This window comes from Physeter macrocephalus, chromosome 2 (genome assembly GCF_002837175.3).
Source record: "Physeter macrocephalus isolate SW-GA chromosome 2, ASM283717v5, whole genome shotgun sequence".
Taxonomy (NCBI): Eukaryota; Metazoa; Chordata; class Mammalia; order Artiodactyla; family Physeteridae; genus Physeter; species Physeter macrocephalus.
The window spans coordinates 7,286,584-7,356,084 of record NC_041215.1 but is presented as its reverse complement, the minus strand read 5'-3'; the positions used below and the strand labels follow the sequence as shown (position 1 = coordinate 7,356,084).

The 69,501-nt window shown below is 52.9% G+C and overlaps 4 protein-coding genes across 5 annotated transcripts in view; 2 read left to right on the top strand and 2 right to left on the bottom strand.

The window, feature by feature from the left end:
• The window catches only part of EIF4E1B (eukaryotic translation initiation factor 4E family member 1B), a 5,937-nt gene extending 5,287 nt beyond the window's left edge, over positions 1-650 (bottom strand). The window contains exon 1 of the mRNA XM_055091200.1: positions 633-650. Within this exon, the coding sequence (XP_054947175.1) occupies positions 633-650 (18 nt within the window). The remainder of the gene's footprint in view (positions 1-632) is intronic.
• An 8,197-nt stretch (positions 651-8,847) lies between these two features.
• On the top strand, positions 8,848-17,395 carry SNCB (synuclein beta). The gene is made up of 6 exons (XM_007103159.3): positions 8,848-9,102; positions 9,723-9,852; positions 12,707-12,748; positions 12,959-13,077; positions 16,954-17,043; positions 17,363-17,395. The coding sequence occupies exons 2-6, from the start codon at positions 9,732-9,734 to the stop codon at positions 17,393-17,395; spliced, it is 405 nt and encodes a 134-aa protein (XP_007103221.1). The 5' UTR covers positions 8,848-9,102; positions 9,723-9,731.
• Positions 17,396-34,676: 17,281 nt separating this feature from the next.
• On the top strand, positions 34,677-37,497 carry GPRIN1 (G protein regulated inducer of neurite outgrowth 1). The gene has a single exon (XM_024116255.3). The coding sequence runs from the start codon at positions 34,692-34,694 to the stop codon at positions 37,455-37,457; it is 2,766 nt and encodes a 921-aa protein (XP_023972023.2). The 5' UTR covers positions 34,677-34,691; the 3' UTR covers positions 37,458-37,497.
• Positions 37,498-38,574: 1,077 nt separating this feature from the next.
• On the bottom strand, positions 38,575-64,069 carry CDHR2 (cadherin related family member 2). 2 transcript variants are annotated; one of them, XM_007103161.2, is made up of 31 exons: positions 64,018-64,069; positions 63,668-63,739; positions 61,242-61,381; positions 61,077-61,130; positions 58,804-58,890; positions 56,879-56,968; positions 56,127-56,252; positions 55,904-56,050; positions 55,748-55,823; positions 55,533-55,648; positions 55,178-55,411; positions 54,092-54,247; positions 53,847-54,008; positions 53,498-53,559; positions 52,983-53,226; positions 50,343-50,582; positions 48,545-48,614; positions 47,808-48,413; positions 46,898-46,969; positions 46,422-46,471; positions 44,902-45,053; positions 44,646-44,754; positions 44,466-44,554; positions 43,775-43,843; positions 43,591-43,668; positions 43,436-43,496; positions 43,223-43,347; positions 42,573-42,686; positions 42,411-42,491; positions 41,592-41,649; positions 38,575-38,712 (listed from the first exon to the last, which is right to left on the bottom strand). In XM_007103161.2, exons 1-31 carry the CDS (start codon positions 64,067-64,069, stop codon positions 38,575-38,577), a joined length of 3,930 nt encoding a protein of 1,309 aa, XP_007103223.2. The 2 variants fall into 2 exon arrangements, with proteins under 2 accessions (XP_007103223.2, XP_007103222.2); XM_007103160.2 differs by lacking the exon at positions 38,575-38,712 and having other exon boundaries at positions 41,295-41,649; positions 58,804-58,893.
• Between the last annotated feature and the right edge of the window lie 5,432 nt (positions 64,070-69,501).

Sequence of the window (69,501 nt, the reverse complement as noted above, 5' to 3'; positions counted from 1 at the left end):
ATGTGACCACTTGGCTTCCTCACAGCATGGTGGCTGGGTTCTCATAACCAGTGTCCCAAGAGATGAGAGGCAGAAGCTGCCAGTTTCTTAAGGCCTCAGTCTGAAACCTGGCACAGGTTTATGTCTAGTATACTCTTTTTGAGTCCCAGGGCCCACATTCAACAACAGGGACATAATCTCACCTCTCACTGGGAGGAATGTTGAAGAATTTTGGACAGAAGAAGCACTGGAAGAGGGCCAGGCTTGGGGAGAGATCACGAATCCAGATTTGATGGAGAAAAAGGGAGAAAAGGACCCTCTCCAAGTGCCGGACACGGTTTTAGCTGCCTTAGAGTCCTGGCCCAGAGCCTGGCATGGGATGATCCTAGCAGCCACAGCACCCCTTCCCACCATCTTCCACGTCTTCCAGTGTGGGGCAGCCCCTGGAGTCTGGGGTTGGGTGACTATGAGGAGACCCCAGGAGGAAACCCCCCCAGCCCTATGGGGTTCTGGTCCCTACCCCAGGCCCTCCCAAGTCTGTCTGTGGAGGACATTTTCACAGTGGGGTTGAACAAGCAGGGGCTCTTGAATCCCAATCCTGCCATTCTGTTCCTAAAATACCTCGAATCTGCCCATTACTCTCCCTCCCTCACCTCAGCAAACATCGCCATCTCTGGCCTGGGCCACTGCCTTTTCTCTCCTAACACTCTCCTTGCTTCCACTCCTGCCTCCCTACAAAACATCCTCCACGTGGCTCAGAGGGATTATTTAAACAATCAGTCTGAGCACTTAACTCCTCTCTTTAAACCTCTCCAGGATACCCAGGATGTGATCCAAAGTCTAGGTTCTGGGACTGCAAGTTCCTGCATGATCCAGGCTTACAGTGCTGATCCTCCAAGAGGCCAGTCTCGTTCCTGCCTCAGGGACTTTGCACTTGACATTTCTCCCCAACTCTTTATATGACTGACTTCTCCCTGTCCTTCAGGGCTTGACTCATGCCACCTTCTCAAAGAGACCTTCCCTGACCACTCTATCTAAAGTAGACCACTCTCCCCCATGTACTTTTTTTTTTCTTTGGCTGCATTGAGTCTTCATTGCTGCGTGCAGGCATTCTCTAGTTGTGGCGAGTGGGGGCTACTCTTTGTTGTGGCGCACAGGCTTCTCATTGTGGTGGCTTCTCTTGTTGCGGAGCACGGGTTCTAGGTGCGCGAGCTTCAGTAGTTGTGGCACATGGGCTCAGTAGTCGCGCACGGGCTTTAGGGCACACGGGCTTCAGTAGTTGTGACTCGCGGGCTGTAGAGCGCAGGCTTAGTAGTTGTGGCGCATGGGCTTAGTTGCTCCATGGCATGTGGGATCTTCCCGGACCGGGGCACGAACCTGTGTCCCCTGCATCGGCAGGCGGACTCTCAACCACTGCGCCACCAGGGAAGCCCCCCCCATATACTCTTTAACTCAGCATCCATTTTATTTCCTTCTTAGCACTTAGCACCACTCATTCATTCATTCATTCATTCATTCAAAAAATACTGACCTAGCAGTTACTTTGTGCCAGGCACTGTTTTAGGCAATGGGGGGTAAAGATGTGAACAAAATTGATGGTTCCTCCTCTTTGCTTTGGAAGGCCCCAGGACTAAGTGTTGACAGAGTGTTGATCTGTCAACACTTGCTGTTTCACGGTCTCACCCAGTCTCGGGCATTGAATGCCACAAATACGGTACACCTGTGGCCCCAATCTGACATCCCAAAGAGCACATCCAGCTGCCTGCCCACAGCTCCCCCTGGGTATCTAATGTGCATCTGGCTCAGGCTTATTGCATCCAAAGCTGAATTCCTGACTTTCCCCTGTCCCCAGACCGGCTCCTCCCACAATCTTCTCCATCCTTCTACCTGCTCAGCCAAAAATTCTGGACTGGTCCTGACTCCTCTCTTGTAACCCATCTTCAGCTCTACCTTCAAAATATCCAGGATCCAGCCGCTTCTCTCCATCTCCATTGCCACCACCCTAGCCCAAGCGGACTGTCATCTTCCCTGTACTATGGTGATGGCATCCAAACCGGTCCCAGCTTCCACCCCGGCCCAAGAACAATCTACGCCCTACACAGCAATCTTTAAAAAGGAAAGTTAGATCACATCACTCCTGAGCTCACACTACAAGGGTCTGTAAGGTCCCACCTGCTCTCAGCCTTCCCTCCCCACTACTCTCCACCCCTCACTCACTCCACCACACTGGCCACCTTGCAGGTCTTCAAACGTGCCAGGCCCACGCCTGCCTGAGGACTTTACACTGGCCGCTCCCTCAGTTCCTACCTCAAGCCAGGCCTTCCCTGCCCACTGCATTTAACTGGTCAAGCCCTCAGCCTCACCCCAGCACCTCCATGCTCTTCCTGTTCTTCGCTTTCCCTCCAAGCACTTATCACCTCCTGACTCACCCTATATTTTACTTATTTATTTTACTCATCATCTGCTTTCTGGTACTAGAATATAAGGTCCCCAGGGCCTCTTTTACTCGCGACTCTGTCCTCCAGTTCCTGGAGCAGGGCCTGGCTCAGAGCAAGTACCCAGAAGTCAGAGTCACGAGGGAGAATTGACCACTAGATTTAGCGAGGTGAATGTCACTGATTTTGACAAAAGGGACACAATCTAAGGCATTTTATTTGGTCACTAGTTCATTTGTTAATTGTCTGCCGCCTCCTTCTAGAATAGTAAGTTCTAGAAGAGCAAGGACTTCATGCATCTTCTTTTCTGCTGAAAATCTCCAGTACGTAGAACAGTACCTGGAACACAGCAGGCACTCAGGAAAAACCGACTGAAAAGAATAGAGGCCAATGACCAGTTACATGACCTTCCCTCTCTGGGTGTCAGTTCTTTCATCAGTAAAGTGGGAATGAAAGTGCCTGCCTTAAGGGATTGATTTTAGGGCTTAATGATGTAGTGCCTGGCACACAGGTGTTCAGTCAATATCACCCATCCCCCCCCTCTGTTCTTAGCACCCCAATCCCGCCTGCCTGTCTTCCTCCCCATCCTGAGGCCCGGACAGCAGTAATGTTGGTAAATGTTCAATCACACTGTCAGACACCACACTCAGAGTTATAAAGACACTTCTGGATTTTTGCAGAACCCAGGCAAAGCTAGGATCCCTGGGATTCTCTTAAGAGAGCACCTGCTGCTCCAGCTGGGATTTTCTCCCAACCCCTTCTCCACACTCTTCCAGCCTTTCCTCTCCAGAAGCTTCAATAGCTGTGCTCCTTGGTACACTCTTAAGAAGAGAAGAGAAAAGAGAGGAGTGGAGCGGCCCATTTTCCAGTGGGGAGAGAGAACAGAAACGAAGAGAGGGCCCCGAGAACTCACAGGTTTAGGGTCTGGCCAGAAAGAGACCCAGGGGCCTGCGCTCTGCCATCCTATGACCTAAAGGGGGGCTGGCCATGTGACATGGGATAAAGAATCCCTTGTGCTAGAAAGTAGTGGCCCAGCAACCATGCCACCTTCTTCTGGAGACAGCACATATGCAGAGAGAGAAACAAAGATGTAGCAAATGTTAACAACTGGGGAATCTAGCTGAGGATATTTGGGTATTCATTGTGCTAATATTGCAACTTTTCTGAAGGTTTTGTTCATTGTATTATGTTTGCAACTTTTCTCTATGTTTGAAGTTTTTAAAAATAATAAGTTGGGGGCAAAACTTTGGGAGGGGGGACAGAGCTGCTAGTGGCTCACCAGTAACCATTCTCCCCTTCTCATATTTTGATTCTAGGAAGTCATAAGCCCAGCAAGATGACCAGAGTTTTCCAGCCTCCCTGCAGCTAGGTGTAACCAATGAGAAGTAGGCAGAAATTGTTGGCTTCTGGGAAAACTCCTTAAGAAAGAGACAGAAAACTGGCAGGTACTCTTTTTACCCTACTTCCCTTCCTCCTGCTTTCTACATAGACATGATGGCTGGAACTGCAGCAGCCATCTTGGGCGTTGAAGGGGCCTTGAAGGTGGAATCCAGGTACTAAGAATGGTAGAACAGGAAGGTAGGATTCTGGGTCCCTGATGACTGTGAAGTCATCACATCAACTATGGACTGCCTACTGCAGTAACATGACTTCTTTAAGTGAAAGAATAAATACCTGCTTTGCCTAAGCTTCTGATTAGCAGCCAAATGAACTTCCCACCTGATTCCGATTTCAACCTGTTTTCTGTTCCCTCTACACTCTGTACTTTTCCACCTGCTGGATCATCTGCTGGGAAAGCTCACCACCACTTGTAAGGTCTTTCTCATCTTTCAAAACCCAGCTTGAATGTCACTTTCTCCTGGAGGCTTTCCCTAGGTACCTCTTCCCTCGTGGACTCCCAGCACCTCCTATTGCTGCTGTTAAACTCCCCCACAGCCTGCTTGCTGACCATCCGAGGATTCTTTACTACTCATTGCTTTGGCTTCCCTGTAACATTTTGTCCTCTAATCCCTTGGTTTCCCTGTCACCGCTCTCTCCAGTTTCTCCTCCTCTCTGTGCTGCTCCTTCTTAGCCTTTCCCTGGGCTCCTCTGCCCCTGGCAACTCAGGAAGTTTGCAGTAAATCAGGATTCTGTTCTGGCCCCTCCATTCTTTTCACTCTCCCTGTTCCCCTGGGCAATTGCATCCTCCAGCCACCACCTTTATGCAAATGCCTACAAATCCAATGGTGTACTGGGCTGGCTTTGACCAGCTCCTGAGAACAAAGTTTCAGGAATTTTGTGAGCCAGGTGTTAAGGCCATTATTAAAAATTAAGTTATATAAATTTATGATTATATTAAAAATTAAGTTATATAAATTTATGATTATATAAATATGTTCAAAACAAAGATAATAAACACTCAAAACATAACTTCCTAGTTATTTTAGTATTATCTATGCTTTTAAGATTCTCACTGTTGTGGCCTCTCCCGTTGCGGAGCACAGGCTCCGGACGCGCAGGCTCAGCGGCCATGGCTCACGGGCCCAGCCGCTCCACGGCATGTGGGATCCTCCCGGATCGGGGCACGAACCCGCGTCCCCTGCATCGGCAGGAGGACTCTCAGCCACTGCGCCACCAGGGAAGCCCCTAAGATTATTTTTAATCTATTTTATCTGAATGGTGGAAATGCTCAGAGACATCACAGTGACAGCTCGAAATCAACCACAGCAGGAGAATTTACACCACGGGTATGGGCAAACTCTACAAATCAAGGTGCTTCCCTGCTTGGAAAGCCATGTATTAAAGATTTCCCACTATACCATGTCCCAAATCGATACCTGAAGCCAGCCTGGAGTGACTTCCTGAGCTCCGGGCTCAGCTATCCAACTCTCAGCTGGACTACTCGTCCAGCTAGTCTGTCAGGCACTGCATACTCAGTGTGCCCCAGACAAACTCACCATCACCCCCCAAAGCTGCCCTACCCCCTCAATGCCTATTTCATTTTGCAGCAGCATCACTCACCCCATTGTCCAAGCCAGAAACCTGGCAATCTTCCTGGACTCGTGTCTCTCCCTCTTCCCCAACATCTAATAAGTTATGTCCTCAGTGATGCTCAAGTCTCCCCTCCAGTCCTGTTCCAGCCTCACCGAGGCTCCCCTGGTTCAGGCTTCATCATTCCTCCAGTGGATTCTGCCCCAGCCTCCTCTGCTCTTGCTGATTCTAGCAGTGTCCCCCTCCAAACCACCTCCATTTGGGCCCCATAAAATGCAAGTCCCATTTAGGTCTCTCTTGTACTTAAAATCCTTCAGTGACTTCCATTTCCTAAAATAGGGAGTACAGACACCCTTCGTATGGTCTTCTTTCTCTCTTCCTCCCCTGTCCTCCCTACTGCTTGGTCCTTCCTCATCTGACATTCAGGGGATCTTAGTCAAGAGTCACAAACATCACTTCTGGCTTATTTAAACAGACAAGGAGTTTATTATCCAATAGTGGGCAGCTCAGAAACTCTCCTGGAAAGCCAGAGTCCCCTTGGAGACCATGCAGCCTGGAATGATGGCCAAATCACATTGTCAAGCAGTCCCAGGAAGACTCCCCAGATGCTACAGCTGAGTACAGACAGTACAGCTTGCCCTGTTGGTGCTTGATGCTCCCAGAAGCAGTGCTGCCCCTGGTCCCTGGCAGGAACTGCCACCACCGTCACCACCACCTGTCTTCACCAGAGCAGACTCTCTTCCTTCTCTGCTTCTTCCTGGCACTAGGTTCAGGTTCCAAGTCTGGGGCTGAGGTCACATGTCCTGGCATCAAGGAAAGCTGGGAAAGCATCGTCAGCTCCTGGAGTGGGGAGATGGGCTCTGCCTCATAAGGTGCGGGATCCCCCAGATATAGGAAGGAGGCAGTTTCAATGATGAGAGGCCATGTTGTCCCCCATGCTAGCTTTAGTAAAATACTATTCAAGGTAAAGTAATCAAACAGCACAAGAAGGAAGGTGATGAAATGTACAAGGTTCTCTCCCTTAGTTCTCTCAATCCCATTTGCCAGGGGCAACTACTGTTAACAGTGTTTTGGAAGTCCTTGCAGGTGTGTTCTTTGTATATCCAGATGTCTATATTTATATATAAGGCGTCTGTATATAACTGTGTGAGTGTATGTATTTTCCTTGTATCAAAATTGACTAGCTCCACAAGAAAAGGGAACTCTCCTACACTGTCAGTGGGAATGTAAATTGGTGCAGCCACTATGGAAAACAGTATGGAGGTTCCTCAAAAAACTAAAAATAGAGTTGCCATATCATCCTACAATCCCATTCCTAGGCATATAGTGGGAGAAAACTATAATTCGAAAAGATACATGCACCCCAATGTTCATAGCAGCACTATTTACAATAGCCAAGACATGGAAACAACCTAAATGTTCATTGACAGATGAATGGACAAAGAAGATGTAGTACATGTATACAGTGGAATATTACTCAGCCATAAAAAAGGAATGAAATAGTGCTGTTGCAGCAACATGGATGGACCAGGAGATTATCATACGAAGTAAAGTCAGAAAGAGAAAGACAAATACCATATGATATCACTTACGTGTGGAATCTAAAATATAACACAAATGAACTTATCTATGAAAAAGAAACAGACTCACAGACATAAAGAACAGACTTGTGGTTGCCAAGGGGGCAGGGGGTGAGGGAGGGATGGATTGGGAGTTTGGGATTAGCAGATGCAAACTATTATATATAGAATGGATAAACAACAAGATCCTACTGTATAGCACAGGGAACTATATTCAATATCCTGTGATAAACCATAATGAAAAAGAATATGAAGAAGAATGTGTATATATATATATATATGTATAACTGAATCACTTTGCTGTGCAATAGAAATTAACACATTGTAAATCAACTATACTTCAATAAAATAATTTTTAAAAGAAATTGCCTAGCTCCACATATTACAATTTGACACCTTGCTTCTCTCATCTCACATCATGTCTTGTCACACTCCCATATCAGTACACATGGGTCTAGCCCATCCTTTCTAATGGCAGTACAGAGTCGCACAGAGTGGATGAATCACAATTAACTAGCCAGTCCTCTACAGAGGGACATTTAGATTATTTTCAGTTTTTTGCTGCAGTGAACATCCTTGCACAAATGTCTTTGTGTGCTTGCATGAGTAGAGATCCAAGGGATGAATTCCTGGAAGAGGAACTGTTGGCTCCAAAGGAGCATGCATTTATGTCTTTGGTAAATGTTTCCAAATCACCTTCCAAAAAGCATGTGACAATTTGCAGCTCTACTAGCAATCTGGGAACATTTTTTTTTCCAGGCCCTGCGTAGTCTGGTTCTTGATTGTCCTCTCACACACCCTGCATTTCCAACCACGGTGCCTTTGCCCATGCTATGTCCACAGCCTAATATTCCCTTCCTCCCTTGTCTGCCAGATGAAATCCCACAAGGCCCAGCTCTGATGTCACCTCCTCTGAACAGCCTTCCCTGACTCCCTTGAGCTGTCAGAGTCCCCTTCCTCTGGGATCTCACAGCTTTTTGGGCATAATTCTGTCATATACCAACTAAGGACCTATGTGTGCTTGGTACTCTATGGCCATTTTGACAATCCAGACCATAAACACACTAAAAAGGATCATGTCCACCTCCTTCTCCCACCCTCCTGGTTCTTCAGTCTTTTATCTGTTCCCAAGCACAGTCCTGCCTCAGGGCCTTTGCACTTGCAGTTCCCTCTCTATGACTCTTGCCCTCAAGCATCCAGGACTTGGCGCCTCTCTGGGGTCTCTGCTCCCATTCACCTTCTCACAAAGGCCTCCCCTGACCAGTTGGTCTCAAGTGCCCCTCCTCTAGTAACTCTGGTTCATCTCCATTTCATCATCTTCATGACACTTCTCAGAAGCTGAAATAACCTTGTTTGGTTTAAGTGTTGACGTTTATTTTCTGTCCTGTGACCCATCTCTGCACACACAGAAACTCACCACTGTAAACTCCCGAAGAGCAAGGGACCTTGTTTTCCTTTTCCGCTGTCTCCAGCCTCAAACCTGCCTGGCACCTAAGCGCTCAATAATCGTTCACTGAATGAACCATCCGTATTTTACAGAAGAGGAAACTGACATTCAGAAAGGAGAGCTGAGTAGCCCAAGGTCCCACAGTTAATAAAACCACAGCTGAGATCCACACAGGTCTGAACTCTAAAACCAACGGCACGTCCCTACTCTCAGCACGCCGCATTTTCTCCCTCACCAGACTAGACTCTTGGGGGCAGGACTTGAGTCTGACGACGCTCCGGGGTCCCCAGCGGCGTGTCCCGGGCCCGCCCCGTGAGGCTAGCGGGCTCGGCGGAGATGTCACCCTCCCCGCCCCCTGTCAGTCAGGCCGAGGGGTGGCGCGGCCGCCAGTGGGGGCGCTGAGCTCAGAGCTGCCGCAGCGCCCCAGCCAGAGCAGAAGAGCGCGAGCGAGCAGGGCGCTAGGAGCGAGCGGTGGCTGGCGACGCACCCAAGGCCAGGGCACTACTGCGCCCCGGCTCAGGGCTCGCGGCCCGCCTGCTACAGAACAAGCTGAGCGCCTGGCCACGGCCCGATCCCCCATCGGCCCCGAGCCCACCCCAGCCCATCCTAGCCGAGCCCCTGCATCCGCCTGCCGCTGCTGCAGCCGCAGCCGCAGCCGCAGCTCCATCCCCAGCCCGGAACCCGCATCCAGGTGAGGCGGCCGCGCTCCGGGCGCCCGGGCTGAGGAAAGGGCTGGGAATGGAGAGGGAACTGGGTGGGATGGGGAAGGGGCTGGAGAACGGAAATAGGACGCCGGTGGGTGCGTGTCAGTGTGCGCCCCGGGATATGTGTCTCTGTTGCTCGGTGTCTGCAACTGCCTGGGTGGCCGTGTGGACGTGCGTCCGCGGCCGTGTGCCCCGTGTGTGTCAGAGTGTCCGTGCGCGTTTGAACGCCTGCATGTCCTGTGTGTGCACGTGAGCGTGTCCATGGAGTGTGTTTGTGTGCATGGCCGTGTGACTCTGTCGTGTGTGTACAGACAGGCCCCGGGGCTTCGCGCCTTGCCCAGCACTCCGGTTCCGCGGGGCTGCAGGTTGCAGGGCCCCGGATAACCGAGGCGGTGGCCTCTCCTGCGTCCCCGGTTTCAAGGACGCTAGGACTCGCTGCGGCCCTGTGGCCTAGCGCTGGGGAGGGGGTAAGGCGAGAGGGGGTTCCGGGCCGGAAGGGCGCCTTCGGTATCAGGAGGGAGGGGAGGGGACACCAGCGTCCCTCCGGAAGGGCTGGGGTGAGAATGCGGGGCCAGCACATCCGTGCCCGTGTGTTCGCCCTCCTCAGGCCGCCAGGATGGACGTGTTCATGAAGGGCCTGTCCATGGCCAAGGAGGGCGTCGTGGCCGCCGCGGAGAAAACCAAGCAGGGGGTCACCGAGGCCGCGGAGAAGACCAAGGAGGGTGTCCTCTACGTCGGTGGGCGAGGGGCGGGGCTTCCGGGGTGCAGGGGTTTGGGTGTCCTCCGAGGGAGTGGAGCCGAGGTCCTTAGAAGGAGGGAGTGGGGGGTCTGGGCAGGAGAATATGAGTCAGCAGATGGGGCCGGGTCAGCAGGGGTCACTGAAGGCATAGCCAGCGATGGAACCTGGGCCAGTGATGAGAACGACTGGAGGGGGAATGGGGGAAAGGTTGGTGAGGGTGGGGTTCAGCTGAAAGTCCAGGGACCAATGCGAGGATCAAAGGAGACAGCCTTCTTGTCCTTATTCTTCCCATTATTAATAGTTACCTGGTGCTGAGCCCTTACTCTCTGCCAAGTACCCTGTGAAATACATCCATAACATCTATTACCTCATTTAGTGCTCCCTGCCCATTCACAGACCAGGGAAACTGGGGCTTCCCAGAGGTTTAACTATCTTGGTCAAGGTCACAGCTGATAAAACCCGAAGCTGGAGTTTGAGCCAAGCTTTATGGACTCCAAAATGCCCCCTCCCCTTGCTGCGCTCCCCCTGTATTGTTGGGGCTCCCTCCCAGCCCTCCTCTCCAGCTACTTCCACCTCTGAGTCACTCTCTGGGTCTCCCTCCTCCCAGCGGTTCCACCACTGGCATCTCTCCTCTGGGTGCACCCTCCTTGCAGCTGCCAGCTGTCATCAGGAGAAAGGCCAAGTGGTTAAAATGTCTCTCCCTAAGTGGGGAAAAAAAGAGGGAGCCTGCAGGATCATTTGCATAAAGGGAGGCAAGAAACTGATTGAATTCTGTCTGCTGATTCAGGGCTTAACTTTTGTGCGGTCCGTAGAATTATCTCCTATTCAGGCTGTAGAGGGCTGGTTAACTTGCCCAGGGTTGTGGCAGACTTGGAGTTGTGATAATTCAAAAAATACTTATTGACCACCTACTATGTGCTGGTAGGTGCCGGCTCTCCTGATAGTGATGCCAAGTATTCCAGTCGTGGGGTTTGACATCCAGTGGCTGGGGTGGGGGGCCACTCTGGTAGGGTAAACAAAGAGGGTAGCATCTGAGCTGAGCCCGAAGAATAAGGAGGTTGGGAAGGGGGTGCAGAAAAGCAGGTGCAAAGGCCCTGGAATGGGCTGAAGGACACTGGGTTCGAGAGTAGAGGGCAGAAAGCAGTGGTAGGAAATGAGATCAGAAAGGTGGGCAAGAGCCAGTTCATGAGTGGCCCCTGAAGGCCCGGGCAAAGCATTATTATAATTGCCATGACAGACTGTAAGCCAGGGACCAACAGGATCTGACTTCAGTGTGGAAAGGTCCCTCAGGCCTCTGGGGACAGAACAAATTGCAGGGAGGCCCGCTGGGAGGTAACATAGTCACCAGATGAGGGTGGTTGGAGCTAGGGCAGAGGTGATGGAGCCTGGGAGAAGGCTTGAGCCTACACCTGCTGGACCCCAGCTCTGGCCTCCCTCTCCCTCCTCCCTTTTCCCTCAGCCCTTTCACTCCTGTGGACCCCTGGCACCCCTGACACTGTCTCCTTGCTAACAGACTCGGCCCCTCCCTTTCCCCTTAGATGGGCACCTCCTGCTCCTCCCCCTGACCAGGAACTCCTGATGGCCCCCAGTTCTTACTCATCAAAGCCTCAGCTCCCTGTAGCCTAGCATTCAACGTGCTTTGTGGCTCTGCCTCAGTTTCCATTGCTTCGAGCACACAGACCCCGTCGATGTGCTCCGTTCAGGCCCTGAAAACACACCTCTCTATGCCTTGCCCACATCGTTCCCTGTGCCTGGAACACCCTCCTCAGTCTCTTTTCTGCATATCCACCTGCTCCCCATTTGTCAAGACCCAGGCAGTGCCCCCTCCCCCATCACGTACACCCTGGAGGCTGGAAGTCCTCTCCCCACTGCTTGAGGTCCAGGGCACCAACTCTGCTCTTCTCTCTTCCCCATCTGACAGTGAGCCATTGGCCTGGAACCTGAATCAGAGCAGGTGCCAACAAGCATTTGTGGGAGGAATAAATGGATGTGCACGCACAACCCCCGACCCCTGCCAGTCTCTGGGTCTAGCTGGACTTAGTCCTGAGAATCCTGTCTTCTTGCACCCTCCTCCTGCCGGCCTCAGCTGGCCCAGACACCCGTTTCTGGCTCTGTCAGTTGTTGTCCGGGTTGCCAAATCCTCAGGATGGGAGACAGCCCACTCCGCTGAGGGCATTCACCCCCCACCACCTCAGGTTAGGGTCTCTTGCCTTTCCCAGTCGCTACCCTCCTGGAAAGACCCAGCCAATGACATGGGTGTCAGTCACCATCTTCATGTCACCCTTATACACCCATCCTGCATCTAAGACTCTCCCAACTTCGGCCAGAAGGAGGGATCTGCACTCTAGTTAGAAGAGAGGGATTTGTACTCTAGTTAGAAGAGAGTCTTTAGAAGAAATGGAGTGGGGAATGTTGGGATCTGAGTGTCCTCTGGTAGGATGTGGGCAGTTATGCATCAGGGGCACCAGGGGCACCTTTCCAAATACAGAGCCTTTTTGTCCCGCCCCCAGTTCCACCCCCCTTCCACCCCCATCTGCTCCCATCCTGGGCAGAGGATTAAATGAACCGGCACAGGTAGAGTGCTTTCCCAGTGCTGGCGCTCAGGCAACATCCACCAGAGGTGTGGGTATCATATCAGGTGGGGTGGTAGGGGACAGAGAGTGGGGAGAACTGGAAGTCCTGAGGATGTAGGCATGGGGGCACTTGTGGGATTTGGGAGGCCAAGGAGGCAGTGAAGGGCCAGGAAGCCCACTGCTGACTGGGCCCCTCTGCCCACTCTGTAACCGCTGTGCTTGCTGGAGTCTGTTCCCTTGGCTCAGAGCCCTTACGTGTGCTCCTTTTTGTCCCCATAGGAAGCAAGACCCGAGAGGGGGTTGTACAAGGAGTGGCCTCAGGTACCAGCCCAGCCCTGCTCAGCCCTGTGTCCTCACCCTGGCCTGGGATCTGGCTGGCACCCAGAGACTGGGGGGGAGGGGTGGTGGAAGAGGGCACCCCCAAGGCTTCCTGGGGGTGTGCTCCATGGGAAGGCAGGCCCTGGGACACTATGGAGGAGGGTGGCATCTATGCCTGCTTCACCCTGGCCCCCAACCCTCTCCCTGATGCAGTGGCTGAGAAAACCAAGGAGCAGGCATCTCATCTGGGAGGAGCCGTGTTCTCTGGGGCTGGCAATATCGCAGCAGCCACAGGCCTGGTGAAGAAGGAGGAATTTCCCACCGATCTGAAGGTGAGCTATCCTTCCAACACAACACACACACACACACACACACACACACACACGTGCCCGGCACACCCATAAACCTGCCACCAGGCTCCCTGTTCCCCCAGCCAGGCTGGGGCACAAGCCACCTTGCCTAACGTTCTGCAGGGCCCTGCTAGACGCAACTCAGGATGAGTCTGCATGAAGCTGTGTACGGGCATGGCACTCCCCGTGACTGTGACCCAGATCTGGCTGGATACATGTATCCTTATTGTGAGTGTCATCTGGACCACTTTTGGCCTCATCCACATATGTCACTGATTGTTCACTCATGTCTTCTCAGTCAACAAGTATTCATGCCAGAGAGGGATTGTTCTAGGGGTTACAACAGAATAGGTTCCTACATTCATGGAGCTGACACTGTAGTGGGAGAAGATACAGTAAAAAGCTAACCAGGAAGCAAGATGGTTTCAGACAGGAGTATGTGCTATGAAGACAACAAGGGTGAAGGGATAGACAGTCAAGGGGTGAGGGGGCTACTTTAGTTGGGAAGGCTTCTCCGAGTAGAGCTGACACCCAAGGGATGAGGCAAGCCATCTGGAAAGTATATTTCAGGCAGCAGGAAGAGCACGTGCAAAGGCCCTGAGGCAGGCATGAGCAGAAGTGGGCCATGGGGAGGGGTGAACTGTGTGTCACACATTTGTGCAGACATGTTACCCCAGGCAAGTGGTGGCGGCTACCCACGTGTGCATGAAGTCAGATACTTCATTAGGACACACTGTAGGGTGAGAGCTGTGAGCTCTGGAGCCCCACAGAGCTGGATCTGAATCCCAACTCCACTACTTCCTGTGTGACCCTGCGCAGGTCCCATCATGTCTCTGAGCCTGATTCTTTGCCTCTAAGATGGGAGATGAGCACAAGAGGACTTTTAGGTAGATTAGAGATAATGTAGCTCAGAGGTTCTCAAAAACTTAAGTGTGCATTAGATCACCAGGAGGCCAGGTTAAAATACAGACTGTTGGTCCCATCCCTAGAATTTCTGATTCAGCAGGTCTGTGGGGCTCGAGAATTTGCATGTTTAACAAGTACCTGGGTGATATTGATGCTGCAGGTCCAGGGATCACACTTTGAGAACTACTGATGTAAAAAGCCTGGATGGCACAGTGAGTGCTCAGTAAGAGATGATGGCCCCACGATCACATGGTCAGCCTGTGTGCACCCCCAAGGTCTTGTGTCACCATAGGTGTGCTAGGACAGTGCACTCTGTGGGTCTATATGATGTCTGTAGAGACATGCCTCCCATGGGGTGCTCTGTGTTGTCCACGTGTAAGTGCAGACTCTGCCTCTGTGGGGGTGGGGCTTTCTTCAGCGTGATCAGGAGATCAGTGTGCATTCAGCATGAGGGTATCCATGCTGAGGAGACCCCATAGCACCCTCCACTCCAGACATTTTGCACAGTTGGTTCCTTCCCCTGTCTGAAAGCTGGGACCTGACTCAGAAGTTCTGGTTCAAGTCCTGTCTCTGCATTTTATCAGCTGTGTGACTTCCCATTTCTTATCCTTATGTTTCCAGTGATTGCTCCCATTCACTGATCTCTTGTGTGGGTAGGCACTGTTCTAGATATTGTACATGGAGTCACTCATTAAATCTTCACAACATCCCTGTAAAGAAGGCATCACATTAGCCCATTTTACAGATGAAGGAACTAAGGCTCAGAGAGGTAAAATGACTTGCCCAAGATCACAAATCCTGACTGCCCCCCTGAGAAGGTGGTTGGGAGAATAAGCTCAGGTTCATGTCACTGTAGTCCCTTGGTGCCAACATGGGGCCAGGCCCAGCGCTGAGAGCTGGGGTGCAGAGAAGGCAGGTCTGGGCCTGAGCTCTCAGCTCAAGGCTTGGTGGGGGCCTTGCACAGAAACATTTCTCTCAGGCTGCCTTCCTCTTACCAGCACTTGTTGACACTTCAAGCCTCCTCTCTCAAGGGAGCTCAAGATCATAGACTTCCAATCCAAAGCCAGGCCTTTGGGGCCACTGGGCCCATGGAGAACCCATGCAAGCCAGGGGCGCAAGTTTCTGTCTCTGCCTCCCAGTCTGCTTACATACGTTATCACGGAAGCCTCCCCATATGCATACAAAGCAGAGACACCATACCATTTCTCACCCGAGGCAGCTGAGATCAGAGGTAAAACGACTTACCTAATGCCAAAGAGGTAGTGAATGGCCAGGCTAGGATGGTTTTTAAGTGAACTTTTTATTGAAGTACAGCATTCATGCAGAAAGCATGCAGCTCCATGAAATTTTCACAAATTCAACTCTCCCCAAGTAACCAGCACCCAGATCAAGACACAGAACATCAGCCCCTTAGAAGCCTCCCTTACATCTCCTCCCAGTCCCTACTCCCAGGGCCAAGACTAGGGTGAGAGAAGTGAGGTATCTGGGGCACAAAATTTAAGGGAGGATGCTTATTCCAGGGTCTCATTTGCACCCCAGGCGCCTGACTCTCCTCACCTTTGTCCTGGCCCTGTCTCCCCCCGCACAGCTAATTGCTTCCTGACTTCTATCACCACAAATAAGTTGGGTGTTTTTCAGCTTCACATAAATGTTATCCTAGAGCACATGCTCTTCTGTACCTGGCTTCTTTCATTCATCAGTAAGCGTGAGAGTCAACCATGCTGTGGTTCCCCATCCTTGAGATGTCCCCATCCTTGAGATGCAGTAACCACTGTGTGATAGGACGACAGAGCACACATCCATTCTACTGTTGTCGGACATTTGAGTTGTTTCCCAATAATGTGCAGAGCTGGGATTCTTAATAGTCTGTTTCTTTCCTGGGTTCTGGTCATAGCTGGGTGACTTTGGGCAAACTAACATTTCCCCACCTCCTGGGCCTTGACGGACCCACCTTTAACTGGGGAAAGTGAGCCAGGCCAGGAGTGTAAACTCATGTGCCCACAGGGCCCATGACAGGTAATGTGAAGGAGCTGAAGCTGCCTGGATGGAGCCGGAGCAACTAGAGTGTAGAGGTGCCAGCCCTCCAGGGTCCCAAGAGTCTCACCTCTGTCCAGTAGGGAGGGACAGTGGTTACATGTGGAAGTGGGGGAGGTGATGTGCCCCTTGCCTACAGGTTCCCCCACACGTGGCCTTGTGCAGCCGTGCCTGGACCTCAGGTTACTGTGAGTGCCCACGTGTGCAGCCAGCTCAGTCCCATGTTTGTGCACATACATGTGCTCGCCCGCAGGGGAATGGCCATGTGTCTGGCAGCCCCCTATTTGCGTGCCTGCTGGTCTGCACCGGTCTGGACAGCAGATGCAGTGGGGAGGGGAGAGTCTTAGCTCACACATCCAAGCAACACCATGAGCTGTCGCTTCCAGCTTATCTTAAAATAGCAACAGCTGAAGAAACCAGGCCACACAGGGCCCTGGGGGAGGGATGGGTGGAAAGTGGCAGGGGAATGGCTCAGAGCCCCTGCTCAGCCCTGTCCCTGAGCCTCCATCTCCCTCCAGCCCAGAGGAGCCTCCAGGGTTATCTCTGGGGACCTGATACGCACCCCCCTCACAGAGCTGACACAAAGAGGGTAGGGATAAATGGGTGACTGAGTGTGCCATCTATCTCCCCATCCCACCCAGTCCATATGATGGAAGCGCAGGAGGCTGCCACGTGCTGGGGAGAGGGGTATGGAGAGCCTTCTCCCCCTCGCCACCCCCAGCTTCAAGCCATAATTGGAGGAATTTCACTCCTCCATCCCACTTCCAAGGCACTCCAAATAAACAATTTAATTAAAAATTCTGGTTGCATTGCCAACAAAGCCTAGCCTTCCCCCAATCAGCCAAAAGCTTCCCAAGGTAGGAATTTGAGGGGCATCCCCAGCTGGCCTCATGGGCACTGTCTCTTCTCTGCCTGCAGCCAGAGGAAGTGGCCCAGGAAGCTGCAGAGGAGCCGCTGATTGAGCCCCTGATGGAGCCAGAAGGGGAGAGTTATGAGGAACCGCCCCAGGTGAGAGGTGTCAAAGCTGGGTGGGGCTTTGGGCATCCCCAGCTGGGGTGAGAGGTTCCTGGCAGGATAAGGTTGGGCCTGGGAGCTTCAAGCCCCCCTTTTCTAGAACCCAGACACCAGAGGTGGCAGCAGGGAGGGAGGACAGATGGGGCCTAGCGCTGGGCGCCAGGCACCCCTGCCCAGAACATCCCAGATGTCTCCAACTTCCAGGTTTCTCTTCTGCCCAGGGGGAGGGGTCTCTGGGCCGGGCCTGGCCACTTGGTCTCCAACCCCTTCCTCTTTTGCTCTTCTCCACTCCACCCCCATCCCTCTGATGCAGGAGGAGTATCGGGAGTATGAGCCAGAGGCGTAAGGGCCCAGGACGGCCCCCCACCAGCAGCACAATCCCTTCCCTGTCCCGTGCCCCGCCGCCCAGAGCCAGGGATGTCCTTCTACCCCTTCCCCTTAAAACATGAGATCTTCCTTCGCTCCGAGGCGCCCCCTCGGAGCCTGTGTTAGAGTCTGTCTGTCCCACTTGCCCGCGTCCAACCCTGGGGCGTGGACAGGGCCGGGTCTGCGGCCACAGCTGGTAGCCTCGCCCCACCTATGTTGCCCCCTCCCCACCCCATCCCATCCCATCCAGTGTCTGCGCGGATGTAGCATGTTCGGTGTGTTTTTAAACTAATCGGAAAGCAACGGCTTCCCTCCACCCCCGACAGAGGCTCTCTGAGGGGCCCCGGGCAGCCCCAGAACGCCCCCACCGCATTCCCACATCGACCCCAAGAACCTTTTTCTTTTTAACCAAAACCAGGAGCCAGGCTGTGCCATGCCCCTCCCCCAGCCGGCCCGGTCCGAGCGCGGGCGTCGTGTGTCGTGATTGTGGCATGGAGAGTCCCCCACCCCCGTGTGAGCGTGTCCCGGGCGGGCGGGCCCGGCCGCCCCCCGGGTGTCCATGAATAAAGCCAATCTGTCTGTAGCAGGCGCCGCACGGGCAGGGCTGGGCTGGGCGCCGGATGGGGACGACCGACAAGCTTCCACGTCCCAGCCTGCCCCACGCCCCTCTTTGGGGCCCGGCACACTCAGCCCAGGTACAAGACTGACCACATCTGGCCTCAGCTGCTACCCGCCCCGCACCCCCGGGGGACGACCTGGATGGAGGGGTTCCCCCCAGGCTGGGCCACGCTGCGGGCTGGGAGGCGGGAAGGTGGCCTCGGGCGCCACCTACTGGACCGTAAAGCGCCTACTGGGCGTGCGGGGCGGAGGGAAGCCCGGTACAGCCAAGGCGCAGGGCCGACGGGCTCAAGGCGCATTCAGCGCAGGCGCCTCGATGATCACGCACGCGCGGACCAGCTTGCACGCACGCTGGCCGACACGTGCAGACCAGTGCGCGCACTCAGAGTTGCACACGCGCCGCGATGAAGCTCTGGGAAAACAGCAGCGCGGTCACTGGAAGAAGCTGCTTCGCTCAAACCTCTCCCCGCGAGAACGCTGACACGCACATACCCCAGCGCACACCTGCTCACCGCAGAAAAACTCATCCCAGGGGAGGGAAAATGGGCAGTTGCCACGGAAAAAAGCAGAGTTCGGGTAACCAGTGCTCCACCCTTCCCGGAAAGGAGTCCGAAAGTTTGCGACCTCGGCTGAGGTGAGCAAGGATCTGCAGAAATCTGGGAAGCCTACCTGGCGCCTTGAGCGGATGAGTATTGGCACTAGAGGGCCCCCAACACCGCCGCGGTGCAGGTTAGTAGGGGGGCGGAGATGCAGCCTTGCTGCGCAGAGGCCCCACCTCCATCAAGGCGAAGGCACTGCTCTGATTGGCACAGAAGCTCCCCCGCCCCAACCAATGATAGGCCCCGCCCCCGACGATGCAGTACTCTTGCTCTCTTTTGCCGCAGCCGCGGGCTAACTTGACTCACCCTTGCGGAAGCCCGGCACTCCTTTGCCGCAATAACCCCCATTCTTGCCTGAGGAAGACCCAGCCCCTTCTCTGCCAGGTCCGACCTCCTTTCCGACTCAAACCTTGCTTCGCCCCTCCAGCCCCAAGGGCTGGAAGGAGCTTGCTGTATTCAGTCAACCGCCAGGTGTTTAGCGCCCCCCCCTTCCCTGAGTTGTTCGGGGCGGGGGGTGGTGCCTGGCTCGAGAAGGCCTTGAACGCTGGGGGAGACCGGGATCCACTCAGGTCACCTTGGCCTGCAGTGTACGAGCCTTTACTTATGGAAGTAGGAGGCTTATGGCAGAGGGGTGTGTAGGGAGAACAAACCGGTGGACTCCAATTCTCTGGCTCAACGTGCGGGTTCCAGGATGGCCAGATCCTTTTTGGCTGAATTAAGACATTATTTACAACCCACAGTCTGCAGGGATTGCAAACTCGTGGCCCTTAGGTTGAATTTGGCCTGTAGAGATGTTCAGTTTTCTAGCACAAGGTTTAAATATTTTTCATTTGATTCCAGTTGACGACAGTCCCTTTCCCTACCTTTCCCTCCCTATTGTGTTCCTCCCATCCACTTACTCATTTTCATGAACTGCCTGACCTCTGAGGAATTTGAGTTTGCCAACCCCTTGCCAGCTACCAGCACCTGATATCCATTTTTAGATGCCTAAACCAGGTTCACCATCTGGCTTGTGAAGAGGTTTATTCCTCCTTCCCGGGTGCCAAGCCACACACCTGGTTTTCTGAGCTTGATTTTCTGCTCAGAGACCAATGTTCTCACCTGCAGGGGTCACTTTAAATGCATTCCAGGCACAAGCCCAGAAGTGACAATGGAAGACGCCAGCCCTGCGTCAGACCGAATTCCTGACTGCGAGTGCGTGTGTGAGCACACACAGCTCATGGGCTCCACCCCCAGGACAGGGACAGAGCCATTTCCCCAGTGCCCAGTATCTCCCAGGCATCCAGCACTTGCCTCCATTCATTTCACTTGAAACTGTCCTCAAGGATTCCTTATTAGCCCCAATTTATGGATGAAAAAATGGAGGCCAGAGAGGCAGAGTTACCTGCCCTAGGTCACATTGCTGGGAAGTGGCAAAGGCCACATCCAGCCCCGAGCCTGACTCCGAAGCCCAGTTCCTTTGGAATTTTCCAAAAGGGACTTGCTCTGAGGGGAGACAAACAAAACCCACCAACAACAGGAAAATGTGGAGGCAGCAGAGTGGAGATAACAGATGCTTGCGCAATTTCATGGAGACTGCAAGTGAGATTGTGTGTGTGGGGGGGTGTTGAGTGTGCACACTTACATATGGATGCAGGTGTATCTCTGTTCACACGTGTACATGGAGGTTGCCCACACGTTGTGTGCATTTAGTCATTCGACAGTGTGTGTTGCTCACCTGCTCTGTTCTTAGAAGTAAGGGGCTGCAGGGAACAGCCCTGCAGGTCACTGCCCTGGCAGAACTCATGTCCATGGATCAGCAAATATATGGATCAAGATAATTTTGGGTTTTATGGAGAACATAAAACAGAGCAATGTGATAGAATATGACACAGTAAGGGTGGTGACCAGCATTCAATTGGGTGGTCAGGTCAAGTGTCTAAGGAGGCGAGGTAGAGCTGAAACCTGAATGAAAAGGAGGTGGCCTGGGAAATCTGGGGAGGGCGAGCATCACAGCACAGGAAGAGCCCCGCTTCGTCTCTGTGGACACGGTGTGTGTGGTTGGCGAGGCCACGCCTGGCCAGGCCTCTGAGATCTGTGGGTCCAGCCCCACCCCACCTGGTTCACACCTTCCTTTCCTTTGCCGGCTTCTTTCCTTCACCTGGACATCTGCCTGCAACTCTGCCTGTTGAAATCCTTCCCTCTTCTGAGCTTCCCCTAGTTCTCTAACCAGAACTGACTTCTCCTTGTCACCCCCATCCGCTCAGCTATGCACACGGAGACCCCCCCCTCCTCACACATGTCAGCACTCTGTGGACCTTTGCCGGTTGGGTAACCTGAAACTGTCCTCTCCCCTGATGAAGGGATGGGGACTGTCCCTGTGCCCCACCATTCGCCCATCTCCCTCCCCGTCTTCCCACCCCCACCCTTAGTAATGTGGCTCCACAGCCTTCTCTGGAACTTTATTTTTGTTTTCTCCCTTCCCTATTTATAGCTCTCTCCCCTCCAAACCATCCCTGCATCCATCCTGTTGCCTAGAAACCAGCTCTGGGCTGAGGGTGGGGGAAGGCCAGGCCGAGCCCAGGCAGGGGGAAGGAAGAGCTGTCACCCACTCCCCTTCTCGGCACTGCCCCCAGGTTCCCAGAAGCCCACCTGCCCTCTGCCCAGTACCCACGGGTGTTTTTTAAAGATAAAACAAAATGTGAAAAACAGCATTTTTTGTGAAGTCCTTCATGGCTTCTAAAGGGCATGATGCACATGATTGCACTCACACCTCTCAACACCCTGCCCCACTGGAGGCCCAGACCCATTTTTTCAGATGAGGAAACTAAGGCTTTGGAAAGCGAAGGTCCTATGGGTCAAGACTTCTCAGTAGAAACTCCATGGCTCTGTACTTGTTAGCCATAGGACATTGGCCTGAAACATGGAAAAGAAGATTTAAAAGCATAAATGATTCCATAATCTGTTAGTTGCAGAAGGGTAAAGAGAAAAATTTTGTCATGATCCTGCCACACACCAAGCCACTAGGCAGGCCCCCTACCTTGCCACTCCCCCATGCCACTTCCAATGCCCCAACCATGGCCCCACCGTGGCCCTGCCAGGCCCAACTGCAGCTTAACTCCAGCCCTAATGCTTACCTTCCACAGATTGGACCAAGAAGCCAAAGTTTGGTTCCTGGCTCTGTCACTTCAACTGTGTGACCTTAGATAGTTCACATAATCTCTTTGAGCTTCAGTTTCTTCAGCTCAAACGTAAGGATGATAATTTCCACTCCTAAGGATGCTATTAGTCCACTCTAGGACTAATAAGAGAATTAAATGCAATACTGATGAGAAAGTGCTTTGAAACTGTAGAATACTGTAACATGTGAGTGATCAATTAGAATAGTAAATATTGTTATTATTGTTGTTATTAGGGCCAAAAGGTGGGGCAGGGGAGCCAAAGTGGGCCCTGGGATCAGAGAGGGAGCCCCTTGCCCGTGTCCAGGCAGAAGGAGCCACTTCCCTGGCAGAATGAGGGGCGAGGCTGGGGGCTGCCTGAGAGCACCTGCAGACCACTGAGGAGTAGAGGAGGGCACAGAGACCCTCCTGTGCCTGATCCCTCCTGCCCAAATGCCCATGCTTCCTGTCCCCATCCCCTACTGCCCCGCTCCCTGTCCACTACCCAAGGCCCATCTCTGCCTTCAAAATAGGCTTTCTGGGCAGAGGGGTGGAGAGGGCTGCCAAGGAGCAGCTGGGCCATGATTCAGCCTGAGTCATCCATCCAAATCCCAGGGTGGCCCCCAGCTGGACCGGGGCCTACAGCTGCTGCGGGGAGGGGACCTTTGTGGGCAGCAGGCTGTGCTCATCGGTGCCTGGACGAGGGGCTCTCATGAATATCAGGGCAGTGCTGTGTGGGTCTGGGAGTGGTGCATATGAGGAGGTCAGGGTGAGGAAAATGACCCCATGGACATCAGTTACCTGCACTGACGCAGGAGGCAGGGTTTGTGTGTGTGTGTTTGTGTGTGTACACACGCACACCTGTGCACGCATGGGTGTTGCATGTATATCTGACTAAATGAAGAGGGGCTAATAGTGTGGACAGGAGTTTGGCTGCCAGCTTTGTCACTTTCTGTGTGACCCTGGCAAGTTACTTAACCTCTATGAACTTTTGTTGCCTTATCTGTGAAATGGGAATAATAATAATATCAATCTCAGATGGTTTTTCTTAAGGGTTAAATATAAAGAGATGACTGTAAAACACTTGGGCAGTCAGTAAATGGTACACCACTACCACCACCACCACCATCTAGGGGATACTGGGTTATACCCTGCATGCATGAGGATGGATACATATCTGAGTGTTTGTATCCAGGGCTGTGTCCATACAAGCCTCAGGGAGTGGGGGGGTCTGGGTGAGTGTTTCTTGAAGGAGCAGATGAATGTGTGTTGTGTGTGCACCTCTGAAGCAAAGAGAAGAACTTTCCAGAAAGTTGGGTTTATATGGCATTGCCCACCATGTGATCCTGCCCACCCTCCCACCTCTTTCTCCTCTCCCTCCCTCACACACACACACCCCTTTCCTAGAGGCTATGATTTGCTGAAATTTGGCCTAGACCAGGACCAGTGTCCACGCAAGGGGTGAAGAACTGTGAATGCCACTATACTGGAAATCTCAGACCTTCTCAAAAGCCTTTAGTCTCAAGCCAAGCTGGAGTGGGGGCCAGATCCCAAGGGTGATGTGCCTGGGTTTGAAAGCGGGACCATGTGTGATGGAGTAGATATGAACATGAGATGTGCGTGTGTATGTGCATGTGTGTGGCGGTGGGGCCGGGGTGGCACTGGGGGGTGGCTGCTCTCTCTGTTCTGGTACAGTCTGCTTGTCTCCATGGTGCCTGTTGCCACACACGCTTGCTTTTCAGAAAGTCACTGGGATTGTTTATTCCACCCCCGGCTTGGGCGCCAGCCAAGGAGCTGCAGGCACTTGTTTATCTTCTGGTGTGTATGAGTGTATATGGCTTCACGGAGGCAGACCAACCAGAGATATGCACGCACACACACTCACACCGGTGCGGGTAATCATGTTGGTTGTCACAGGATGAGCCTGAACCCGCTGAGCCACGGTCCGGGCCCAGGCAGACTCGCTCCACGTGGGGACAAAGATGATCCTCAGCAGCTCCAGGCAGACACACCACCAATTTAGCAACCCCTAAAGCTCCAAGGAAGTGAGAGAGCCAGTTGCCCTGGCTGTGGTCCTTTGCTCTACCTCTACCCCCGGAACTAATCACTGCACAGTGATTGGCCAGGCCTGGGTCACTGCCCATCCCTAAAAATGGCAGTGGGTCCATCCCACTCCACCACATGGACTGGAGTGAGGAGGCGGTTCCTCAAGGAAAATGGAGGTGCTGTGGTCAGACAAGGGTACACAGTGCTGGGCTTGCCATACCCTGGCATCCGCCACAAGTGTTACACTATGCTTGGTGCCTGGGGGTTTTTTTCTCCCTACATCCTCCTCAGAGCTCTGAGAGCTAAGAATTACAAATGATGAAGTTGAGGCCTAGAGAGACCTCAGTCAAGGCCACACAGCTAGCAACTGCCAAAGTCAGAATGTGAACCCATGCTGCCTACCTCCATGCCCTTTTTGAACTCCCACTCCGCCTTGGCAGGTGTTTTGTTTTGTTGTCTGGAAATTTTCATTTTTAAACGTGTTTTTTATCAACAAGTCACCGTGGAGCAAGAGTGGCTGGAGCGTGGCAAAGGGCACCAATGGAAAAAGGCCCTGACTGTGCGCATGTAGCAGACATGGCCAGAGCTCTGACTACATCCCCTCAGATGACCATACTATTTCTATGCCCACCAGTAGGACTCCCAACAGCCAGTACCCGCATCATTATCGAAGAGCTGTCCTCGGGCTGTGGAACCCACTTTGTCCACACTCACTGTGGGCTAGAAGTGCTTGGGAATTAACACACAGCCCCATGGGCTGGCTCTTCACCAATGTCTGCCAGATGCTGGGATATAAATACACCAGCTCCCTTGCCCTCAGCCAAGGGAATTCTGAGATGTGCATTTACCCCATTTCCCAAGACTTCCTGCAGGATTAAGCCTCACTCACCCGCTGTGGTAGCTGGCTTGATAATCACCTCTTATTGGATGCCTTCCCTTCCTGGGTCACCTTCCCACTCCCCTGCTGGTGTCCCTGCACCTCCCAAATAAACCGTATTCCCTGAATCTTCATTTCAGGGTCTGTGAGCTGCCCCAGGGTGCTGGATCCCATCCTATCCTTCCACACTGAGCATCTGGGCCCAACCATTATGATCTCCTTCCTTGGCATCTCCCTTTCCCTCTCTACTGGCCCCCTCCCATCAGGAGTTAAATGCCTCCAGTGCCCCTGTAGAGATTATCAGATCCCCTTTCTCCCTCCAAGCCCAAACTTGAGAGTCATCTACTTGCCCTCTCCACCTCCTTGCTCCCATTAAATCATTATTCCCTGCCCCACCCCCCCAACCCCCAGTCTGGCTTCCACCCCCACCACTCCACTAACTATGCTTTCATCAAATTTCCATTATCTTTTTTTCAAGTCCAGAGGACAACTCTCAGGCTGTATCTTGTCTTCCTGATGCAGTTTACCCTGACCTCCTTCTGGAATGTTCTCTCCCCTTGGCTTCTGAGACATCACACTCTCCTGGGTTTCTTCTGGTTTCTCAGACCACTTTTTCTCATTCTTCTTTTGCAGCCTCCTTTTCCCTTAATGTTGATGTTCCTCAGGATGGGCCCTTGTCTCACCCTATTTTGGCCTATACTCTCCCCTCATGTACCAACACACCTCTCCTGACCTCCATCACCAGCTCCCTGGTCTGTCGCCAGGCCTGGCCACTTCAGAGCTCAGTTTTGGACTCGGATGTCTCAGTGTGGCTGTTTCACAAGTCCCTTCTTTCCCCAGGGTTCATCAGATATCTGTCCTCCAACCATTTGGCTCCCCAAGGCAGAACCTCAGAGGGGCAGCAGAATCCTCTCTCCGCTCACACTCACATCCACCCCATGACGTAGACGTGTTGACTTTACCCCTAAATAGTTATCAGATCTGGCCCCTCCTCTCCATCCCAATGGTTCAGGCATCATTACCTCTCACCTGGGCAGCTGCTGCGGCCTCCTCACTCATGCCCTGATCCTGCTTCCATCCACACTCGCCCTTCCCTGGGGTGGGGGGTGGGGGGCTTTTTAGATCACAGCCACGTTCTTGCTCCTTTTCATGTCTTGTGAACCTGCCCAAACCTCGATGTCTTCATCTGTATCATGGAGCTAATGATGTTTACTTTGAAGGACTGTAGGGAAAGTAAAATGAAACGATGAGCATAGAATAGGGTTTGTAAACTGTGAAGCGAAGTGCCATTGTGGCAATGAATGAGCAATTTTCAGGGCCAGAGACATGGGGAAGCCGACCTTGCATGAGTGTTGTCCGTGGTGCTGAAAATTGGTTCTGTGCTCCCGTTTTTTGCTTCCCGGGGATGCTGCCTAAAGACGTCATCCGTTAGATTTTTTTTTTTCCTTCTTCATTTGCCATCTAGATTAAAAAAAAATTTTTTTTAACGATCACGGTGACTTATGGTTCACCAGGTAAGTGAGAGGAATAGAAAGTAAGGGTGAAGCTTGAAGTTTCAGGAGTTAGCTTCACTACTAACGCAGAAAAGAGATTTATCATCAGTATCTCAGTTTTCTTATCTGAAAAACGGGGATATAATACATTAATATTAACTTGCTTATAACAGATTGGAAATTGAAATTAGATGAAACCGGAAAACAAAATTAAGGTAACGTTAGTTGTTAGGTTAACTTGTGGGCTTTACCATAAAAACACTGCCTCTAAATAAGCATTATATTAACGTTAGTTGTTACCATTTTTAGTAGGTGGTTTCACAGTACAAGCGAGAGGGCTTTATCACCTCTTGGCAATTACGGACTTATTTTTTCTCCTCTGGGAAGTCAAAGGGCAGGGGACAATTTCTCTGCTGAGAAACATTGAGGCAGGGTGGGCAGCAAGTCCTCATGTCCTTGGCAATTCAGATTCAGCTGGAAGGCCCTGAACACCTACTTCAGGCTCCTTCATCCTTCCAAGACCACGTACTGTGAGGTGATTAATGTTAGTCCCACCTTACAGATCGGGAAATTGAGACTCGGAGAGGTGAAATGATTTGCTTGAGGGTACCCAGGAGGAGGAGAACCCGGCTTGCACAGACTAGAAGGTGGGCGGGCACCCCGGCTAGGGAGGCCGGTAGCGGGGAAATCGAAGGCGCTCCCCCGACCATGCAGGTCCCTCCACTCCCGGGAGCGTGGGTGGAGGCGAGACAAAGGGGGCGGAGGCGGGGCGAGGTGAGGGGGAGAAGGCCGGAAGTACGGCCAAGGCGGAGGCGGGAAATTCCGCGCAGGGGGAGCTCAGAGATCGCGCAGACCTGGGTCCCGCTCCAGGGGCCGAGTATCCGCGGACAAGCGGCTTCCCCTCTCTGGGCCCCAATTTCCTCCTCGGTGAAACAAGCAGAGAGCGTTCACCCGGCTGGATTGAGTAAGATCTGACAGCGCGCCCCTCCCTCAACAGGCGCGCAGCAAATAGGCAGCCTCTCCGCCCCTTAGTCTCCTGTCTGTGAAATGGGAACCGGCTTGAGGAGGGCGGGGAACCCAGGAGCACAGCGGCCGTGGTGAGGGGCAGCGGGCGAGGGGCGCCCCTCCCTCCTTTGGGCCCCTGCTTCCCTGCGGGTACCGCCCCCTCCCGGGTTCTGAGGTCGGCCAGTGCGCATGCCCGGGGCGGGGCGCGGGGCTGGAGCGCGGAGCCGGCGCGGGGGACGGTATAGCGGAGTCCGCGGGTCCGCCCGCCAGCCCTGCCGGAGGCAGCTCGGGCGGCGGCGGTGGCGGTGGCGGCGGTGGCGGTAGCGGTGGCGGTGACGGGAGCCGGAGCGCAGCGCGCCGAGGAGACGGGACGGCTGCACAGCCGGGTAAGCGCCGCGCCTGCACCTGCTGCCCGCTCCAGGAGGGCGGTGTCGACCGCCTTCTTCGGCTCGCGGCCGCCCCAGAGCCGCTGTCCAGGGTCCTCGAACCTCCTGGGTGGCGGGGTTTGGGCACCGTGCGCAGCGTGTGTCTGGCGTGCGCCCGGGTGAATGTACGCGCGCGGCCGGGGCGGCGGGTGTCCATTTCCAGGTTCCACTCAGGGGCGGGGCGGGGGTGGGTCCGCAGTCCTGGCCGAGCACCCGAGGGGCCCTGCGGGCCAGCCCGTCCTGTAAGACCCCGGCCCCGCTCCTGGCCTCGCCAATGATTGCCGCTTTGTTTGGCGCCGTGGTGCGGGAGGGGGCGCTTCCCGCCACCGCGGGGAGGGGTCCGCCCGCGTTGATTCATTTTCCCCCTGGAGCTAGCTCGGCGCTCGAGTGGCTCTATTGGCACCATGGAGCACATTCTCTGTCGCACGCTCAGTGTGGAATACACTCTGGGGCTCCATCACACACACTGTCACACACCGCTCGAGGCCATAGGTTTACACACACTGTGTCCCTTGATCATTCCATCAGACTCATACACATGGTCACCTGTGCACCCACCCCGTACACCTTTGGTACACACCCAGGCATAGCTACACACTCACACCAGCCATTGCCTATCACAACACACTCAATTCAGCAATACTCCCCCATCACAAAGCACTCGCAGCCATCCTGCTCTGGCCTACTTGCGCCTATTCACAGATGCACGTCATGGTATCCCTCATGTACCCCCGGACCCCGGAGCAGGCGTGTCACACACTCCGTCACACACTTTTAGCTTGCTCTCCACACACACACACCCACTCCTGCATGTCCAGTCTTGATCTCCTGTGGATAGATGGACGGATGGTCTGGAGGCCATTTCTGGAAGGAAGACTGGTTATCACCCTTTGCTAGACTCCATCTCCCCTCCAGCCCCAGGGAGGAAGCTTTGCTGCTCTGAGGGTTGTAGGAGACAAGGGGATGAGAAGGTGAAGTACAGCACACCAGGATTGTCACACACACACACTCTCTCTCTCTCTCTCTCTCTTTCTCTCTCTCTCTCTCTCTCTCACACACACACACACACCTGCTGAAGTACCACAAGCCTTTGTCAATCTTATCACCATGGAAGGAGGTGTTTTCAGGTGCCTGGCGCCCTGGCTCCAATTAGGGAAGAAATCCTAAAGGGAAAATAACTGGCTGGTCAGGTCTCTGGGCCTGAGTGAGCATTCACAGGGGCTTCTCTGCCTGGGAGCAGGGCACAATCACTTGTGCACATACCCAGGCCATCTCTCCCATGAGTGAGGCTCTGAGGCCATGTGGCCACACACGTGCATACCCACAGGGTCCAAGGGGCCATCATGAGACACAAACACACAGGGCATTCTGCACATACAGGTTGCACATGTGCATACCAAGTTCTTGAGCAGAAGGTAGGAGCCAGGCCCTGGCTCCCCAGGCTGGCCTAAGCTGGTGCAGATGTCCACAAGCCACCTACGTGCTCTCCTGCATGCTGGGTGAGCCAGCCTATACAACTGGGGGTCATTTCAACCTTTTACCTCAATTGGGCGGGAGAAGTGTGCAGGCTTATCTGCTCATAGGGTGTTCCCAAAGGTGGGTTCCCGCACGGAGGACACTCTTGCTTCCTCTCCTAGACGATCCCTCACACTGTTGCCTGTTAGGTCCAGGGGATTGGGAGGACCCTTGGCATGACCCTGAAGAGGTCTGAAGAGCAGAAGGGGGTTTTAAGAGCCAAGCATCAGTGTCCAGGATCTCAGCTGATATGAGTGGGAAGAACCAGGCTTTGGATTCAGACAAAACAGGCTTTGAATCAGTGCCCCCCATCCCAGCTGTGTGCCCTTGGTCAAGTCTTTTCTCCCTCTGACCTCAGTGTCCTCGTCTGTGAAATGGGATGATAATGCCCCCCTCATGAGATTGTTGTGGAGTCCAGGTGCTAAAATGAGCCTGAGAATGCTGCATCCAGGGCTGAGCACACAGTGGGAGAGTGATGGAGCTGGGTTCCAGTGGGAGATGGGAGGCGAGGAGGTAGGGCCCCAGGCCTGAGTTGCCTTTTGGAGAAGAGGCTGGAGGATACCGAGGCTTCTTTGAGAGCCAGGAAAAGTCTAGCAGAACTGTGAGCAGCAGAGCCTCTGGGAATGGTATCTTGGCAGAACTTAAACCCAGGTCTCAGCCAGCTCTACTAAATATAACTACATCCTCTCCCCCATTTCACAGATTGGGAAACGGAGGTTCAGGTTGTGGAAAAACTCACCCAAAGTCATGTAGCAAGTCAATGACTAAGCTGGGGCTTGACCCCACATCTTTCTAACTCCCTGGCCAGGCTCTCTGTCCCAATCCGGGACCTTATCCCATATCAGAGAATTGTGAGCTGAGAACTAAGAAGCCGGCCTCTTCCAGGAGGACTTTTGGAAGGGGTATGTTACCAGCTGGGCCATGCCTGCCTCTTGGAACCTCAGTTTCCTTCTCTGGAAAATAAGAACACGACATCTGCCTGGAAAGTGTATGGGATCTGCACATAATAAGCATAGTAAGGGCTTGAGGTTACCTCCCACCTTTCTTGGCATCTAGGTCAAGGGTCAAAACTCAGGTGGCTACAGGCCGGGTGGGTAGCATGCATGAAGGGCTGCTATAAGAAGAATAATGGTGCAAATCAGTGATCAGTGGCAGCGGGCAGTCAACCTCAGTGTCCAGGACACCACTGGGAGGGGTAGAGATGGTGGCTAATTGGAGAGTGTACCCCCATCTAAGGAAGTAGCCACTGCTTGGCTCCAGCTGACTGCTGCCATGCAGGAAGCATGCTCAGATTGCCAAGTTTTAGTTTTCCAAGAGAAGCTAGAAATCTGATTTTTACGTGAAACCTTCTAATTTTTAAACGTTGATGACTAAATTCCTTAAAAAAATTTTTTTAAGCACTCCGAGTTAATCAAGCAGGTCCAAGGGTGAGGTTTTGCCAGTTTGTGCCTGTGTTGCTGGCCCTCCCTCCCCTGCCCCCTCCTGGGAGCACAGCTGGGCTCTGACAGGCTGAGTAGATAAAAACAGGCCTTGCATGTACACAGCCCAGCCCTAAAGTAGCAGAGACATGCACACCCCTCATCTTTAATTCTCCCCACAGCCCTGTGGGAGCAGGGCGTAGGTTTGTTAGGGTCCCCAGTGAGGAGATGGGACTGGCCTGAGGTCACAGAGCTGGTAAATCAGGGAGCTGTCCCAACTTCCTACCCATGCCTCACCCAGGGGGAGGGAGCCTGTTGGAGGGGCTGGTGTGAGAGGACCCCAGGGCTGAGCTACCAGGGGTGAAAGGAAGGGTGGTGAAGACTCAGAGCACACCTCCTATAGCCCTTGGTGACTCCTTCCAGTTCCAGCCCAAGCTCCCCATACACCTGCCATTTTTATGCTGATGAAAACCAGATCCGAAGAATTGCAGCAGACCTCTCCTGTGTTTCAAACCTGTCTCCCAGCAGCCTCCTGGATATCTCCCCTATAAGTCCCCCAGGCATCCCAGTTCAACTTCCCAAAACCCAGTCCCCCACCATCCTCTGCAAACTGCCCCTCCCCCCATGCCCCCATTTTGGTGATAACCCTCATCCCCCCAAGTCCCATATGCCCAAAGCTCGGGGGACCCAGTCGTGAACAATACCAGCTGAGTCCCCATCCAGGGACCTGAGGGCTAGGCGGGGACCCAGAGGTGTAAAGGGCTACAAGCCGAATGACAAGAATCTGGTTAGGGGCAGAACAAGAGGCCACAGGGACCCTGAGGAAGCTGGTAGGCAAAGAAGGCTCACTGGAGGAGGAGGTGTTTAAACTGAGGACTGAAGGTTTAATAAGAGCCAAGCGGGAAGGTGTGTAGAGGCCAAGATTGGAAAGAATGTGAACCCATGGTTGAACCCAAAGGTTTCGTGTGTGTGTGTCTGTGTGTCTGTGTGTCTGTGTGTGTACACATGCTTTGGGGGATGGAGTGCATAATGAAAGATAAAGCCCAGCAGGTGAGTAAATACACAGGGGCTTAGAAGCACATTGAAGAGTTGGAACTTGACCCTAAAAGTAACAGGGAGTCATTAAAAGTTTCTTTTTTTTCCTGTTTTTAAAAAAATATGTGCACACAACCAAAATTCAAGCGTCGCAAAGGGGCATTCAAAAAGAGTCTCTTCCACCTCCAGATCCCTGGTCTCGCTTCACAAAGGCAATCACTGCTAAAAGTTTCATGGGTTTCCTTCCAGAAATTTTCTCTTTATAAATAAACCTACAGATGTGTATTTGTCCTTTTCCTTGCCTACCCGCATGGGATCCCACTAGCCATGCTATCCTCTGGCTTTTTTTCACTTAATTTATCTTGGGCATCTTTCCTCATCACTCCACACATTCTAACAGCTGTGGGGGAGGGGAGGCCCTCTGTGCTTGTCCCACATTTTACAAACCCACTTCCTGGTTTTCTTCTCATCACTAGCCATGTTCTCATGCACCATTTGTCTGTCTTCAAGACCACCCTGGAGGTGGGCTTGCTTGCCCAAATGCTGTATGCATTGCAAACTGATAAGAATTGATAAATGTCCTTCCAAAAACATTACAACCAATTTACTTCCCCCGAAAAAGCAAGGAGGGTTTTGAGCCAAAGAGTGGCATGGTTGGACTAACATCATAGACAGGTCATTCAGTCATTCATTTAACGAATATTTATTGGGAGCCACTTGCTTACTATGTGCCAGGCATTGCTCTCAACCCTGAGACCACATCAGTAAACACAGCAAAGTCCCCACACTTCTGGATCTGACATTCTAATGGGAGAGACAAATCACGAGCAATAAACAAACGTATGCAATATGGTGGCTGGAGACAGGTACCATGAAGAAAAACTGATCGGGGCAAAGGGGATGGGAAGCGTCAGCCAGTGTTGCAAAAGAGGCTATTTTACACAGGATGGGTCAGGGAAAGCTTCAGGGAGATGCAGATGTTGGGAAGGAAAGCATTTCAGGCAGAGGAGACAGCGAGTGCAAAGGCCCCAAAGCAGTGGGTTCAAGGATCAGCGGGGCAGCCAGGGTGACTGAAGCAGGGTAATCACAGGAGAGCAGTAGGAGACAAGGCCAAGAGCAGTGACGGGGCCAGAAAATGCAGGAACTTGTGGGCTATGGTAAGGAGTTTACTTTTACATTGCATGAGATGGCGAGACATTGCATGGTTCTGGGCAAAGGAAGGACATGATCTACCTTGAGTTTTACTAAGATCCCTCTGGTTCCTGTGTTGAGAAAAAACTATATGGGGTGGGCTTCCCTGGTGGCGCAGTGGTTGAGAGTCCGCCTGCCAATGCAGGCGACACGGGTTCGTGCCCCGGTCCGGGAAGATCCCACGTGCCGCGGAGCGGCTGGGCCCGTGAGCCATGGCCGCTGAGCCTGCGTGTCCGGAGCCTGGGGTCCGCAACGGGAGAGGCCACAACAGTGAGAGGCCCGCGTTACCCAAAAAAAAACACAAAAAACTATATGGGGTGAAGGAAAAAGCAAGGATAATCCAGGTGGGAGATGGTGCAGGTTTGGCTCAGGGTAGTGGCTAAATTCTCGATATATATTTTGAAGGTAGATCCATTATGTTTTGGTGATGGTGGGATGCAGGGTGTGAGAAAAAGTCAAGGGATATTGGCCTAAGCACCAGCAATACAGCTTTGGAGAAGATGGCAGGAGGAAGAGGTCTGGGGGGAATTGGGAACTCTGCTTGCTTTGGCCGCTGAGTGTATAATAAAACAGAGTTGCATGCAGATCCAGCTGCCTGCCAGACCCTCTCCCTGGATATCCCCCAGGCACCACACACTCAACTTATCCAAAATGCAACTCCCCCTTTTCCCGGATCTGTTGTCCAGCACCCACCACCCTAGCCAGCACCCTGCAGGCCACCCCCACCATCACCTCTTACCGCCAGCTGGTTCCTGTTAGTTTCCCTCAGACCTCTCAATCCTGCCAACTCTTCATTCCCACAACCTTCGCTGTACCATCTCTCATCTAGACTATCTCAGAGAAGGGGCTGGGTAAATGAATGAAGACTTAGATGAATGAGAGACTGAATAAATGATTGGCCAGCCCCTCCCCTCCAGCCTCCACACCATCCCTAAGCAATCTTTGAAAATACACATTTCAGACTGTGTCCTTTCCTTGACTGTAATCCATTCCCATCTCCCCAGGGCCTACACAGACATAAACTGGTGATCTGCAGACATATTTTGTTTGGGCCACATACTTTTTTTTTTAATCTTGAATTAATTGGGATATTTTACAGTAAACTTCTATATTTCCCACTTCTGACTGATACTACTAGGATGCATTTCTCCAGGGCAGTACTTGGCTGATGGAGTATGGCTCCCCCTTTAGACAGGGCATGTGCTCTTCACTTTGCCTTAGTCCCCACCACTCCCTACTGTTCTGTACCCAGTCTGTTTCCCTCAATTAAATTACCTACCTGGCTCCTATGGCATCAGAATTTGTGACCCATGGCCTAAAGGAGAAAAGCATAACTTCTAGGTAGCATGTTGCATGGGGTGGGCTGATAAGGGAGGGGTGATGGTAGATGAAGTGGAAAAGTTAGACTGTGGCCAAGTTGTGAAGGGCCTTGAATGTCATTTTAGGAAGCCTGACCTTTATCCAGAGGGCCACCGGGAGCAGTGAAGCAGGGGAATGACATAGTTGGGTTCATGTTTTTAGCCCAGACCCTATGGACAGGAGGGGACCAGACAAAGGCAGAGAACATGGTGAGAAGCCCCGCCTGCTAGAAAGAGAGTGAGAAGGAGGAGGCCCAGATGGAGGCTCCTCCCCACTGGATCCCCTCTGAGTCTGAGTCTGCTCTCTCTGTGTTTCAGAACCAGACAGAAACCTGGGGCCCAAGCATGGTCATGAGGGCAGTTGGGCAGCGCTGAAGACCCAGCCTGGCTCCAGCTGCTTCGAAAGGACTCCAGCCCCTCAGGACCCCAGCCCACAGCCCTCTGCTGCCCACAGGATGGGAGCCTGGGGGCTGGGAGCCCGGCCATGAGGGACTGCTGCCCCTCCCAGAAAAAGGCCAGCCCTGCACCCCCAAGGCACACCCCTGCCCAAAGCCCAGGCATGGACTCTAGACACAGCAGCCCCAGTGGGGCTGGGGAAAGGGCATCCTGCTCTGAGGGCCCTGGCAGGAGTTTGGCCTTCCCCTCCCTGACCTGCATCCCTCTCCAAGAGGCAGCCACCAAGGAGACATTAGGGACAGATGGAGCCTTGATCTCAGGGACACCAGAAACCACCTTCTCTGGGAAGCCAGAGCCTGTGTCCTCGGTGAAAACTGACCCTTCATCCTCAGAAAACAGAAATCCTATGTTATTACAGAAGATGGATTCCAAGTCTTCAAAGCAGGCAGATTCCATTTCCATAGGAAAGGAAGATGCCGGGTCCTTGAGGAAGGCAGATCCCATGTTTACAGGAAAGACAGAGCCTGTAATCTTGGGGAAAGGGGATCCTGCGGCTTCTGGAAGGATGGATCCTGTGACCCCAAGAAAGGAGGATACTGGATCCTTGGGAAAGGTAGATCCTGAGTGCTCCAGCAAGGTGGATACAATGTCCGCAAGGAAGGAGTATCCTGTATCCTTGGGCAAAGGGGATCCTGCATTCCCAAAAAAGGAGGAGCCCAGGTATTCAGGAAAAGACCTTCAAGTGTCCTCAGAAGAGGTGGGTCCTGCATCTGCAGGAAAGACAGATCTTGTATCCTTGGGAAAGAGAGATCCTGAGCTCTCTGAAAAGGTGGATCCCATGTCCTTGGAAAACACGGATTCTGCATCTGTAGGAAAGACAGATCCCGGGTCCTTGGGAATGCTGACTCCAGGGTCATCAGGCAAAATCAAGCCTGTATCCCCTGGAACAGTGGCTCTGGGGTCATCTGGAAGGGTGGATCCTACTCACTTAGGGATGACAGATCCTGCATCTATGGTTAATGCAGAAACCATGTCCTCTACAAAAGAGGACCCTCAGTTCCTGGGAAAGATGGATCCTGCCTCCTCAGGAAAGCAAGAGTCCATGTCTATGAGAATGACAAAAACCATGTCTACTGGACAGATGGATCCCATGTTTTCAGGAAAGATGGATCCCACATCTTTGAAAAACATGGACCCTGTGTCTTCAGGCAAGATGGGTCCAGTTTCTTTGGGAAAAGTGGATCCTGTGTCCTCAGGAAAGCCAGAGCCCTTGTCTCCTGGGCAGGCAGAACTGATGTCTGTGGGAAAGACAGAAACTGCATCCTCAAGAAAGGAGGACCCAGTGTCCTCCAGAAAGGGGGATCCCATTTCTGTGGGAAATACAAAAACATCATCTTCTGGAAAAGTGAATCCTGAATCATCAGGAAAGACAGACCCTGTGTCCTCAGGTCCAGCGGGTCCCCCATCCTCTGTAAAAGCTGAGGCAGTGACTGGAGGAAAAGCAGATCCACTATCTTCAGAAAAGTCAGGTCCTGTGGCCCCTGGAAAGGTGGGTCTCATGGCCTCAGGGAAGGCTGATCCCCCCACCTTGGGTAAAGTGGACCCTGTATGCAAGGGAAAGGCAGAAACTGTTCCCCCTGGAGACATGGACTCCGAGCCTGCAGGAAAGGTGGCCCCCACGACCCTAGGAAAAACAGTCCAGGCATCCTCGGGAAAAGCAGAAGCTGTCCCAGAGGGAAAGGTGGATCCTCTGCCTCTAGAAAAGGGCAATCCTATGAACTCCACGAAGGTGGATCCCATGGCCTCAGGGAAAGCAGAACCCAAGTCTGAGGGCAAAGCAGAAACAAGGCCCCGTGGGCAGGAGGGCACCACCTCATCAGGAAAAGCAGAGGCTAAATCTTTGCAGAAGGAGAAGCCGCTGACCTCGGAGAAGGGGGATCCTGGATCCTCTGTTGTCTCTGGGAAGTTGGAGCCTGTAGCCCTGGGGAAGACCGACTCTGCGCCTCAGAGAAAAGGGGAACCCCCATCCTCGGGGAAGCAGGCCCACCTGACTATGGAGAAGGCGGAGGCCTCCTCCTCCAGGCAGGCAGATGACAAACCCTGCGGCTCCGCTTCTTACCCCGCGGATAGCGGGGGTCGCGTGGAGCCAGCGCCACTGCCCAGCTCCGAGGCCTGCAGCCTTGGCCAGAAGGACCCGGCGGCCACTAGGGCCGAGAGAAACCCGGGCCTGGAGGCCGTAGCGCCGTCGCCGGGGCCGCGAACTCGCGACAACTTCACCAAGGCGCCGTCGTGGGAGGCGAGCGCCACGCCGCCACGCGAGGACGCGGGCACGCAGGCGGGCTCGCAGGCCTGCGTGTCGGTGGCCGTGAGCCCCATGTCTCCGCAGGACGGCGGGGGCGGCTCGGCCTTCAGCTTCCAGGCGGCGCCGCGCGCACCCAGCCCCGCGCCCAGGCCGCCCTCTCGCCGGGACGCGGGCCTACAGGTGTCACTGGGCGCCGCCGAGACGCGCTCCGTGGCCACGGAGCCCATGACGCCGCAGGCCGCTGCGCCGCCCGCCTTCCCCGAAGTGCGGGTGCGGCCGGGCTCCGCACTGGCGGCCGCCGTGGCGCCCCCAGAGGCCGCTGAGCCGGTGCGCGACGTGAGCTGGGACGAAAAGGGCATGACGTGGGAGGTGTACGGCGCCGCCATGGAGGTGGAGGTGCTGGGCATGGCCATCCAGAAGCATCTGGAGCGACAGATCGAGGAGCACGGCCGCCAAGGGGCGCCCGCGCCGCCGCCCGCCGCGCGCCAGGGCCCGGGCCGTGCGGGCTCCGTGCGCACCGCGCCCCCAGAGGGCGCAGCGAAGCGCCCGCCCGGCCTCTTCCGCGCGCTTCTGCAGAGTGTGCGCCGGCCGCGGTGCTGCTCACGGGCCGGACCCACGGCCGAGTGATCTGCTCCCCTTTTGTACGCCCGGGTTTCCAACCTTCTCAGGCTCCCTTCTTGACCCCAGACCCCTAGAAGGGATCCCCTCGACGCGTGACAGGCCTCCGAGGGGCGGGCAGCCTCTAGGGTCTTATCCTGGCTTTCCAGCCCCCTCCCCTCCTAAACACACAAATGAACGCCCTCTACCCGGCTCCCTCGTGGTCATGAGCCCACGAACCCAGCCCTGACACCCCAATGTCCCCTCACAGCCCTCAGTTCCATCCCCTCCCGGTCACACTGGGTGGCCTCTGGGGACCCGCTCAGCACCCACGCTCCCAGCCCTGAGAGCTGAGGCAGGCTCCTGAGATGTCCAGACTGGTGCACTGTGGTCTCCAGCGGCGGCCAGGTCCCCAGAACGGGAGAGACTGTGTACAAAACCCCAGGTGTGCGAGGATTGACATGTGAGACCCCCGATGTGCAAGGCCCCGGGTGTATGCGAGTGCATGTCCATGCGGCGGGCTGGCCCCATGGCCTGGGCATCTCTTGCATGCTGGTAGTTGTCCCCAGTTCCTGTCTCCCCCTCACCTGGCCCAATCCCCAACCCTATCCCCACCCCCACTGGACACTGGTTCACAATTCCCAGACAGGCCAAAGGCAGCTGCAGGAGTGCCCTGGGGGTGCAGCTGAGTCACACAAAGGGGAGAGGGCTCAGACAGGTCCGGGGATCACACTCAGAGGCTCACAGACAGCCTGGGTGACAGCTGGTCTTGGGTATTGGGGGCAGGATGGAGAGCTCATTCTACAACCACAGTAGTCCCTGAAAGACCACCCTCTCCAGCCCTCCGTCCCCCAGTGCTGTGAGCCCCACAAGTCCCTTGTGACAACTCAGTACCCGTGTCCCACCCCTCCAGCCGCGGTTTTTGGCTACAAACTGTCACAACATATTCATTGGTAATAAAATACTCCCCCAACACTTGTCAGCTGTGATTGGCTACAAGCAGACGGGGGTGGAGCAACATGATATCTTATTATGTTCAGGGAGGGGTAGGTATAATTTGGGGGTAAAAAGGCCTCTTCCGAGGTGACCCAGAGGAGTGGGGGCCCATGTGGGGCTCTGTGGCCAGGGTCCTGTGGCAGGGCCCGCATCACAGGTCTGTGGTATTCAGGCCAGTGTTGGTGAAGGCCAGCTCCTCCTTCTGGTGTCCACGTGTGCCCGCCTTCTTTCCTGCCAGCACTCTGTTCAGGGGCTCTGGATCTGGCCCCATCGGACTGTGCAGGGGCTCCTTCTGTGGGGAGAGGGAGGGGAGGTGTGAGGCCAGGGCCAAGATGGGGAGATCTCCCCAGTCCTTAGGAGAGTGGGTGGGCCTTCAAGCCCACGACCAGATGGCTCCTTGGCTGGGGCCTCAGTTTCCTGACTCTGTCCCAGAGGGGGCCGTGGATACTGGTGGTACAGATGGGCTCAGGTGAAGGAGAGGGCCTAAGGGGTCTACTCTGGCCTTTGCCCACCCATGGACAGGGTGGCATTTGGGTGTTCTGCCCAATCCTGAATGATGCCAGGCCCTGTGTCCTGTGCCAAGGAGCCAGTCCAGCACAGTTCCTGCCACCTGTACCTCATGGCAGGCACCGTGCTGGGCACAACCATCCATCACCTGAGGTACCCACAGGACCCCTGAGGGAGGGATCATGTCCCCCACTTTACAGATGTGGAAATTGAGGCTCGGAGGGCTCTCTGGCCAGGAAGGGACAGAGCGGTGTTTGGACCGCTGGTCTTGCTGGCTCTAAAGCCTGTCCATGGCTCAGCGCTGCTCCTGGTTGAGTTTGGCAGGTCCTTCTGCCACCCCAGAGGGACATGTCACACCCAGGGTCCCACCTGCAGGCCATCGTGGCACACACTCTCTCGTCTCCTGCCTTTCCTCTTACCCCTCCCCACGTGACGTGTCACACACTCACACCCTCACAAGAATCCCTCCTGTGGACCAGCCAGACCCCAAGGCTCAGCTACTCCACCACATAGACACCCACGGGGACAGAGCCTCCACCACCTCCACCCTCCCCAGGGCACACTAAGGGCTTTTTCCAGACTGGGACTGTTCCAGTCCCTGGTAAACAGTGGAACATATGAGGGGCCCCAGGAGGGACTAAACATTCTGCCTGAGCTTCCCAGAGCCCTCTACACAGATCCCCAGTGGGAGCAGTTGGTGCAGTACAGCCCAGGAAGTGCAGTCTGGCCCAGGAGACAGGATACCTGGGTTCTGGGCTGCCCTAGCTTTGCAAGCTTTCTGACCTTGGGCAGTTCAGTACCCCTCCCTGGCCTTGGTTGCTTGAAAAGTTTGGATTGGATGAGCCCTCAGATCTCGCAGACCTTCCACACAAACATTTACGGAAGTCTTAGGTGAGTCAGGGTACCAAGGGATCTGTGGAAAGAAGCCCCACCTGCGTTCCCCACCCAGAGACCCCAAGGCCTACCTACCACTGCAGGAGTTGGGGTGGAGCCTCGGGCAGCTTCTCAGAAACTGAACAACCCCCTGCCGTTGCAGGACTGGCTCTTTCTTGGCTTTGAAGACTCTTAGCGGCCTGGACCCCCTCTCCCTCTCCAGACTGTCAGAGCTCCCTGAACCACCTCAGCCCACAGGTTCAGCCCCACTGCTGCGGTCTCTGACTCCACTCCCCTCTGGGGGTCAGCTTTGGCCTCCACCAGGGCCTACCTGCTGGGTCACAAGCTCCAGCCCACAAGACTGTTCCCTTCTGCCTCAGTTCCCCCCAGATATGTTCATTGGAGTTTTTGCCCCAAACCATCTTGAACCAGAGATGAGCCATCCACCCAGAGGGCTCCTGCACTGCCTGGCAGCCTGGACCACCATCGATGACCCCCATCCTTGGGGGTCCATTTGGAGGCCTCCATGTTACAGCCAGGTCCCTGGGCAGCATATTTTAACACCCACGAGAGGCTTTGGTTGACCAAATCTTTCCAAATAAGCGGTCCTCAAGGGAAAATAAGTCCTGAATCATGAGGGACAGCAAGGGACCCCCTGGAAGGGCAGGGCCCGGCTGAGGGCAGGACCCAAAGTAGGGTGGATAAAGTGAATGGTGGGTGGATATCCACCCCTATGTGCACGCGCGCGCGCGCGCACACACACACACACACACACACACACACACACACACACACACACAATCTTTCCAAATAAGCGGTCCTCAAGGGAAAATAAGTCCTGAATCATGAGGGACAGCAAGGGACCCCCTGGAAGGGCAGGGCCCGGCTGAGGGCAGGACCCAAAGTAGGGTGGATAAAGTGAATGGTGGGTGGATATCCACCCCTATCTGCGACCACGCGCGCGCGCACACACACACACACACACACACACACACACACGACCGCAGACTATTAAAGCTCAGTGGGTCTTAGAGCTTCTACTCCAGTGGTGGTTTTCAGAGTGGGAAGGAGAGGGTAGTTCCTTCTGGTTCTGGCATCCCATCCCCCACCCAGCCCTCTGATCTACTCTCCTACTTTCGTGGTTCTCACTCCTGCCTGCACATTAGAACCCCAGAAGCTTTAGCAACACCTTCCTGCCCAGGCCCACCCCAGCCATCTGATCAGAATCTCTGAGCTGTGACCGGGCATCCTCAGGTCTAAAGAGCTCCCCACGTGATTCCAGTCAGCAGCCCAGGCTGCACAAATGCTTGGTCTAACTGAACCAACTAACCTATTGAACAAATGATGGTATTGTTGTTCATTTGAGCCTACCTTTGCTCCTTGGCTAGATTATGTTCATCTCTGGATCTCCTCTCCCCGCCCCACCAGCTTTTATATAAAGGATATAAAGGGAGGGAACCAGATTCCTGACCACTCGTTTTATGCCAGATCGTTTTTATACCCACTCTTATTTCATCCCCACAGCAGTCCTGCATATTTGGTGTTCTGATCCCCATTTATAGATGAGAAAACTGAGAACCAGAGGGAAGAATTCACCCACCCAGGGTCACAGTTAATGACTAGAGGAGCAAGGATCGGGCCCCATTTCAAAGCCGTGGGGCTTCCCAGGGCCAGATGCGGACACACCCATGGCAGCAGCAGGTCCCTCGAGCTCTGTCCTGAAACCCACCCCTTCAGAGAAGAGCCCCAAGTCAGAAGCCCCAGGCACCAACTCATCCCCCATCTTGCCTTGATTTTCTGCCTGCTATTTTCCAGATCCACAGAGTTGTCATCCAGGGAGTTGAGGCTGTAAGGGAGATAATGAAGCTCGGAGAGTTGGCAGGCCCAGCCCTCCCTGTCTCTGGTCAACAACTACCCCTGCCATCACCGCCACCATCATCATCACTACCTCGACTACCACCATCACCACCACTACCATCACCACCACCATTACCACCACCATCAGCATCACCACTACCACCATAACCATGACCATCACCACCACCATCACCATTACCACCATTGCCATCACCACCATCATCACCACCACCACCATCACCATCAGCACCATCGCCATCACCATCATCACCATCACCACCATCACTGTCACCTTCACCATTACCACCACCATGACTACCACTACCAACCAGCACTGCTCACCTGATGTGGTCCAAGTCACTGGAGGAAGACTGGGACTCGAAGCCCAGGTCCTTGGTGGGGAGGTTCAGCACGGGATTGGCACTGGAAAGAAGGTCCAGTCAAGCAACCATGGGCCTCAACCACCCCATGGGGCCTCTTACCCATCCTTCGACCCCCACTTACCGCTCAGTGTTGTACACGTTAGTACCGGGAATGGCAGAGACTGGGGGCATCACCCCCGCCGCTGTCTTCCGGGCCTCCTTGGAAGCCTTCATAGCCCGAAGTTTCCGGTGGTCATCACCACCATCATCACCACCACCACCATCACCATCAGCACCATCGCCATCACCATCATCACCATCACCACCATCACTGTCACCTTCACCATTACCACCACCATGACTACCACTACCAACCAGCACTGCTCACCTGATGTGGTCCAAGTCACTGGAGGAAGACTGGGACTCGAAGCCCAGGTCCTTGGTGGGGAGGTTCAGCACGGGATTGGCACTGGAAAGAAGGTCCAGTCAAGCAACCATGGGCCTCAACCACCCCATGGGGCCTCTTACCCATCCTTCGACCCCCACTTACCGCTCAGTGTTGTACACGTTAGTACCGGGAATGGCAGAGACTGGGGGCATCACCCCCGCCGCTGTCTTCCGGGCCTCCTTGGAAGCCTTCATAGCCCGAAGTTTCCGGTGGTAGCTGTGGGGAACGTGGCGGGGGGGCATCACTATTTTCCCTGCACACTTACTGTGTGCCCAGTGCAGGCCCTGAGAGTGTGACTTCACAACAACCCTGGCAGGAGGGAGGGTTAGCTCCATCTTACAGAGGGTACAAGGAAGAACCAGAGAAGGGAAATGATTTGCTGAAGACCACACAGCTGACCAGTGGCAAAGCCTAGAATCAAACCCAGATGTGGCTACTGGCTCCATATGTATTGGAAAGGGAAAAAGAAGCAGCATTTATTAAATGTATAGTATGTGCCAGACACCTTGCTCAGTATGAGATGCGCATGGTTCCCTTGAATGCTTTGAGGAATCTAGTGTCATGCCCATTCTGCAAATGAGGAAACTGAGGCTTGGGGAGGGGAGTTTAACGTACCAAAGAGGTCATAACAGGTCACCAGCGATTGAATACAGAGGTACCTGACACCTAAACCCCAGGTCTTTCTACCCCTCAGATATCTTGGGTGGTGGGAGAGGCGAGGTTGGAGACACAGGGGGTGATGGGAGCAGCACCTCTTCTGGGTACACACGAGGACCGTGGTCATGATCACGATGACCAGCAGCAAAGCCACTCCCAATCCTATGACGGTGTTACGGAGCGTGCCTGGCAACTCTGACTCCTGGCGCTCCTGGGAGCCCTGGAGAAGAAGGATTGTGATGGGGGAGGATGTAGGGTCAACACCCCCTCCTCACCACCCCCGTTACCTCCACCCTGACGACATTCACCAGCACCACCAGCCCCAGCTGTTGCAGCTTGGTCCGGGAGTCCTCGTCGTTCCGGATCATCCTGGCCACAGAGCCCCGCTCAGGCCCGAGGGACATTGGCATCCCCCAGGCTTCCTGCTCACCCTCCTGCCCACCCCAAGGGCAGCCCCACTCACACACTCAGCCGGTCAAGGGTCAAGGCTGACCCATTTGAGAAGACAAAGTAGGCATCGAGGTAGGAAAGGCCTCGGGCCCTGGAATGGGGCAGAGGTGAAGCCAGCAACGCAGAGCCACCAGACAGGCCCCCCTGCTGCTGGTCCTCTCTTCTTCGCCCCAACCACCGGTGCTGTGGGCACTCACCGAGCCCTGGATTCTATGTCCTGAATGTTCACAATGTAGACAGTAGTCCTGGTCGCCTGGACAAGAGCCCTGCAAAGGGGGCAGGTGTCACAGAGGGCTGGGGTAGGGGCCTTAGCCCAGGCCTGTGGCCAGGGCTCTGCCAGTGGAATTAGGGATTGTGTGAGGGGCACCTCCTCTGGACAGCTCCATTGGCTAAGCAAGTTACACTTCTGTGCAAATTAGACAAGGATGCCCCTTCCTCTGGGACTGGGTTTACAGTTTAGCAAGCAGAGTGCCCTTGTGCAATGCACAGCCTTTGCAACTGTACATGGCAGCCCTATTTAGGCCTGTCTCTGCCCAGGCAACCATAGGCTTCTGGGGGCAGGCAGAAAGGAAGTGCAAGTACAGGTACAGGGTCAAAGACAAGGACACTACCTAATGCACTGTGGTAACCTAAATGAGAGGGAAGTCCAAAAGGGAGGGGATATCTGTATGTGTATGGCTGATTAATTTTGTTGTACAGTGGAGGCTAACACGACATTGTAAAGCAACCATACTCCAATAAAAATTAATTTAAAAAAAAAAAGACAAGGACAAGGTCAAGTGTGGGTCAGGGACAGGGTTAAGAGATATGCCATCCAGGTTTCTGTCAGGGATCAGGCTCCCAGGCCATGTTCTTCCCCACAGGCCCCTCCCAGCTCCCCAGACCTACGCCTTAATCTCTTCCGTGTTGGCGCCCACCTCCTCCTTGCTCATGGAGAACTGCAGCCTCACACGGTAACTCTGGTCCACAGTGAAGAGCTACAGAAAGAGGGTATGGGGAAGATGAGGCACAAGGGACCCAGGGGTTGGCAAAGGGCACTAGGAACTGAAGGCAGAACCCAACACTCACATTTAGGGTGATTTTGGCTTCCTGGGCAGGATCCTTAGAAGGCCTGTCCTGGGCCTTGACCGTCACTTGGTAAGTGCCTTGGAGAGTGGAATCAAGGCTGGTCACCAGCCTATGGAAGGTAGGAGGGCAGAGCTCAGTCTTGAAACCCAAGCTGGAGTCTCCTTGGAACCTCCGTACACCTCCCAGGATGAGGAACTCACTGCCCTGAGGTCCTGCTTGGCTCCCCCCACCCCATCCAGGGGCTGCCCACAGTTACTCAATGTTGCCAATGAACACGCTGGCCTCCGAGGAAGTGGAGACACGGAAGAAGCCCTGGAAAGAGATCATGGCCCCATCCTTAGCGATGAAATCCACTTGGAGTATGGAGAACAGGATGGCCCCATTGTTCCCTGAGTCATTGTCTCTGGCCTAGGAGCAAGGGCGAACAACATCTGTGGGCCAGGCCAGGCCAGGCACCACTCCATCCCCAGCAGGAGTCTGAGGCTAGGGTGGCCTGGGAGGCTGGTCCCCATGATCTCTATCAGCCTTCCCCAGGCCACTGACCAAATGCTTTCAACAAACAGTGTTTGAACAAGTCCCTGCTTCTGGCCCCCCAGCTCAACAGGTCATTGCCCAAGGTCCCTCCTGTGTGGAAATCCCACCCTGCCCTCCTCCGCCCCCGTCACTGCCACACACACACACACCAGCTCAGGGACACTCAGATTTCCTGGGCACCTACTGTGTGCCAGTCACCTTCCCTTAGATCCCTCCTTTCAGTGCTTGCTAACATGAGTATGAATTCCCCTAGTGGACCACACAATGATGTGGGGAGAGGGCACAAGCATTTTTATTCACTCTAGTGCCTTTTAGAGAAGAATATAACCAACACACAGAGCTGTGAGTCCACTGACGTCACTGTTCAGGATGAGGCCAAAGCTGGTGTTTATGTTTCAAAAAGGAGTCAATTTAAAGAAAATTGTTCAAAGCCATGGCCAGACTCATGACATTGGAATGCAACTGGCTGAAGACTGGAAAACTGACTGTTTAAGCCTAGAAAGAACCTAGAGAGGGAGAATCACTATCCCCCTTTTATGGGAGAACACTGGGGTTCTGAGAGAGACCCCGTCCTGCCCACAGGCACACGCAGCTCTAAGTGAGGAGGGCCAGGCCCATCCATCTCCACACCTGTGCCCTTTCCACAGCTCAGGGCGTGGCGTCCACATATAACCAGTCTCTTAACCCTAAGCAGTTACTGCAAAGAACTGACAGCTCCCTGTCCAGGAGGGAAAGTGAGTTCCAGAAAGGTGTGGCAGCTCCCCAGCTCAGTAAGAGGCCCAGCCAGGGCCAGGTCCCAGGGCTGTGTGGGAGGCCGCACTGCCCACCCCACTGCATGGCATAGCTGCCACCCTCTAATAAACACATACAATGCCATAAAAATTGAAAGTATTTTTACAATTTTGCTCTGGAAATTATTTAATACGAGGAACTTGTTTAATTTATAGTTACTATGATTTCTCTGTAATACTCCAGAATTCTGGTGTACTGAGAAAACCACTGCAAGTGATTTTTACGGTCATGAAATTTTTATGAATACTACATTTAACAGTTAATGGAGTTGAATCGTATCAATTAAGCAGGTGTTCATTTCCATTCTGGGGTTTTCTTTTCATATGTCAGAGCCAATAGATTTTCTTTCTAGTGTTAAAACATTTTGGGGGCAGCTGAAGGACCTAAAGGCCTAGGCCCTGTGTCTCCTGGAGCTGATGTGAATGACAAAGTTTGGAGCCAAGGACTTACCTGGACAGAAGCCACCTGCTGGTTGGGTATCACAAGTTCTGGGATGATCACTACAGGTGTGGACAGGAAGAGGTCGGTGGGGTCAGGGCCAGTGCCCACTTGGCCAAGTGCTGACCATAAGCCCAGCTCAGGGCTCATCTCACCAAACCTGCCCTTAACCTCTCTACCACCAGAGACCCCCATTACAACTCCCCCTAAGCCGTTAGTTAGCAGGTCCTCCACCTCCCATTGTGCAGATGGGGAAACTGAGGCCCAGAGAAGGAGGGCCTGGCCCAAGGTCAGATGTGAGTTGGGACAGAGCTGGGGTGAAAACTCAGGTCTCCCCTCCTGTTGAAACCCTGAGGGAGAGGCAGGGTTGGAGGCCTTCTTCCCTTTCTAAGGGCACACCTGGGGTCTGAGGAGCATCTGTGGGAGTTGCCCAAAGGTAGTTCTGGCAGAGTACAGTGTGGGTGGGGAGGGAGGGGCTTGCTGCTTACCAAAAGTCTTATTCTCAGGCAGAAAGTAGGGTGCATTGTCATTCACGTCCTCGATGGTGATGGGGAGGCTTCCTAGGGGGGGAAATGTTGGCTGGCCTTGGTCTCTAAGCAAAGACCTGACCCAGAAAGTCTGGTCCTCAGTCTTGCTCTCAGCAGCCTCCCTCCCATGCATCGCCCATGCTCAGTCCCCTCCCCTGCTCCTGACTCAGGATGCTGACTCAGTCTCCTCTGGCCTTCGTAGGAGGGAGCATCCTCCCCAGACCTCAGAGAGGATAAGCAACTTGTCCAAGGTCACACAGCAAGAGCAGTGGGCCAGGATTGAGCCCAACCCAGGTATGTCCCACCTGACCACAACATTATTCTGACACTTACTAGCTGTGTAATCTAGATTATTGAACTGCCCACCCTGTGCCTCAGTTTCCTCATCTATAAAATTGGATAGGGACCACCTACCACATGGATTGTGTGGGAATAAAATGAAGAAATGCTTGCAAGGTAACTGGCATAGCTCTTGGCTGTAGTAAGGATTCAATATACGCTAGCTGTTAATATGATTGTTATTGCTACTTGGTGTCAGAGGTGGGATCTGAGTGCACATCTGGCTCTGAAGTGTGCTCTTTCTTTTACGCTGCCTCACAACATAATAGCATTAATTAAGTGCTTACTGCGTGCCAAACACTGCACGAAATGCTTTACATATATATTCTCATTTAATCTTCACAGCCAACCTACTACCCAACTCCACTTGACAGATGGGGCTACTAAAGCTTGGGGAGGTGTCATGACTTTCCCAGTGGCACAGCTGGTAAGGGCTGGAGCCACAATTTGAACCCAGACCTTGCAGGTGCCAGTTCTTTCCCACAGCCCCTATGTTACAGCCTGCTGAGCCCTGCAGGCCAGGCTGCCTCACCATTGTCACTGTAGGCCTGGAAGCGGGGGTCCGTTGTGAGGTCATAGGCCCGCACAACCAGCGTGACCAGGTCACAGGTCTCATAGTTGATGACCTCACTCTGATTGATGAACACAGAGCCGTTGGCCAGCACAGAGAACCAGCCGTGGCACAGACTGCCCACGTCGACCCCGGCCTTGGTACAGATGACGTTCACAAGCTGTACCTCCACCTGGGACATGGTGTCCCTGTCCTGGGCCACCACCTCAGCCACTATACCATGCTGCGAGCCATTCTCAGCCACATGGATGCCCTGGAGCGAGGTTGAGTCCAGGGTGGGTGGCACGTCATTCACGTCCTCCACATTCATGAGGACTTTTGCTGTGGCGTCACGCCCCTCGGGGTCTGGGTTCTCAGCACTCACTGTCAGATTGAAGGAGTCCTGTGTCTCATAATCCAGGCTCACGTCCGAGGGCAGCCGGAGGTAGCCCTCTGCCCGCCCAGACCCCAGCACCAAGCCTTGGAGCAAGAAGTTGTTGGCACCGCCCCCTGATAGGCTGAAGCTGATGCGGTTGTTGGCTTCCGTCTGGTCTGCATCCCAGGCCTCCACCACGCCCACCAGCAATCCTGCGAATGAGGGGCAGAGTGTGGACACACCCCTGACCTGGCCACTGGGGGCATCCTCTCTCCTCACCCCCCTTGGGGGCTTCAGGCCTGCCCTCGAAGGGGTCGTATAGCCTGGCCGAGGGAGGACTTACCTGGCTCCCTCTCCCTCACTGAGAAGGAATAGCTGGACTGGTTGAAGATGGGCAGGTTATCATTGATGTCCTGCAGACAGAGGCAGTTCTGAGCCCAGGGAACTCAGGAGACCCCAGGTTCAGCCTCCCCAGAGCCTGTCTGAGAAGCCAATACTTCCCCTGGCCTGAGGCCCAGACTCTCTGTCCATGTCTCCTCAGACAGCACTGCCCGCTTCCTAGATGATGAAACAGGCTTCAGGAGGACAGAACTCGCCCAGACCCCACCCCTGGGGCTCAGAGGTCTGTGGCGGTACTCTGAAGTTTGGTGTGCACTCTGTTTCCCTGTGCACCACTCAGAGCCGTCTTAGACCCTGCTCTTGGGAAGGATAGTTCTGAGTCCCCACCTGTGTCCCTGTCTGGCCCAGCTTGACTCCCCATCTCTTGGATTTATTGGGTTGGCCCCAATACCACCATGATCCCACAAAGGCCCAAGATTTCCCTGGTCCCCTCCTTTCTCCTGTCCCTCCTGCCTTCTGTCGACCCCAAGACACTCACTCTGTGCTCAGGTGGGGCTGGGCTGGGGGCACCTGCCAGGGCTTGACCTGGTCCTGTCCTGAGACGCCCGCTGTGTTCTGTTCTCGTCTTCCCTCTCCAGCCCTGGTCACCCCGCCCAGACAGAGCGCTGCCCCTGTTGTCACAGCATCAGGCGAACTCCGCCTGTGCTTCCTCCCCTGATGCTGGTGTGTGCTGGGCGCCCTTGGTTTTCCTAGTCCTTCCCCAGGATGGCCCAGAGGTCTCTGCTTTTGCTCTCAGCTTTTTCTAAATGGTAGAGCGAACATCGTTGAAAACAGAGCCCTCTCCCCCTTAACCAGATGTAATTTCTGATGGCAGTTTCCCAGAGATGGCATTACTGCCTCTGTGCACATGGCCAGCTGCATTCTCAAGGTCGTCCTAACTCACAGGAGGGGCTAAGAGCACAGCTCTGAGTTCAGTCCAGCTCCACCTCTTCCTCACATGTGACTTTGACCTCTCTGGGCCTCAATATCTTCATCTGCAAAGTGGAGGGGTCCTCCCTACTCACAGAGCTCGTGGGTGTGAAAGGACCCTTCTCGCTCAGGAAATACAATTTTGCTTTCTTCCTTCTCTGTGGCCTACTTCCACCCCAAGGACAGCTGGCAAGTCCTCATCCAGCTTCTGTTTCTCTATTTTCCCTGAGGTCTCATTCTGATTCTTGTGGGAAAGAGGCACATCCCAACCCAGGGGGAAACAGGGCTGCTGTGTGGGGTGGTGCAGGCTGTGCACTGCACAACCCGAGGGGGCACCCACCACATTGTGGACATCGTAGAGGAAGGTGCCTGTGACCCAGTGGCAGCCTTAGAACCAGACAGACTGGATTCAAAACCCAATTCTGTGACCCGAGGCAGGCTACTGAACCTCTGTGTGCCTTAGTCCCTTGATCAATAAAATGGTGCTAACCGATCCCTCCCTTGCAGGACCAGGTATACACTGAGTGTATTCTCTGGGCCGGGCATTCTTTGAAACACTTTCCATTTTTTAACTCATTTTATATTATTTTCATCCCCATTTTACAGATGAGGAACTTGAGAACACAGGGAGGTTGAGCGATTGCCTAAGACCACACAGCAAATGAGCCAGAATTCTGACCCATCAGCTTGGTTCCAGAACTCTTTTACCCCTCTGCACTGCAAAGGGCAGACATGTGACTTGAGTTGGGAGGACGGGGAGCTGGCCATCTGCTCAGGAGCCCCCCAGTACAGGGCTCATCCTGGACCCTGTCCCCGGCTGAGCCAGACCTTACCTCCACAGTGATGGTGACATTGACGTCAGTCCAGAGGGCAGGCTCGCCACAATCAGACACACGCACGGTCAGCACGATGCGGCCCCCCAGGGTGGCGTTGATGGCCTCTCGGTCCAAGAGCCCCAGGTTTCTGAGGATCCCTCTGTCGGGGTCCACTGAGAAGTTGTGGCTGTAGGGGCTGCTCAGCAGGCTGAAGTGCAGAAGGCTGTGGTTGGTGCCTGGCTGGTCATCGTCGTGAGCCTGGCCGGTAAGCAGGGTTGGGGCGTCAGCCATCAGGTGCTCCCCGGCCCCAGCCCCTGCCCTGCAGTCTGGGCTCCCCCTCCAGCGCTGACCCATGAGAGCAGTAACTGGGCCTAAAGCCAGAGGGATGCTCCCCAATCTCCCAGTCTCAGTCTCGCATCTGAGAGGGCCAGACCAACAGCTTTCAAGAGCTTCTGAGGTCTGAAACATTGAGGTCATTCATTCATCCCAAAAATGTTTACCTACCATATGCCCAGCCCTGTTCTAGGTACTGGGAATAGAGCCATGATCAAGACAGTTCCCTTATGGAGCTGATATTCTAGTGGGGAGGGAGGAGTGGGGGCAGTATAATATAGACAGTCGAAGTTTAAAATAAACAAACAAAAATAAGTGTGGGGCGGGGGGGCTTCCCTGGTGGTTCTGTGGTTAAGAATCCGCCTGCCAATGCAGGGGACACGGGTACGAGCCCCGGTCCGGGAAGATCCCACATGCCGTGGAGCAACTAAGCCCGTGCGCCACAACTACTGAGCCTGTGCTCTGGAACCCGCGAGCCACAACTACTGAAGCCCGCACGCCTAGAGCCCGTGCTCCGCAGCGAGAGAAGCCGCCGCAATGAGAAGCCCGCTCATCGCAGCGAAGAGTAGCCCCCGCTCAACTCAATTAGAGAAAACCTGCACGCAGCAGTGAAGACCCAATGCAGCCATAAATTTAAAAAAAAAAAAAAAAAAAGTGTGGGGGAATTCCCTGGTGGCCTAGTGGTTAGGATTCTGGGCTTACGCTGCTGTAGCCCGGGTTCAAGCCCTGGTTGGAGAACTGAAATCCCACAAGCCATGTAGCACGGCCAAATAAATAAATAAGTGTGAAGTCCAACAAGATTCTGATTTTCCCATGATGACTACTTCAGTGCTGTATTTTTTAAATAGCTGAAATTCTTCATCCAATCTCTGTGTGTGTGTGTGTGTGTGTGTGTGTTTCTGTCCTACCAAGGTCCTGAACACATGCTTAGTGTGCATTTGGGGTGATCCAGCACAGACAGCACAAGATGCTCTTCCCTGCCACCAGGCCTTTGCACATGCACATGAATGCCCTCTACACCTTGTCTGCTTGACTCCAGGTCAGATTGGTGCCTCCCCTGGTTCTCCACAACCCCTGTGCTACCTTCAGTACAGCACAAGTGACACGCTTGGATGATGGTCCACCACCTTCCCTGAAGGCAGGAATTATGGTGGATTCATCTCGGAGGACCCAGGGCCCAGCAAAGGGCCTGGTGCATAGTAAGTGCTCAGCAAATATGGCTTTTAATACAGAGCTGGGCTAGTCCCACTTGGATCCAATTCTTTCCCCTCCTCTCTGCCCACTGCCACCTTCAGGTTTTTGTTTCAGATCTGTTGGGATCGTGTTTATGAAATGAAAAACTCTGTCTGTTCATTCCTTGGCACTCTGAACTCAGGCCGGTTAATTCACCAAGCACTTCTCAGGGCTCACAGTGGGCACCATGGTTCTGGCAGCAGATCTGAAATGCTCCTGCCCCAAAGAGCTCACAGACCAGTGTGAGGAGCACTAAGGTGCATGAAGAAAGGCCCAGGTTTCAGCACTGCCACTGACTGGCTGTATAACCACAGAAAAGTCACTTAACCTCTTTGAGCCTCAGTTTTCTCCTTCCGTGAAATGGGGAGTATTAGAGCACCTACTTCATTAGTTTGTCAAGAGATCAGGGATGGGAATGTACCCTGGAAACCACAAGCCCCAGAAAGATGGGAGGGCTCCACGGCCATGTGATTGTCATTCCGAGGACCTGGTTTCTCGATTCTCACAAGATCCCCTTACAGATGACTCGGTGGAGAAGCTTCTGAAAGCCTCAGAATCAGGGGAGAAGCTTCTCTCCAGTGTTCCTCTGGAGCCGATAGTGGGTTTTTATCTCACAGAGTCTGAACCTGACCGCTGATCTCATTTCCATTTTTTCTTTGGCCATTAGGAAGCTCAGAACTGAGTATTCAGCCCACTCCTAGCAATTGTATGGCTTCTACCTTTGTGCACTTAAAAAAAATACCATCCTTATTTTCTCTTTTTCCTTATTTCTTTTACCACACTTTTAAATCTAAGCCACCTCAAATCCTTTTTGGAATGAGGCAGGGGCCTGAATTTAAAAGAGCAATATGTTTCTGAGGGCTTGTTCTGTGCTAGGCCTTGTGCCGAGCACTTTACATCCGTTATGACCCTGGGAATAAGTACTAAGATTGTCTTCATTTTCCAAAGAAGAAACGGAGGCCCAGAGAGACTGAATGACTTTCTCAGGACTACACAGCAGAGCCCAGATTCCAACCCAGGACCAGCAGGACTACAGAGGCAGGCATGGTGCCGTGTGCCCGTCCCACCCATCAGCTACAGGCCGGCTCGCACCTGGATGGTCACGGAGACGTTGCCCTCCTCTTCCGGGACAAAGATGTTGTAGGAGCCGCTGACCACGGGCTTGTCGTCATTGATGTCCAGCACGGCGATCTGCAGCACGGTGGAGGACGACAGGTTCCCGCCGTCCGTGGCCAGCAGCGTGAGGTAGTACATGGCCTGCTTCTCCCGATCCAGCAGCTCACTGTTTCTCACCGTCACTGTCCCCGAGGCTGGATCCACCTCAAAGATGTCCGCCCTGTGCAGGGTGGCCAGATGGAGCAAATAAAGATACAGGATGCCCACTTCAATTTGCATTTCAGATAAACAATGAAAAATATTTTAGCACATCCCATGGAATATTTGCAACCTACTTATACTAAAAAAAAACCCCATTCACTGTTTATCTGAAATTGAAATGTAACTGGGTACCCTATATTTTATCTGACTCCTCTAGCCCTGCTGTGAGGCAGAGAGGTGAGCCTGGGTCCCCCTCGCCCACCTGCCTGCTGCCCACCCGGATAACTTACCCATTCCCCGGAAGCAGGCTGTAGGTGATGTGGCCCCCCTCGCCCGTGTCTGGGTCGTAGGCCTGTGAGGCAGAGAGACAGATAACGGGACACTGAGCAGAAGCCATACCCGCACTGTCAGCCGTGCAATTGATGAGGACAGGGCCGTCCCGCTTCCTGACCCAAAGGGAGACGCCCCCGACACAACTCAGACTGACCCATAGACATCACACACATGCGCACGCGCATACACACCTGCTGGCCCCCGCTGACGTCAGATGATAGAGGGACTCCAGCAGGGCCACGGCCCTGGGCCCGCCCATCTCCGCATCTCTCCCAGCCCTTCCCAGCCCTGTCCCCCATCACTCACTCGGATGCTGTTGGTGACCACAGAGCCGACCGCACTGTGCTCGAAGACACTGAGGTTGTAGAGGTTGTGGGGGAATGTGGGCCTGTGATCATTGATGTCTCTAAGGTGGATGGTCACCAAGGCTACCGAGGAGCTTCTGCTGACCGAGTCAGTGGCCACGACCTGAGGACAGGGGAAGAGGCAGCGGCATTGGGACCGGAGCACCCCATGGCCCACTCCCCCCGGTGCCCCAGAGCACCCCTCACCTGCACCAGCATCACCGTGTGTGTCTCGTAGTCCACCAGCGACGGCGCCCTCACCAGCACCTGCACGTCCACTGAGCCCGCCGCCCGCTCAGGGGAGACGCTGAAGGCTTCAACATTAGTGCCCCGCAGGGATAGCAGGAAGGTGCCGTTGCTGCCCTGTAGACGTGGGCTGTATATTAGGCACCCCACTCCTGCAATGTACCCACCTGCGTCTTTCTCCCAATCCCTGGCCACAGGTCCCAGGAGGGGAGACTGGTCACTAGTCCCTGTCAATGTGGGCTCATCAGAAGAAGACCTCCCGGAGGTCCCAGCCTGGGATGCAGCGGCTGGACACACACCCCTCACTCCTTTTGAGTCTTCCGTACCAGCCACCATGCACCACCCTCCACCACCCATACCAACACCAAACATCATCAACGTCCAGCATCGGTCCATTATCCACACCCCCTCTACTCCACACCCCTCTCCAATCAAGGCCAACCACCATCTCAACACACCCACCCACCCATCCACCACTACCCAATATCACCCTCCAGTCGACATTTTGTACCAACTCATTATCACCAAATACTACCAAACACCATCCATAGTTATTCAGCATTCAATACTACCCAAATCACCCACCACTCAGTATCAACCTCCACCTAGGAATACCCTCCAACTTGACACCCACCCAGACCACACTGTGCTCAAAGCTGCCCGCATCCCCCAATACCCAGTACTATCCCAGCACCCCGCAACTTCACCATCCACACATCACTACCCCCTGTACTCAACACCGCCAAAAATTACATTCCACTCAACATTACCCAGCATCCAGGACCAACCTCCGCTCAGTGCTGCCTTTCTGTTCCCCACCACGTAGCACCACCCTAAACACAAGACTACCAGCCAGCTCAACATCACTCAGCAGTTCCAAATGTCACCCAACAACCCCGACCACCACTCGTGGCCAGCACCACTGTCGCCCACTGCCCCACCGGGCACTGCCCCACCGCACTCTGCTGGTCACTCGCCACTTCCCTCCCCCAGCGATCTCCCAACCATCACTTCCACCCATGCCGCGCATGGTCTGGGTGCCCCTGCCTTGTCTGGGTCGTAGACCACCATGGTGAGGTCATCGATGGGGATGCGGGTGGAGGCGTGCTCGTCCACGTAGCCAGTGAAGTTGACTTGAGCCTCTTGGGGGGTGAAGGTGCAGGTTGGGAGGCTGCAGTTGTAAAACTCAGGTTTGTGGTCATTGACGTCTGTCACTCTCAGCGTGACCCATATGCTCACCTTGGCCTCCTGCCCATAGATGTTGGGGTCCATCTCGGTGGCCTGAGAGCAGAGCAGAGGCCGAGAGGCAGAGGTCAGAAAACCAGCATTCAGAGAGAGCTGAGATCAAAGGTCAGAGTTTAGAAAGTCAGGGTGCAAAGTGGGCGGTGGCCCTCTCACTCACCGTGACCTGCGCCTGCACCTCCTCATCCTCCTCCAGCAGCTGCTCTCTGTCCAGGGAACCGTTGACCCTGATCACCCCGTCTGGTCCAATGTCGAACCAGCCAGGCCTTGTGGAGTCTGGGAAAAGACAGCAGGAGCAGCTGCTTCCAGCGGCTCTGACGGAGCCCTCACCCCTTCCCTCGCCTCAGCCCCAGCCTGGGGACACCCCATTCTCACTGGAGATGCTGTAGATCACAGGGTCATTGATGCCTCTGTCGCCATCCATGGCCTCCACCTTCAGCACCGAGGTTCCCTGCAAGAAGGCATGGTCAGTGGCCAGACCCTTTCCCCACCTCTTGTCTCCACCCAGACCCCTCCAATTCCCTGGCACACCTGGGGTGCATCCTCAGCCACGGAGGCCGAGTAAAACTCCCTGACAAACTGGGGGTCCAGGTCCGGCTGGTCGATTACAGAGATGGACACGAAGACAGGCGAGGAGCACTGGGTGATGCTGCTGTTGTTGTACCGGCCGCCCGAGTCCTGCCGGGTGATGGGTCTCCGTGAAGCCGGGGCTTCGGGTCCCGATGCCCCCGACCCCGCCTGCGCCCGCACTCACACAGGCCTTCAGCTCCAGCTGATAGAAGGCACTCTTGTTGTTGTAGCTGAGGCTGCCGTTGAGGATGATGGAGCCGTTGGGCAGGATCCTGAAGAGGTACTCGCTGCTGTCCGTGCTGGGGATGACCTGAGGCAGAGCACAGTCAGGCCAGGCTCCCCCGGGACGGCCCTGCCCCCAGGACCTGCTCTGAGAGACCTGGGGTCGAATCCTGGCTCTGCTCTCAACCTCCCCAGGTCACTTAACCTCTCTGAGCCTGGGAAATGGGCTAGATATCGCCTCAGTGGGACGAAAACAGGGTCAAGTGAGCTAAGGTAGGTTCCAGGCACGTAGTGGGTGCTCAGTGATGGGGGCCGTGGCTAGCCAATGTGTCTTCGTGAAAACTGGGGTCACACCCGCCATTGTCTGTGTGACCTTGGACAAGACCCTGGACCTCTCTGAGCCTTGATTTCCTCTTCTTTGAAGCCAGGATTACCGCAGCCACCAGGTAGTGTGACGCTAACCGGACAAAGACACAGACAGTGCCCCAGGTGAGAGGGTGGGGAGGAGGGTCCGGTCTTCAGCAGGCACCCTCCTTAGGCGGCTGGGCCAAATGAGGTCCAGAGGGGGCCAGAGGAAGGCGTGGGGACCAGGGCTGGGCCGTCGCAGAGCCCCTGCCCCGCAAGGTCCCTGCAGGTTGTGTGGGAGATGCTGCCCCCTGGTGGCCATGAGGAGAGGTGGCGCCCACACTCCCACGTGGACCCGCACACCCTTACCTTCTCTATGGAGTACACCACGGCGCCTCCGGCCCCCGTGTCTTTGTCCGTGGCCAGCACAGACAACAACAGGGAGCCAACCGGCAGGGTCTGTAACAAGGGTTTTGTCACCTCTGAGCTCCAACACATCTCCTCCATGCCCAAGCACATCATGCCCCTTCCTGGAGTTTCAGTGCCCCCAGCTGTACCACGGGGTTAGCGATGGACCTTCCAGAACATGAAACCCAGCATTCCACAGATGTCCCCCTTTCCTTCCCACCCGGGCTGGGCCTCTGGGGGCATCTGGATGGAGGCAGGGAGCAGAGTTCCCCCTTCTCTCCCCACACAGCCTCCCTGAAACCTGAGCTGGCTTCTGATTTGCAGCGCCCCTCAGGACCACCATGAGTGATCATTCCAGAGCTCAGGTTGTGCCACTCCCTTGCTTAAACATCCCTGTGTGTTCTCTGTAGCCTCCAGCAATAGGTTCCACACAGCACCCCGCAGAGCTGGAAGGTTCTTTTGGGAGGCTTTCCCTCTAGGACCTGTCCACACCCTCACTATTTCTTCATGGTGGCCAAAAAGATCTTTGAAAATCCTGAACCGGACCACATCAGTCTCATGCTCAAAACCGACAAGCGGTTCCCCCATTCTGCCCAGAATACGGTCCAGACTGCCTCCATGGCCCTCCAGGGTCAGGCCACTGCCCACTTCTCTGACCTCACCTCCTCCTCAGCCTCCTCCCTCCACACACACGAGCTTCCTGGCTATGCCTACAGCAATCCAGGCTGATTCCCGCCTCAGAGCCTTTGCAGCTGCTGTTCCCTGCCTGGAATATCCTTTCCCATGCTGGCTCCTCAACATTTAGTTCTGCTCAGATGTCACCTACCCAGAGAAGATTTTCCTGACTGGCTCAATTGAAAGCAGGCCCCTCCCCAGTCATGTTTTATGCTCTTCATAAAGCTAGCTCATCACCATCTGAAATAATCCTGCTTGTTTAATGCTTTGTTGATTAAATGTTTTGTTGTCTGTGCTCTTCACTACAATGTGAACTAGCGAGGGTGGCGACCAAGTCTGTCTTCACCAGATATCCTCAGCACCAAGGACAGTGCCAGACACACAGTAGGCGCTCAGTCAGAGCCTGTTGAAGGGCTGTCTGAACCTCACCGGCCTCAGGTCTGGCCTGGGGGAGGGGGACCCACACCTGTCAGGACTTTGAAGCCATGCGGTAATGAAGATTCAGGAGTGGTGTTGTGTTTGCTGCCCTGAGACCACTGGGAAACCTCCTCCCTGCCTATGCAGTTCAAGTGGGGCTGCTCCTCTTGCTAGAGGGGAAGGCACATGATGCAGACCTAGACAATTGGAGCAATCCATACTCCTCAACTGATGGGCACCTGACCGAAAATGGGCCATTGAGGGTCAGTCCTGGGGGTTTGGTTGGGACCATTGAGAAAGAGACAGTCTGTGTTGCAATTGCAAAGCCGGTGGAATGTGAGCCTGGAGCTGCTGGGGGACACTTTTATCACCATAAGGGAGAACTGCTCGCCCCACCCCAGGATGGTGGCAACAAGAGAAGCAGAGCTGCTAGGTGGAGAGAAATCTCTTCTTGATGACATGGCTTGAGTACCTGGATCCAGCCATGCCTGAAGTCAGATATACTGTTAAATTTTTCAGAAACATGAGAAAATCAATTCCTTCCCCGCCCCCACCTCTGACTATCATAACTTAGAGAATTCCAATCCAGTCTGATAGATTGCAAAATGTTGCTGTAACTATGGTACATGGGGTTACATGCAACCCCCTGAATTTGGTTCCTGCAGCTGCCCTTTCTAGGAGGTGCACTTCCCTATCTTGGATGCCCTGCTGGCTATCTCTGGTCCTTCCCACTCTAAGCAGATTTGTGGGATGTCTGCACCCTACACACACACCCCCATTAAGGCAGATGTTACCTCACGGATGCTGGTGGAGAAGACTGTGTTCTGGAAAATGGGTGCGTTGTCATTTCTGTCCTCCACGATCACCTGCATTTCCTTCAGCTCCTGCAAGTGAGAAAGCCCAGGTGAGCCCAGAAAACGTGGGAGCTTGAGAAAACAAAGTCAGGAGCATCAGGACGGGAGTGCAAGCTGGTATAGCTTCTCAGGAGAACAATCAGGTGGTGTCTGGGCCACTGCCCACTTCTCTGACCTCACCTCCTCCTCAGCCTCCTCCCTTTTTTTTTTATATATCTTTACTGAAGTATAATTGCTTCACAATGCTGCGTTAGTTTCTGTTGTACAACAAAGTGAATCAGCCATATGCAGACATATATCCCCACATCCCCTCCCTCTTGAGCCTCCCTCCCACCCTCCCTATCCCACCCCTCTAGATGGTCACAAAGCACCGAGCTGATCTCCCTGTGCTATGCAGCAGCTTCCCACTAGCTATCTATGTCACATTTGTAGTGTATATATGTTGATGCTACTCTCACTTTGCCCCAGCTTCCCCCTCTCCCCTCCGTGTTTATTTTTTATTATTATTATTATTATTATTTTTTTGCGGTACGCGGGCCTCTCACTGCTGTAAGAATCTGAAAAAGAATATACATATATATACATCCCCTGCATCGGCAGGCGGACTCTCAACCACTGCGCCACCAGGGAAGCCCCTTCCGTGTTTATTTGATACCATTTCAAATGCCAGAAAAGTTGCAAGTACAGTACAAAGAATTCCTGATACCCTTCATCCAGATTTACCCCTTATTTAGTTTTTCTCTCCACAGATTTACTGAACCATTTGGAGAGTATGTTGTGGAAATCATTAGGTTATTTTTAAAAAATCTAAAATGTCCTATTCCAAGAATGTTCCTTTTAGCTTTGTTAGCCATAGCGTAAAGCTGTGAACAACCTAAGTGTCGAGGAGACCAGCTAAGCACCGTGGTGCTTAAAGTCCCCACACTGGGCTATAGACATACAGGAAACAGGAGACTCATGTGCAGACACAGAAGGGACCCCAAAGCCAATTGTTGTTTTTTGGCCGCACCCCGCGGCATGCGGAACGTCCCTGACCAGGAATCGAACCCGGGCTCCCTGTAGTGGAAGCACAGAGTCTTCACCACTGGACCACCAGGGAAGTCTTCCAAAGCTGAGTCGACAAGGCAGTTCAAGACCATATATACAGTAGGATCCCACTTGGATTTCAGAAAACGCACCCAAAGCTATCATCTTTCTTCCGTGGCTGCATATATGCATGTCAATGTTTAGCGATGGATAGAAAAGAACACGGTGATGGCAGACACTTCAGGTGGGAGTGGGCTGGGAAGGGTTGCCCAAGGGGACTTGAGCTTTATCTGCACTTTTAAAAATGTTTACAAAGAGAAAGTATTTATGAATATCCAAGTCATTAAAATGACCTTTTTAATGGATAGGGTTTGGGGAATAGGTTATAAAGACAAAAACCCCAACTTTCACAGACACGAGACACAGCTGTATAAGTGTGTTATTGAGAAACATGAACACTGAGACCAACCCATCAGCCAAAGGGGTTGAAAGTGATGACCTCAGTGGAGAGAGGGTAGGGAGGTATTTGGCACTTGTTTTTTTATTAATAAGTATATTAATACAAGTTAATAATGTAATTGGGACTTCCCTGGTGGTCCAGTGGTAAAGAATCCGCCTTACAATGCAGGGGACGCGGGTTCAATCCCTGTTCAGGGAACTAAGATCCCACATGCCACGGGGCAACTAAGCCCATGCGCCACAACTACTGAGCTCGCACCTCAACTAGAGCCCGCCTGCTGCAAACTACAGCGCCCATGTGCTCTGGAACCCACGCGCCACAACTAGAGAGAAGCCCGCATGCCACAACGAATAGCTCGTGTGCCTCAACGAAGATCCTGCGTGCTGCAACTAACACCCAACGCAGTCAAAAGTAAATAAAATAAATAAAAAATAATACATAAATCTTTTTAAAAGTCGTAATGTAATTAATGATATACAATAGATATACAAAATACACAAAAGATGAACCATATATTTGTATATTAATATAAATTACAATAAATACTAAAATCTTGGTTAATATTGTATGATGAAAAATGGAGAAGTATAATTTCGATAAAAATACACATTCAATTCATTTTTTGTTAGCTGGGGCTCTCTCTGCTTATTTGCGGTGGGCAATTAGCCGTGGGCCCTCAGTCCCCTGCTCTCTGATCCCTGGACTTCCCTCCCCACTTCTGACTCACTGGGTTGTTGTGACCGTCGCTTGCAGAGATGTTGATAGCAAACCAGTAGAGTGTCTGCAGTGGGCAGAGAAAAGGGAACCAAGGTAAGCCCTGCTCGGGTGCCCACCAGGGCCCTCCCTACCTCCCCAATCCCTCACGAGGCCTTCTCAGGTTGCTTCCCTTTACCTCATAGTCCAGAAGGTTGGCCAGCTTCACTTCCCCAGTATTCGGGGTGACACTAAAGAAGTAGGCATAGGAGCCACTAATCCCATAGGTCAGAGGGTCATTGTCCTGGTCCTGAGCTACCAGCCAGAAGACCTCAGCACCTGCAGACGGGACAGGGAATGCACAGGGTCCACGACCCCCTAGTTCAATGCTGGCCTGGCCAAGCTGCCCACGAGGTCCACAAGAATGTCAAACTTCTTTTAAAATTAGAAGGGCCAAGACATGGAAACAACCTAAATGTCTATCAATGGACGAATGGGTGAAGAAGTTGTGGCACATGTGTACAATGGAATATTTTCAGCCTTAAAAAAAGAATGAAATCTTGCCATTTGTAACAAGATGGATGGATCTAGAGGGAATTCTGCTGAGAGAAATAAGTCAATGAAAAACAAATACTGTATGATCTCACTTACATGTGGGATCTAAAAAAAAAAACCAAGCTCATAGATACAGAGAAGATTGGTGGTTGCCAGAGGTGGGGTGCAAGGGACTGAGAAATGGGTGAAGAGGGTCAAAAGGTACACATATCCAGTTATTAAATAAGTCCTGGGGATGTAATGTACAGCATGGTGACTAGAGTTAATAATACTGTATTGGATATTTGAAAATTGCTAAGAGATTAGGTCTTAAAAGCTCTCATCCCAAGGGAAAAAAAAAGCCATCTGTAACTATGTGTGGTAACATATGTTAACTAGACTTATTGTGGTGATCATTTTGAAATATACACAAATATATCATTATGTTGTACACCTGAAACTAATATAATATTGTATGTCAATTATACCTCATTTCTTCAAACGGTAAAAAAAAAAAATCAAAAGGAATAAGTGATTATAACCTAGCCCCCAGGATATTTGTCTTTATGCCAATGCAGTATATTAAAGTATATTTTTAATGTATTTTTCTGGAGGGAGAGGCCTACAAAAGCAAAAGTGCCAGAACAGTGACATGGTGGTGGGGCTCAGCACCCAGCCTGAGGGTCTCAGAGGACCAGCCTGCCCCTACCCTTGCCCATGACAGCCTTTCAGGGACAGTCTGAGCAGCACATCTGGAGTCTGCTCTTCTTTGACCAAATAGTTCTGGCTCCTCCACAAACTCCTTAGAAAGCTTGGTCCCTTGCTTCATCTAGTAGATTTAGATATTTGGGGTCCCAATTCTGACACTGCAACAAAGACTGTAAATTGTCCCCCAGTATTCATAGCCCCCTTTCTCTCAGACTAATAGAACTCCAGATTTTGAGCTGTGCACATGGCTAAATAAAATAAAGACCTCATTTCTACAGTTCCCTTGCAGCTAGGGCATGTAGCTAAGTTCTGGCTAATGAGATGTGAGCCTAAGTAACATGTGTAAAATCTGAAGCCCTGTCCTTAGGAGAAAGAAATGAGCCCTCTTGGCCCTTTCTTGCCCCCAGCTCTCACTGGAATAGGGTGTGACATGAGCCATCTGGGACCATGTGGATGAGGGCCAGGCCCTAGGGGAGGCAGAACCTGGAAATGGAAGGAGGGTCCCTGATGCCAGAAGCGTAGGGCACGGAACAGCCTAATGGAACAGAGCCTCTGACAGCCCTGGGTTCACTGCTCTAGATGACTATGCAAGAGAAGAGGAAACTTTGACCTTGTTTACAGCTCTGTTACTTGGGGTCTGTTATGCGCAGCTGACCCTACATCCCAATGAATACAGTCATCTATCATTTCAGCTTCTTCAACCCCCATCCTGCCTGCTGGGAATTTGGCACCCAGTCCCTGTGGCTTCATCCAAAACGATGTTTCATGAACATCATTCACTCCTGTACACTGCCAAGATCATTACCACATCCACGTCTCATTGTTTATGACCCTCCTTTTAACTGACTTACCGTTTCATGTAAATACATTTATTTTAAAAGCAAACTAGATGGCTACTGTACATAGAAAACTCATCTCACTCGCCATAGAGGGAAGGTAACTCTACAAACGAAGACAGCAAAAGTATCAATTTCTGGTGAGATGTGTGCATGAAAGGCTCTGAGCCTAAAGCCTGCTCTCTTTCTGTCTGAAAAAAAAATAGCAGAGGAGGAAGAGAGATGAGCAGGTGAGAGAGGTAGAAGAGAAATAATGGTACCAAATGGATACTTTCTGCCTTGGGAAATCAGAAAGACTGAAGGAGCTGGGAAACAGGAGGAATGTTCTCTTGGGGTGAGTCTTGATTATTTGATGCTGTGTGAGGGCCCTCGACCCAAAAGCTGCAAAGGAGAAAACAAACTTCTGGAACAAACTTCCTTCAGGCCACCTTTGCCCCATGACGAGCCGTGGAGCTGCAGGGATGGCAAGCAAGCCCACAGGGGAGCCCCTGGGGCCCTCTTGTGGGTAAGTGTTTGGTGCAGACTGGGCACAGGGACAGTTACTCACCCACTGGTAGGTCCTCGGGCAGGTTCACTACTGACATGTTGGGCAGGAATATTGGGGCCACGTTGGCTGCCACTGTAGGGACACAGAGTATTGGAACATCTGGACACCTCCGTAAAGACTGACCCCCATCTGCCCCTGTGGGAGCCCACACCGGTCCCACTGGCCAACTTTCAGTCCAGTTCACCGGCCCAGGACTGGATTCCTCTCCAGGCCTCCCCAGAGCAGCCAAGCCCGGGGCTGGGCCATAGGAGTTGGGTGCTTGCTGATGAAGCAGCATCCCACCCTTCTGGAGGGTTCTGCTGAGGATCCCCAGGTTAGTGCTGCCCTGGTCGGGGAGGGGAGGTACCCACCAGACACCATGAGGGCAGGAAGCAAGAGGCAGGACAGCCACGGCCACACCATCACGTCTGGAGGGACCTGGGGAAAGAGGCATCAGGGGAGAGGCACCTGAAGGCAGGCCTCCCTCCTCTGGTGGACCCTGGTCAGTCGGGTCTGAACCTGGCCGACTCACCTCCATCACTCAAGGTTCTCCCCCAGGCCCCTATCAAATTCTGCCCATTTGCCAGATGTTCCAGGGGATGGGGAGTTGGGGGGCATGGCAGGGAGGGGCAGGGTAGCTGAGCCTGGTCTAGAGCCCCAGCCTGAGACTGACCCTGAACTTGACCCCAGGGTTCAGTGCCCACTGTGCAGCAGGCATGGATCCAAGTATATTACGTGCATAATCTCTTTATTCCTACGACTAGGTGGCTGCTAAGGGGCTTGCCTGAGGCCACACAGAGAGTCAATGGCAAGACCATGCTCTGAAAACAGGTCTTTTGAACTCCAGAATTCATTCCCTCAACCACTGCACTAACCTGCCTGTTTAAAGTCCAAGCTAATAGCATCCTTCAAAATCAGGGGCCTGGAGAGGGACTATGACTTGTCCAGGACCATCCAGAGCCTCTGTCGGGGGGCTCGGTCCTTTGTCCCACTTGCTGACACAATTAATAGCTGCCTTTGCATCCTTTCTCAGAGTGTACTCCATGGAACCCCAGCCCTGTAAGATGCCCCATAACAGAAGGTTTCCCTGGTCAAGTCAGTTTGGGAAGGGCTTTGTGCTCCTCTTGTTGATTGACAGCTGGGCAGGAATGCTTGGAAAACCCTGCCCTGCCCAGTCTTCTTGGTCATCTTACATTGCAAGCTATCCTTCATCTGGGAAAAGAGGGACTTTGATTCACTGTCATCGAGAGATAACTGAACCCCCAAGGCTCTTTCATCCCAAAAGACAATTGTTACCAAAGCATGCTTCTTGCTCTCTGTCAAGAAAATGTGTTACATGCTTGCATCTACATGATCATTCCATAAGACAGGATTTTTATTGCATACTCTTTTGTACCTTTTGGATTTCGTGCTAAGTGAATATATTAACTTTTCCAAAGATAAATTAAAGCTATAAAGCACACAAAGGAACACAGCTGCTGCTAAGCACCCTCACTGGGTCCCGGGCAGCTCCCACTCCTGCCCCAGTGCGGCTGAGACAAGCGCTGTTTTCCAGAGGAGCCCGGCTCCAAAGCTATGGGAGAACCAAGAGGGAGGGGACCCTCACCCACGGCAGACTCCGTGTGACAGGCCCTCCGAGGGGGTGCGGAATGGCTTCCAGAGCTAAACCTTGACCATGAAACACATCAGAAACCACAACTCTTCTCCCTCCCACCACCTACCCCTCCTCCTGTGTTCCTGCCTCAGGGATCACCCATTTCCCCCATCACCCTTGACTCCCCCTCTCCCGAATGTCCCACATCCAGTCCAGTTCCTGAACCTCTTACACTCCTCTCCATCCTGCAACAGGCTTCCTCTCTCCCCGGCTCAGCCCTCCTCACGGTGTCCTTCCCTTCCGTCTCTAATCAAGTCCTCTCAACCAAAATTATCCTTCCTCACTCCCTCTAATCACTTTTCTCCCCTGCTCCAAACTTTTCAGTGGCTCCCCGTTGCCAAACTGCATACCAAGGCTTCGAACAGACCATCCGGCCCTGCTTCCCTCCCTCACACCTCCCACATCCACAGACCCACTCCGTTTTCCCTCATTTTGCATATGCAGTTCCCTCTTTCTGGAATGCCTTACCCTGCCTTGCTAACTGATGAGCAGCCCCAAGGTCATCTGCTGTCCAGACACTCCTTCAGTGTTCCCACAGGAGGAGTTGACTCCTGCGCTGGCCTAGAGACCCCACCAGATGCTGCTCAGATCCTAGCCTAACCTCTGTAGCTCTCAGGGCCCATTATCTCTTTGCAGATCGGCCTCTCCCTCCAGACCAGGAGAGATGTGAAGGCAAGGTCCAGGTCTGATTCATCTCTGTGACCCCAGGACCGAGCCCAGGGCTGAGCCCGGGGCAAGCTCAGGGGGCATTTCAGAAATGAATAAATGAGTGTGCCAGTGAATCACCGTAACCCCAGTGGCCCGACATGGAAAGCCTGAGAGGTGGGGCAGGGTGCAAGGGGTAAACATATGGGCTAGAGAGCCTGGGTGTCAATCCAATGTAACCTTGGGCAAATAAATTAACCTCTTTGGGCCTCAGTTCCGCCATCTGTAAATTGGGAATAATAACAGCACCTACACTACAGGGTCTGTGTGAGGCTTACACAGTGCCTGGCTCAAAGTATGTTAGCAAAAAAATGTCAGCAACTATTATCATGGAGGAGATAAAAGTCTGTCTTCTGCCCCCCTCATCATTGGGAGCCCCATATTCTGCCCGGGCCAGCCTTGGTCACCTCACTGGCCCCTCTTGGTCAATGTCCCCTAGATAGCCAGAGGGACACTGGCACCAATCTGGCCACCATCCTCTGGGCTTGGCTTGCCTCCACCTGTCCTGAAGTTCCAGCTTTAGTCTTCCCCCTTTAACTCAGAGTTGTCTTTGCCCAACTTTGCCCAGATCTACTGGGGCATCAAGAGGGTTGGTCATTTTAAATATCTGCTGACATTTCCTGAGCACCTACTCTGTGCTGAGTACCCTGATTTATCCATCCATTCCCCTAACAAATACTTATTGGCTGTCCTTGATCCACTATGTGCCGGACCTTGTTCCCAGCACTGGGGATACAACAGTAGGTATAACAGTCAAGGTGCTGCCTTCACCAAATTTATGCTTAATGAATAAGACAGACCCTAAACAAGCAAGGAAAGTACTGTCTAATTGTTTACTGCATTAAGTGCTATGAAGGAAGAGAATGTGGGCATTGCGAGAGTACAGTAAAGGGACACTACTTTAGGCAGTCTGGCAGGTAAAGAGGGCTGCAGACTTTTTAACACTCGTCTCAGCAAGATGTGAGAATTGCTCCCCTTGAATCTGGTGCATTCATCATGTTTTTATTTTCTGTATTTTATGATGATTTGACATTTTGGGGGCCTTGCCGGTCTGGGAAAGGCTGCCCCTATCAGGGCTAGCTAATTCTTAGAGATAACAAGTGATTTGTCTGCAAACACTCCTCTCATATATAAACCAACCAAATCAAAGCCTGTATTCCCAGCTGCCACCTTTATCAACTCTCACACACCAAACCAATATTCCTGCTGCCTCAAATCTCCCCAGCACCAGGTACTGGATGACTAAGCATGACTCCCATAACCTGCCAAAATTAGTCAAACTATCCAATCCTAAGCCTGCTCAGCTGCTTAACCTGCAGCTTCCTTCCCACCTTCCTTCCCATGAAAAGTGCATTAAGGGCTCTGGGCCCTGCTTTCCCCTCACTCCTTCTGCCTCCTGATCAAACCTGGTGCTTCCCCATGTGGCCCTGCATGGTGTGGCATGCCCCCTCCTCTAGGGAACTGTGAGTAATAAAATCTTCCTTCAATGGCTTTAGCCTCTCCAGGTCATCACTCTGTCATCTGCATAAATTAAAAATCCTGGGGAATTCCCTGGTAGTCCAGTGGTTAGGACTCCGCGCTTTCACTGCCGAGGCCCTGGGTTCAATCCCTCGTTGGGGAACTAAGATCCCACAAGCTGTGCAATGTGACCAAAAAAAAAAAAAAAAAAAAAAAAAACCACAAAAATATACAATGGAGAAAAGATGGTCTCTTCAATAACTGGTGCTGGGAAAATTGGACAGCTATATGTAAAAAATTAAATTAGAAAAATTTCTCATACCATATACAAAAATAAACTCAAAATGGATTAAAGACCTAAATGTAAGACTGGTAAACCATAAACCTCCTAGTAGAAAACATAGGCAGAACACTCTTTGACAAAAATTGTAGCAATATTTTTTTGATCTGCCTCCTAAATCAAAGGAAAAAAAGCAAAAATTTTAAAAAAGGGACCTAATTAAACTTAAAAGCTTTTGCACAGCAAAGGTAACCATCGACAAAACAAAAAGACAACCTCCCAAATAGAAGAAAATATTTGCAAATGATGTGACTGACAAGGGCTCAGTATCCAAAATACATAAACAGTTCATATAACTCAACATCAATAAAAACAAACAATCTGATTAAAAAATGGGCAGAAGATGTGAATAGATATTTTTCCAAAGAAGACATGCAGATGGCCAACAGGCACATGAAAAGATGCTCAATGTTGAGCATCATCAGAGAAATGCAAATTAAAGCCACAATGAGACATCATCTCACATCTGTCAGAATGGCTATCGTCAAAAAGATCAGAAATAACAAATGTTGATGAGGATATGGAGAAAAGGGAACCCTTGTACACTGTTGGTGGGAATGTAAATTGGTACAGCCACTATGAAAACAACATGGACGTTTCTCAAAAAATTAAAAATGGAACTACCATATGACCCAGCAATTCCACTCCCATATATGTATCTGGAAAAAAATGAACACTAATTCAAAAACATAAATGCACCCCAATGTTCATAGCAGCATCATTTACAATTGCCAAGATATGGAAGCAACCTGAGTGTCCACCAACATATGAATAGATAAAGATGTGGTATATATATATATATACATATATATATATATATATATATATATACATATACATACAGTAGAATACTACTTAGCCATAAAAAAGAATAAAAATTTGCCACTTGCAACAACATGGATGGACCTAGAGGGTATTATACTAAGTGAAATAAGTCATACTGTATCATATCATTTATATGTAGAATCTAAAAAATAAAACTAACTAGTGAATATCACAAAAAAGAAACAGACACAGATATAGAGAACAAACTAGTGGTTACCAGTGGGAACAGGGAAGAGAGGGGCAAGATAGGGGTAGGGGATGAAGTACAAACTACTGGGTATAAAATAAATAAGCTAAAAAGATACATTGTACAACACAGGGAATATAGCCAACATTTTATAATAACTAGAAGTGGATTGTAACCTTTAAAGATTGTGAATCACTATGTTGTACACCTGAAACTTATATAATATTGTACAGCAACCATACCTCAATAAAAAAAAATAAAATAAAAATCACACAGGTTTTACAATTGAGACATCAGGGCAGGCCCTGTGACTGATCAACAGAATATGGCACCAGAGATGCTGCGCCAGTTTCCAGGCCCTGGTCTCATGATATTGGGAGTTTCCCCTTCCTGCCTCTTGCAGCACACTCTCTTGGGACTCAGCAGCCATGCTATAAGGAAGCCCAAGCAGCTCCTTGAAGAGGTTCATGTGGAGAGGAACCAAAGCCCCTGGCCCACAGCCCAGCCGAGCTACCAGTTGATAGGCACCACCTATGTAAGCAAGCCATGTGCGTGAGCCACCCTGAAATGGTCCCTCTACCTCCAGATGAGCCATCCCTACTGAGCCCTGCCCAAATGGCAGATTTCCCATCATAATAAATGACTGTTGTTGCTGTTTGCCAGTGAGCCTTGGCATGGTTTGTTCT

What these genes read in the sequence shown, in the direction of transcription:
- GPRIN1 (XM_024116255.3), top strand. Translation starts at nt 34,692, where the DNA reads ATGGACTCTAGACACAGCAGCCCCAGTGGGGCTGGGGAAAGGGCATCC.
- SNCB (XM_007103159.3), top strand. Translation starts at nt 9,732, where the DNA reads ATGGACGTGTTCATGAAGGGCCTGTCCATGGCCAAGGAGGGCGTCGTG. An exon ending in AATTTCCCACCGATCTGAAG is followed by an intron (nt 13,078 to 16,953) that starts GTGAGCTATCCT and finishes CTCTGCCTGCAG; the next exon opens with CCAGAGGAAGTGGCCCAGGA. An exon ending in GTTATGAGGAACCGCCCCAG is followed by an intron (nt 17,044 to 17,362) that starts GTGAGAGGTGTC and finishes CCTCTGATGCAG; the next exon opens with GAGGAGTATCGGGAGTATGA.
- CDHR2 (XM_007103160.2), bottom strand. Translation starts at nt 64,069, where the DNA reads ATGGTGTGGCCGTGGCTGTCCTGCCTCTTGCTTCCTGCCCTCATGGTG. An exon ending in GCGACGGTCACAACAACCCA is followed by an intron (nt 58,894 to 61,076) that starts GTGAGTCAGAAG and finishes TCTCACTTGCAG; the next exon opens with GAGCTGAAGGAAATGCAGGT. An exon ending in ATGTCACCATCACTGTGGAG is followed by an intron (nt 48,615 to 50,342) that starts GTAAGGTCTGGC and finishes CTCTGTCTGCAG; the next exon opens with GACATCAATGATAACCTGCC.